The sequence below is a fragment of the Convolutriloba macropyga genome, chromosome 5, assembly GCF_964194025.1.
Source record: "Convolutriloba macropyga chromosome 5, txConMacr16.3, whole genome shotgun sequence".
NCBI classification, from domain to species: Eukaryota; Metazoa; Xenacoelomorpha; order Acoela; family Convolutidae; genus Convolutriloba; species Convolutriloba macropyga.
Window position 1 is genome coordinate 35,092,539 of NC_134472.1, and position 72,089 is coordinate 35,164,627.

Here is a 72,089-nt window from a genome sequence, read left to right on the forward strand (position 1 = left end):
AGTTTTGTTATTTGTTAACGCTACTGTTAAGGGCTTTTAAAGCTTGCCGGTGCAATTTTACTGAAATAAAATAGCCGTTTTTGAAAAATTAAAAAACCCAGTGTTATCACAGAATTTGATGTAAAACTTGTTTTCATAATTGCTTTATCCAGATATGGGAACTTAATTCTAACTTCAAAAACTTGGGGTTACTTTTTTGAGCTAAAAATTTGCTGAAAACCTGCAGATAGAAGTTTCCAAGAAAAATTTGTAAAAAAAAAACTTGACTTACTTACAGCAAATATTAACAAAGAAAATCTGATAAATGAGGTCAAAAATCCCAAAATATTGAGGTCTTAGGTTTTTCAATTAGTTTTTCTTGAACGAGAATGGTTGAATTTAAAAAATCTTAGGCGATTTTTGTGAAATTTGGATGCATTTTTAACATTGAAATCCATTGTTTATAATTTTTCTCAGTTCTTTATTAAAAAAGAATTCTCTCGCAATTGCGCTTGTGATTGTTGCTTCATCAGATAAAATCAACGAATGAAACTAAGACAAACTTGAAGCTCTAACGCTTCCAACCCTGAAGCTTACTATAATAATAATTACTAATTAATAACCCAAATTATAAGCTTACTAATAATTTGGGTTATCGCATCGTTGAAGTTTCAAATTGAAAAATGATTTTAAAAAAGTTTTTTTTTGTAATTGCGGTACAACTAAGATTGTGGAGACTTTTTTGATCCTATTGTTCTTTTCGATTCGATCGGTAATGTGCGTTTGCACAAAATGTTCCAACCGCGCTCAACCACTTCATTTATTTAATTGTCTGCCACATGATGGAGAGATAGAAAACTTGTTGTATCCATTTAGAAAATTCCTTTCAAAATTCGGATTTCATCTGAGAAGATATGGGACTTGTCTTTGAGAATAATTAACGTGTAGACAAAAATAGAAAGGGCAAAATTTAAAAAATGTTTTTATAAACAATTAATTTGTGATGAAAACCATTTGCTGGCAACTGAAATATTAAATGACTTCAGTTAAATTTCCACAGAAAGCCTTTGAGAACTGTTATTGTCCAGAATGGCCAGAAACTACAAAATGACAATTATTGACGAACATCAAAAGTCTATTGAATTTTGCCAGAACACGGGGTGATAAAATTATTATTTACCCACTTAAATGTAAAATGGATTTCATTGTGCCCTCCTTTGAAAAGAGTAGAAGCCCGAGTACCAAAGCACGAAAGCCATTATTTAACTGATAAATTATCAATGCAGACTTACCAAAGCCCGAAAATCATTATTTAACTAATAAATTAGCAATGCAAACAATGCAATTCTCTTGAAAGACTACGCAAAAGGCGCTCTTTGCTCAGACTACGCTACAAGCTGATAATGATAAGATAAAGAGTGGCAAATCCTCAAAACTTAATTTCGAAAATTTTTTAACCATAGGTCTTAACAACCATAAGCATTCAACTAAAAATGGTAAACAGATTAACTTGCTACTGCCTTAAAAGACTATTGGACATGTCACTACTGAGCCGGAATCAAAATTCCACAATCAATCGCATTGCAGTCCTGTTAATTTTTGAATTGTAAAATTCCAATTTTGGGTCATAAATAGTATTGCTTTGCTGCTTGTCCTTTTAAACGAATTGTTCTAAGTTACTGAAATAGCTAATTTGACAAAAAAGTCAATATATGAAAAAATGATGATATTTGCATGATTATCGAGTTATGTTGGCAAAAATCCATGAGGCGTCAACTGAAAGCAGCAGATAGCCTCTCTAAAAGCTCTTTATTTAGCGTATAAGAACTTTGATTATTTAGACTCGGTCTTAAGACTACAAAAAGAAAAACAAATGCTGGCAAAGCTCAAGAAGTCATAAGAAAATTTACCAAGACACGTTGTCGTAGCCCTAATAACCGTTAGTTTTACTCAGAAAACACAATATTTATTCATTCGGCCGGTTTTCAACATGGGGACTCTAATTATTTGAACCTCTAAATGAAAACAGACTTGTCTGTAATTAGGAAGAAATAATGCAGAAAAAAAATTAAAAAGACAAGTAAAATCTAAATCTTTTTTTGCAAATTGGCAAACGAAAACCTGATCTAGAATATTTGATTGTGTTCGCTTTTTAGGTCCGCACTACCGGCCAATTTGGAGAAAGTGAGCTAAAGAAGCATATTGCGTGCTATTTTTCATGGAAAATGAAGAAAGCCGAATTTGCAATACTTAGCCAGAATTACAGCCAAATGATTTGGTTCAAGCAATTCAGCTACTCTTTTTTGTCTCAAATCATAAAACGAATGAGGCTATCGTTGACGATTTTGTCAAACTTAGCAAAATTGATCAAATATCAGCAAAAAGTTACGAAAATTGTGAACGAAATGGCGAAGTGGGCCCAACGTTCACAATACTTTAAAGCTCCGCAACTCCTTGGCTAAAAGGAATTCAAAAATCTTTATAATTTGATTTCTACGCTTGACAAGCCTTCTAACGATACCAATCAGAGCTCTTTATGACGAATATATCGACCGGCGAAAATTGACCGAACAAAAAAGCGCAGTTGAGCATCCTTTTACTCCCCCACTAAAGTGGGTCGAAAAAATATAATTTGAAAAAACCTTATAAATGATTAGTCGGACCACGCTGGCTACATTCAATTACCAGTTTCCTTTAGTTTATTGTGAAAATGTGTTCTGAATTTTTCGAATTCTCAAGTTGTAAGTTCTGCCAAGACAATCGACATAATAACAAGGAGGCTCAGAAATGTGCGTTCGTATATAATCTTGCGACCCCTCTAAAACCTCATTATTGACTTCATTGTCCACCAAATGGGGAAGAGATTGAAAACTTTCGAAAAATCACTTCTTGCTCAAAAATAGTTGGTCTATCCATTTGAAAATTGCTTTAAGCTCAAACCACTACAAATTAAATGATAACACATAAGAGCGCCCATGATACCTGGCATTGAGCAAAGTAAGAGACAAGACAAGCAACAAAATCGGATAAAACAACATGAAATACTTACGGCCGAAACTCGTTGTCTATATTATTTCAAAAAGCTTAATGCAAAATCAGCAATCAGATAAAAACTAAACTAAACCAAATGGCTTGCATTTCATCAGAAAAGAATTGTGACCCGTCTTTATTCAGAATATTTAACGAGTAGAAAAAAAACAATAAAGGGGCAAACTTAGAAAATTCGTTTACACTTTTTGAAAACAAAAAGTTCAAAAGTTGTGAAACCGATTAGCCATCAACAGGAATCGTATAATGGCTTCATTTATACCTTGAGACCTGTCAAAATCCGGAATGTTAAACGACTACAAAAAAGCAAATCCAGGGGAAGTTATAAATTTAACAAAGTTTTTCGAGGAAGTGGTGGTGTAGCCTATAAAACACAATATATTGAAATATTTAATATAATCAATTTCACCTTCTTTGAACGCCAATAATTTTATATGCGACTTGTCATTACTGTGTTATTGTCGTGGTGATCAGACAAAACACCAAAAGAGAACCTCAAAATTTTAAAATTATCAGAAAATTTATCAAAACTTTGCTGAGACTACTCTAGAAGGTGGCAGAAATAAGATTGAAAGTGGCAATTCTCAGTATTTTTTTGAAAACTAATTTTATAACCGTGAGACATAACGACCGTGAGCTTTCAACTAAAAAATGGTAAATTGATTAAATTGTTACTGCTTAGAAAGCCAATTGGACATTTCACTAGAGAGACTAAGTCAAAGGACGAATTAAAACGAAAACTGGCACAACTCAAAATTTCAGAAACAATTAAAAAAACGGGTTGAAGCCAAAAACTCTTATTTTGCGCTGAATTTAGCATGTCAGAATGTTTATTGGACTTCCTTTGCACGTACGTTTGATCTGTAAATTAATTGAGGTCTGGTTTGAAATCATTGTTGTAACTAACACAAAAAAGCAGTCAAAGTATTAAAAAAAATTTACAATGCGCCGTTACAATCGGAATAATTTTAAACTATAGAATTCCACGACTAAACCAAAACTGGTCCTGCCTTTTTTGCTTCTCCATTTAACGAAAGTGTTTCCAAATGTTACCGAAATTACTAATTGCATCAAAAAGTCAACTTATTAAAAAATGATGAATTGTGGATATTTATCGAGTTGTTTCCGAAAAGCCATTGTATCAACTGAAGGCATCATTAATATTCTTTTATAGCTCATTGGACGCCGAATTAGACATTTGATTAATTAGACTCTATCATAAGACTACAAAAAATTCAATTGCTAGAAAAGCGCTTATTATTGGACCTTATTTGAACCTAAATGGAACCGTAGCTGTTATTTATTGAACTTTTAAATGAAATAGACTTATTTCAAAAATATTTCAGAAAGGACAGACCCAAAATACTTTGCAAAAATCGACCATGAGAACAAAAGTGGCGGTTATTTTTATTAATAGCCGAACAGCGATAGCTGAGCCTATTATTCGCCTTCTCTGTTTTTTGTCGTCATGATTTTTGTTACGACCATATGACTTCACAACCACTTCAAGTCTTCTTTTTGTTTATTCCTTTTATGCAATTTCAACTGAATTGCGTGTGTGATGTCATTTTTCACTCTTAGTGGAGAGAGTTTTTTGTTTATTCGCGTTATTAAATTTTTGGTCACACGTGCCTTACCTCGCTCTCAAAAATGACTTCCTGACTCCTGAAATCAATTTTTGTTTACTTTAATTCAAAGAGATAAAATTAAATGAATGTGTGTCACTCTAAATGAAGGTTATTTGAGAGCCATCTAATATAGGCAACAATAACTTTTACAGATTCTTAATCAAAATATAACATCTTTAATGAAAAGAGTAATTATATTGGGTGTCTTTTTTTAAGGTTTTTTGAGATTGCAGATCTACGGAGTTTTTGCGAGTATTTTCTGGTAATCCGCCAGCTATGTTAAATATTGGTTTCATCTAGCGAAAGACCGCGAAAATGTTATTTTCAGAAAACTTTCTTAGGAACCGGAGGAACAATAAGTCCTTATATTGGTAAACAAAGATTGTCTCAGAAGTTTTCATGTATGCACTACCGGTTAAACTGGACAAAGTGGGACGTTTAATGAGTTTTTTAAAAGAAGAAAAATTTAGCCAAAACAGTTGGTTCAAACAATTAACCAACTCCCTTTTATCTTCCAACTTAAAACAATGAGACTTTCGTTAACAATTTTATCATAGTTTTAGCGCAATAGATCAAAATCTAAGCAAAAATTACGAAAATTGTGAACAAAACAACGAAAGTTAGGCTAATTTTCACAAAAAATTTAAACTTCCGTAAGTCCTGGGAAAAGACAATTTCAAAAAATCTTATTTTGAAATTCTACGCTCGACAAGCTTTCTAATACCACTCGCAACCCTGTACGATGAATATATCGATCGGCGAAAATTGACTGAACAAAGAAACAGAAACAGATTGTGATCTTTTTCGAAAATCTTTTTCGAAAAAGTGAATTGGAACTGATTTTTAATTTCTCGCTGAAGCTATTGTACTTCCAGCTTTGCAATGTCTATTAATTTAGGTAATGAGCTGGATAGCATTTGTGTGGAAATGCATAATCTTAGTTTTTCCTGATTTTGCTAGCACGGCGGATAAGTATTCAATTTTAGCATTTAAGGATCCCAAAGTATTAGTTCTTAATCGTTAAAAAAATGGAAGTTTATGGGTATTATGTATTTTGGGTGGTTTCAGAAACTAGAATTGTGGTGACGTCATTTTAGCGAGCAACGTCGATCTTAATGATGATTTACTACTAGAAGATTTCCAAAGTTGTTCATAGATGAAATATCTAATTGTTACGTGCAGTGGTGATTAAAGAGATAAAACAGTTTAGCTGCTGCTAATTGATCTAATCTTTTACTTAGTTTGCTTATGACAATATATTTTACATAGCAGTTTCAGTCTATACATTTGTATCGAATATGTTTGAATCATAGTATTTGCATTCTAGAAAAATATGGGGGAGGGTTCGGATAGCAGTTTATCGATACGCGAGTTGACTCGCAAGATTACCGACCTGGAAACCCAGATATGCGCACACAAAACCGAGAAACAAGCTTTCACTGACGAAACTACCCAACTTAAATTTCAGCTCTCAGTACTGCGAGATCAGCTGCTTGATACAGAAGAGCTTATTAGGCGCACAAATCAGCTTGAAAAAGAGAAAAGTAAAGAACTTTCGTTGTTCAAACGCGATCACGAAGCTTTAAAACATCGATGTCAGATCTTGGAAAAGCAAATTGAATACAGAGACGACAAATTGAAAGAGCTGGGAGTTTTTATCAATTTATCAGGAAACTTCGAAACAGTTGCTGAAAAAGACGCTCAGTCGCAACAAGACGCTTTAAATACAAGCGTGGACTCGACTGCAAGTCGCGACGATATTGTTCACAGATTACAATCCGAGATTAAATCGTTGAAATTGGATCTCCAGATTGAGAAAACTCGAAACCAGAATTCAGAATCGAACCAAGTCGCTATGGGCAAAGGTTCTGCTACTTCGGCATCGAGTGACAAATCTTCTTTGGGCCAGTCTTCCAGTTCCCTTTCTGGAAATCTGCAGGTGAAAATGAAGGAACTTGAATTCAAAAACAACCAGCTTGAGAAGGACAAAGAGTTTTTGCAGAACAATTTAACAATAGCCGAGAAGGCGAGGGATCGAGAGAAGAGCAGAAGCTCAGAACTTGAGACTTCTGAGGAGAAATTGAAAAGTGAACTGAAAACTGTGAAAAAAGATCTTAAAAAGCTACAGTTAGATTACACAGATCTGGAAACTACAAATAGCTCATTAAGAAAGAAACTGGAAAAACAGACTAAGAAAGGCCTTGTGAATTAACTAAATTTGAGTTAGATGTAAAAACAGAACTACCAGTTGCTTATTAACTTAAGTGTATAAAAATTATTTTTACACAACTCTGAAGCTATTAACATACTTTCTGTCGTTTTCATACTTTCATTCAAATTAAATTGTGGTTATTGAAAAATTGAACGTTTCCTTTATGATAATAAATAATGGTTTGAAACCTTGTGAATATTGTCTTTCGTTAAAAAGTTAATCAAAATATTTTCTTCTATACGGTGCTATTCATCAGCTGCGCAGAAGTTAAATTTTATCAAAAACGAAAACGGATACAGTGTTCTACAAATGTTTGAAGCAAAATAGTTCCCTCTTCAACTCTATAGAAAACATGCACTTGTAAGTTCAAATTGTCTACGAAATTATTGTCATCTGCTGTGTCACATTCAACAATACCTGAAATTAAAATGGTCTGCGCCTACACGATGCTTGTTTTGAAATGGTTGTGGCGCTGCTGAAGTAACTTGTTCTGGCCAATACCTGGAACCGCTACGCTGTCCTGGAGTATTGCTAGAATTTCTCACTGACATCAGATTCGCGTAAGCTATACTTGCACGTATCCATAACCCATGTCCAAAGCGGTGCTCATTGATAAACAACCTAGAGTTGGCCTGTAGTTCGCTGAATGTTATCCTGAGATGAAACTATTTCCTTTTCCTGTAAACTGATTTTCACAAGACTGCTTATCATTAAATTATTGCGGGTTTGCTATTTTTGCTTAATAAAATTTCTGAAATAATCGTTATCTCGGAAAAGGAAACACCTCCCTAATTTATCAATATTTGTTGACTCTTTCAAAAATCATTCGGTAAATTCACCGTTGAGATATTTGAAAATTAATCGGAAAAAAATTTGACCTTGAAGTTGACGACAACTGTGTTTCATTGAACCAATTGAGCGATGCCTTAGCCAAGAAATACGAAATAGTTCTCCTCTTATTTTTATACCCCATTCACCAATTCAATCATCTTCCATATTTCACAATGTTAACGCAGTGCTCTTTGCCCATATTCAAAGCCATATTTTTGAAAAAAAAATCGACTTTATGATTCCAATCAACCACAAATGATCTGACGATTGCTGAAAGAGATATTGCTGTAAATTGATTTATTTGTTAATTCATAATTTGTCGCCTTTTGAACTCGAGACCATTAATTTTCTAAATAGCCATTGAGTCACGTTTTCTTTCCGAGATAAATATTTGCTCAAATTAATTAATTTTTGCAACCATTTTCTTATTGTTATGACTAAGAAGCTAACTTAGTAGCAATAAATTATTGGCCCTTCCTGTAAGAAATGTTGTGGCCGTTGATTCTAATAATTTGAAACTAGATTAGTGGCATAACTAATATCACATCTGTGTTTATCAGTACATGCCTTCTATGACGTCTTTATGCAAGCTTCAAAAGTGCTCGCCTTCGGAAAACACGTTTCGCCTGTCGAAGAAAGTGATGAGATGAATCCATTATGGCCGAATTTGTTTCTGTTACTCCAAACTACTGATCTCTCCACTGAGAGATTGGAATACAGCTGCTGGAGGAATCCAGAACAAAAGCTTCTGAATGTAAATTTGAGAAGTTAAGGAATTTCTTTTATATGCCTTTCAGAAGTCAAGAAACATTTTTTTGCTTTCTTTGAGAAGTTTAGTGGAAAACTTTTTATGGCTGCAAAGTTGTAAGCGAAGCGTAGCCAAGTTCCGAAACTTGTGGTTTCTAAGACTCGAAGAGTCTTTATAGTGGTGTTATTTTTACGACTCAAATAGTATTATAGGAGCTTCGTTATAAAATGTTGAAACAAACACCAGGTTTTTGGATAGCATTTAGAGTTTTGCATCTGGTTTTGGTCTAAATTGGTCTTTGTGACTGTTTTGAAGTTTTCTGCCTTTTCAGTTAGCTTGTCTTAATTTGTGTCAACGGTATAATTTTGAAGAAATTGAACATTGTTCATTTGCTGATAAGTGATAGTTAATTGTTTTTATTCTCCTCAAATTTTCAATTGCTCTGGAACGAAGTTTGAAGCAATTATTGTAAATGTGTTTGTCTTTTTTGATGCAAAATTTCTGCTTGACCGTTATGTTCTAAAAAATTTTTTTAATTTCACTTCTCGATTGTCTTTTTCACGTTTGACTTCTTTATTTTTGCGTGACCTAAATTGCTCTTACTCAAGAGTTAAGTCTGTTGCTCAAACAAAAGCGATTAAGATAAGCTAGCAGAGGGACATGTTAGACTAGTAGGTAGCGCGCGAGTCAATTACAACAAAGATGGGGATTTGAACCCTTTCTTAGTCGGAATTTTTTGCACCTATAAAAAGTTCTTCAGGCTACAGCGCCTTTGAATTAAATTGCACCGCCTTTCGTTCGAGAGCAAGGTTTCCGACGTTGGTTGTTTTAAGTTTGGTTTTTAATAGCCGCAAAGTGAAAGCTGTGAGGCTCTTATTGGCCTTTTCTTGGTTTTTCACAATTCAAAGAATTTGCATTGTATTTGGGCGCTGTCTTTTTGTTTCATTTTCATTATCTGTTCACACATTTTTGCAGTCAAATTTGAGTTGTGATTTTGGTCACGCCAAAACAGGAAATGGAGCAAAAAAGCAATTGGGTTTGTGGCGTAGTTTTTTGCTCTAATTTTAAATAGAGTGAATAACGGTGTTTGAACAAAAATTCTAGTTCTCGCTAGCTTGTGTTTTTTGTTCAAATGTGGAATTTTGACATCGATTTTGGTCACACTTGACTTACCTCACTCTCAAAAAAGACTTCTCACTTTCAAAATGACTTTACTTTAATTCAAGGAGACAAGGTCAAGTGAGTGCGTGTCACTCTAATTGAAGGGTATTTGAGGGCAGCCAATAGAAGCAGCAATAAGCTAAACAGATTATTAATCATAATATAACATCTCAGCATTAAAAAAAAGTTTCTCTTTTGGTCTGTTTCTTTAAATAACTTTCTGAAGCTGCAGATTAACAATGTTACTGCTGCTATCTTCTGGCAACCTGCCATTTGCTTTTTCGGACTTTTTTCTACGGTTTTCCTTGCATGGAAGTGTTCGGTGACTGCAGGCAAACCAAACACCAATTGTCCATCAGTGTAATTTTGTGTGTTGTTGCTTTTTGTGGATAGTTTAGATGCATACAGAAGTTCAGCTTTCCTCCAGTCGGAGTCGAGTTTGTTGCATTCCTATAGTGTTAATACGAGCGTCTATTGAATGGCTCCAATTGCACGCTGAAAGCAGTTAGTCATGTCGTGATCTTGCAATTTCCTTTTAGAGCATTTGAGTAATCCTTTGAATCGCCTATTAAAAATTGCGTTGGTGATAACTGAGTGAAGCTATTGTCGGCCTTCTATTGGTTTTACGCAAGGTAGAGAAATCTTTCACAGGTTTCTTTAAAGCGGAAGCAAGTTTTTTCATGAATTGAACTTGGTCTTTACTTATCAATCAGTGGCTTCTTTGTGGAACGTTAAGTTCTGTTTTCCAGCATTGGACTTTAACAGTTGCGTTGCTTCTGATGTACAATAATTTGGAATTATTGCTGATATCAAAAGTAGAAAGGTCATCTTGAATGTGAAACGGTCATTTTAAAGGTTCGGGTTGTTGGGTCCCCCGCCACCCAACAACCCGAACGCAGTGACATCCCCCACCCAGACCGTTCACTTTCTATTGTTTTTTTTGTCGACTGGCTCTTTGTTTTTGTAAATCCTTTTTTCGATATTTTTATTGAAGTAAGGTTATTTAGACTTTCTGTTGAACGGCTGTTCGAGTCGTTTCCGGTATTCAATTGGTTATGTTTTTCTTTTCGTCATGATTTTTGTTACGTCCATATGACGTCACTATGATTTCAGTTTTTGACGGGGTTGTGTACATGACGTCAATTTTCAAACTTATCAGATGTAATCTTTCGTTCATGTAAGATTAAAATTTCACCTCATTCCTGATTCAAGTTATTCAAGTTCTAAACGACTTAACTCATTCCTAAAACCAATTTTCAGTCCTCAAACTGATTTTTGGTCACTTGAGTGAGGCAGTAGATGCTATTGCAGGATATCTAAATCTAATTGAAGTTAATTTGAGTGCAGCTCGGAAGTCTAAATCCAATAACGACAGTACAAGCAGACGAAAAACTTTTTTAAAATTAATTTGTTTTCTTTTTGTTGTCAATCGGACAGCTATGTTTTTTGCTTTTGTCTTTGATTGTACTTTCAATATTTGAGTGAACTTGTTGAGTATTGATTGATTGATTTATTTAAATTCAGATGGTAGACGATACAGAGTATTTTATACAGAATATTAAGTTTAATCAATTTACCACCTTGGACACCATACGAGTCAAAAGACTCTACAAGAGGTGACCAGAGAGTAGTTTATAAGTTGACATTTTTTATAAGTTGACAACGAGTACGTTGACATTTTTAAATGGTTTTTCTGCTGAATTATTCCGGCTTGAATCAAGTAATTACTCCGAATTTTCTTGTTTTTTTTCGTTTGAATTAAGCAGGTATACTCAATTGGCCGTAGTTATAAGATAAAGCTGGTTTGTAATTCAAGTTTATCCTTGTTTAAAAGTGCTCTATGGTAATTATTTTAGTACATCTTTTTCCGGATAATTAGACTTTTTGAGGAATTTTGCTCAATTGATCTTAGTAAAAATTATTTAATTGCGTCTAAAACCTCATAGGTGAGGTGTTTTTCAGTTACCAATTGTTTACATTCTTGTGTGTAAAACTTTTTATTGACGTATGCTTTTCCATTTTTCTCTTTCGCATCAAAGAGTGCTTTTTGCGAGCTTTCTTTCGCTCAATGTTTCGTGAGTGCTCGATTACGTTAATTGCATGAGGGACAAAGCGGTTAGGAGTAGCATTTGTCATCGTTTTCACTGCACGGAGGAAGCTTATGTTGAGATTTTATGAAGATGCCATTTTGATTTTTCTACTTGTCTTCGTTTTTAAACAGTTTTTGATTTGTTTTGTGCTTGAAAAGTATTGGCTTTAAATGCGCTTACTGCTAAATCGTCCATCTTTGTATATTTACTCTTACCTCCTCTTTGATTTAGTGGAGTTGCACAAGCTTCAGGTTTTAATTAGAATATAATTCATTGTTTCATTCTTTTTTCTCCTGTTTTTAATCTTTCTATGAATTTAATCTTATGCTATAGACCACCGTTCTATCAGTTTTATTCGACTAATTGAGATTTTAAAAACATTAGCAAGTTATGGCATATATTTTTTATCTGTCAGATTTTTTTTCTTAGCTTTGTTTTTTTTAGTTAGCATTTGGTATTGTTTGTCAGGTTTTGATGCCTTATTTGGCCAATTATTTTGACTATATCTTTATTTTCTAACTTTATGAAAAACTAGCCTATTTGTGTCAATTTATTGATTGTTTCATTTAAATTTTTATTCCACTCTTATTTTTTAGCAGACAAATCGATTGCGTTGATCCCTCTTCTGTTGTTTTTTTTTCAAAACTCCTGTATTTAGTTTTATTCGATTTGTCATGTGCTACTTTTGAAAAGATTCGTTTGTTAACAACCGGTAAGTGTAAGCTCGGTCTATTGTTGGCCTTCCATTGATTTTTTTTTCAATTCAAAGAATTTGGATTGTATTGGAGTGCTACCTTTTTTTTACCTTTTCTTGTCAATGACGAGTCAAATTGAAGTGGTGATTTTAGTCGCGGTGGAGTGGTAAGAGGATTGAAAACCGAGTTGTTAAAAGCAATAAATTTTCTCAATGAGTTTTTTAAAGTGAAGTGAGAGAATGGTGATAACAGATTTTTGGTTTTTGAGAGCTAAATTTTTTACACTTTCGGCAAATTTACTTTTGCTTCTTCTGATCTTTTCATTTTCTGTACAAATGCTTTTAAAGGCAATGAGTATCTCTTAATTATGCATAGTTGCATTATCTTTAACCTCTCAAAAGGCAATCAATGGTTTTCAAAGACTTTGAACTATTTGTCTTTATGCATCAAAAGTTTTTTTTATTTCACCCGTTTTTTTTTTTTATTTAGTCGCATCAATGATAGATCCCAATAGCTCTTTCGAGGCTTGTTTTAAAAAATACGGATATCAGCTGATATTAAGGGTTATAACAAAATTGACCAGCAACAACAGTTTTCGAAAAAAATTTAACGATTTTTGGATATTTCCATCTTTTTTGTTTTTTTTTAATTTGGTCACCTAATCTCATTGTGGTCAGCTCTACGTGGCTATCTCATGAGTCTCTTTTTATCACTTCAAACATTTTTGCAGCCAAACACTTAACAACATCGAAACCACCTGCTTTAAAAAACATAGTTTTTTTTGTTTTTTGCAACTTTATGTAATATTTCTTAATGTTCTGTCACTTTGTCCTTTTGCTCGATTGCGCTTAGTAACAGTTATTTAATTGCGTCTAAAAACTCAGAGGTGAGGTGTTTTTCAGTTACCAATTGCTTACATTCTTGTGTGTAAAACTTTTTATTGACGTAAGCTTTTTCATTTTTCTCTTTCTCATCAAAGAGTGCTTTTTGCGAGCTTTCTGTTTCGCTCAATGTTTCGTGAGCGCTCGATTACGTTAATTGCATGAGGGACAAAGCGGTTAGGAGTAGCATTTGTCATCGTTTTCACTGCACGGAGGAAGCTTATGTTGAGATTTTATGAAGATGCAATTTGATTTTTCTGTTTGTCATCGTTTTTAAACAGTTTTTGATTTGTTTTGTGCTTGAAAAGTATTGGCTTTAAATGCGCTTTTTGCTAAATCGTCCACATGTGTATAATTATTCTTACCTCCTCTTTGATTCAGTGGAGTTGCACAAGCTTCAGGTTTTAATTAGAATATAATTCATTGTTTCATTCAATTTTGTCCTGTTTTTAATCTTTCTATGAATTTAATCTTATGCTATAGACCACCGTTCTATCAGTTTTATTCGACGAATTGAGATTTTAAAAACATTAGCAATTTATGGCATATTTTTTTAATCTGTCAGATTTTATTTCTTTTCTTTGATTTTTTAGTTAGCAATTGGTATTGTTTGTCATGTTTTGATGCCTTAGTTGGCCAATTATTTTGACTATATCTTTATTTTCTAACTTTATGAAAAACTAGCCTATTTGTGTCAATTTATTGATTGTTTCATTTAAATTTTTATTCCACTCTTATTTTGTAGCAGACAAATCGATTGCGTTGATCCCTCTTCTGTTGTTTTTTTTTTCAAAACTCCTGTATACAGTTTTATCCGATTTGTGATGTGCTACTTTTGAAAAGATTCGTTTGTTAACAACCGTTAAGTGATAGCTCGGTCTATTGTTGGCCTTCCATTGATTTTTTTCAATTCAAAGAATTTGAATTGTATTGGAGTGCTACCTTTTTTTTTTACCTTTTCTTGTCAATGACGAGTGAAATTGAAGTGGTGGTTTTAGTCGCGGTGGAGTGGTAAGAGGAGCGAAAATCGAGTAGTCAAAAGCAATAATTTTTCTCAATGAGTTTTTTAAAGTGAAGTGAGAGAATGTTGTTAACAGATTTTTGGTTTTAGAGAGCTAAGTTTCTTCACTTTCGACAAATTGACTTTTGCTTTTTCTGATCTGTTCATTTTCTGTATAAATACTTTTAAAGGCAATGAGTATCTCTAAAATATGCATAGTTGCATTATCTTTAACCTCTCAAAATGCAGTCAATGGTTTTCAAAGACTTTGAACTATTTGTCTTTATGCATCAAAAGTATTTTTTTTTATTTCACCCGTTTTTGTCGTTCTTTTTTTTATTTAGTCGCATCAATGATAGATCCCAATGGTTCTTTCGAGGCTTGTTTAAAAAAATACGGATATAAGTTGATATTAAGGGTTATAATGAAATTGACCAGCAACAAAAGTTTTCTGAAAAAATTTAACGATTTTTGCATATTCCATCTTTCGTGGTTTTTTTAATTTGGTCACCTAATCTCATTGTGGTCAGCTCTACGTGGCTATCTCATGAGTCTCTTTTTATCACCTCAAACATTTTTTCAACCAAACACTTAACTACATCGACACCACCTGCTTTAAAAAACATAGTTTTTTTTGTTTTTTGCAACTTTGTATTCTTTCTTGATGTTCTGTCACTTTGTCCTTTTGCTTGATTGTGTTTAGTAACAATTATTTAATTGCGTCTAAAAACTCAGAGGTCAGTTGGTTTTCAGTTACCAATTGCTTACGTTCTTGTGTAAAACTTTTTATTGACCTAAGCTTTTTCATTTTTCTCTTTCTCTTCAAAAAGTGCTTTTTGTGGGCTTTCTGATTTGCTCAATTTTTCGTGAGCGCTCGGTTACCTTAATTGCATGAGGGACAAAGTGGTTAGGAGTAAGATTTGTCATCGTTTTCACTGCGAGTAGGAAGCTTATATGTTTTTTGAAGATGCAATTTAATTTTTCTACTTGTCATCGTTTTTAAACAGTTTTTGATTTATTTTGTGCTTGAAAGGTATTGGCTTTGAATGCGCCTAATGCTAATCGTCCACGTTTGTATATTTACGCTTACCTCCTCTTTGATTCAGTGGATTTGCACAAGCTTCAGGTTTTAATTGGAATATAATTCATTGTTTCATTCATTTTTGTCCTGTTTTTAACCTTTCTATGAATTTAATCTTGTGCCATAGAACACCGTTCTATCAGTTTTATTCGACTAATTGAGATTTTAAATACATAGGCGAGTTATGGCATGTTTTTATTTTGTCGGTCAGATTTTGTTTCTTATCTGTGACATTTTTAAACAGTTTTGTTTCAATTCATTTTTAGTTAGCATTTGGTATTGTTTTGATGCCTTAGTTTGGCCAATTATTTTGACTATATCTTTATTTTCTAACTTTATGAAAAACTAGCCTATTTGTGTCAATTTATTGATTGTTTCATTTAAATTTTTATTCCACTCTTATTTTTTAGCAGACAAATCGATTGCGTTGATCCCTCTTCTGTTGTTTTTTTTTCAAAACTCCTGTATACAGTTTTATTCGATTTGTCATGTGCTACTTTTGACAAGATTCGTTTGTTAACAACAGGTAAGTGATAGCTTTGGCTATTATTGGCCATGAATTGATTTTTTTTTCAATTCAAAGAATTTGAATTGTATTGGAGTGCTACCTTCTTTTTTACCTTTTGCTTGTCAATGACGAGTCAAATTGAAGTGATTTTAGTCACGGTGGAGTGGTAAGAGGATTGAAAACCGAGTTGTTAAAAGCAATAAATTTTCTCAATGAGTTTTTAAAAGTGAAGTGAGAGAATGGGGTTAACAGATTTTTGGTTTTCGAGAGCTAAATTTTTTTCACTTCCGGCAAATTGACTTTTGCTTTTTGTGATCTTCTTTTCACTTTCTGTATAAATTTTTTTAAAGGCAATAATTATTTCTTCATTATGCATAGTTGTACTATCTTTAACCTCTCAAAAGGCAATCAATGGTTTTCAAAGACTATTTATCTTTATGGATCAAAATTAAGTTTTGGATTTTACTCGTTTGGTCGTTCGTTTTTGTTTTGTTATTTAGTCGCATCAATGGTAGGTTTCAAGGGCTCTATCGAGGTTTGTTCAAAAAAATTACAGATATAAGCTTCTATTAAGGGTTATAGCAAAATTGACCAGCAACAACAGTTTTCAAAAAAATTTTAACGATTTTTGGATATTTCCATCTTTCGTGGTTTTTTTTTTTTAATTCCGTCACCTAATCTCATTGTGGTCAGCTCTAAGTGGCTATCTTATGGGTCTCTTTTTATCATGTCAAACTTTTTTCCAATCTTATGTAGTATTTCGTAATGTTCTGTCACTTAGTCCTTAATGATGGGTCTCATTGGCTTTTAGTTTGGCATATTTGAGTTTTTCTAGTTTTTAATTTCAGAGCTGCAGGGTTTAACGACTTTGGCACTTTTTATCAAAAATTATTCGAGATTTTTTTGTATTGACCCTTTTTGTTTGTTTATGTTGTGCTGTCAGTTGGTCTCATTAATGATAAGTCTCAGTTGCTCTCCAGTTAGACATAATTGGGTCTTCTTAAAATGTAAGTTTTTTGCTAATAACTTTTTTGACTTCGACATCGTTTGTTTTCGTCTATTTTAACTTCTGAGTGTTGCCGGCCTTTGTTGTTACTTTTGTGTGATATTGATATTGATTGGTAAACTTGATTTATTCTTGCTACTGATAGATAGTGCAATAAATTTTGAAGAGTTCCAGATTCAGATGTGTGCGTCAGTTACTTATTTTCAATGACATTCGTAACAGTTCGTTTTTTAAACCAAATGTCGTTTGTGTGTTTGTTTATTATGTCTACAGGGATTTTCTACAAAGCAGTGTTTGCTGTGAAAACTCCCCTTGTTTAAAAAACTTTTGTGACTGAAAATGTGGTTAATAGCTGCGATAACACTGTTTTTCTAAAAGAAAGGAAGTAAATTTTTGATTTTTTCGTGTTTTGTTTTACTTTCGTGGAGGTCTTGGTGTTTGTTTTGTTTTTGTCGAAGGCTGATCTTTTAAGGAGGGTTATATTGTTGACTTCAGATGCTTCAATTCTTTGAATTGTAATTCAGGACCGCTCTTTTTATTTCGTACTGCTATGTTTTATTTCGTCGTGAGGATTTCGTCGAAATGGAAGCAGCAGTAAGTTAGACAGATTCTTAATAATAATCTAACGTCTCATCATTTAATATAAATTGTCGTTTTTGGTCTCTTTCTTCTACCAACTTTTTGAAACTGCAGATCCACAAAGCTATTGCGGTTATTTACTGGTGATCAGTCAGCTATGTTTATCATATGGACATATGGTGTTTCTCATGATCTCATAAAATAAACTTAATAATCTGCTTGTATTTTTTTCAGCAAGACAATCATTGATTTTCTTTGATTTGATTTTGTTTGTCAATTCAATTTGTCTATAAATTAATTGGTACCAATTCCTTACTATAGAGGGTTGGTAGATTTCTAGTCCTGATTTTATTTTGAGCTTTTTTCATTTTTTGACTCATACTTGCGATCCGCAAACATAACTATTTTGATCTTATTTTCATACTGCTAGTCAAAATCTTTGATGGACTCAACATCATTTTTTTCACTCAATAATTTTTATTTTTAACAATCCTAAATGATTCACCTCACTTTATCCTAAATGACTCGTAATACTAATCTTAAGGTTTGTTGAGGTTACTTGAAATCCCTGGAGGTTGGTGTCATATAATGAAAGCTGCTGATAACAAAACATCCCAAACAAACGTTGATACAACCATTTGAACTGATTTCAGACAAAAATTAAAACGTTCGACTTTTATAATAGGTAAATTGCATCAGCAAATCCAATTCAGTTATTACCATAGCGTTGGGAAAAATTTTTGTTAGCTCTGAGTTATTAGAAATGAATGATTCATTAAAATTTTTTTTTACCTAATCTCAGAATTTCAGTATTAAACAAGCTTTCAAAGCATTTTCTACCGAAAGATTGAAAATTGCTTCAAATAAATGTTTTGAAGGTTGACGTTAGATTTTGTCAATTCAGAAAAAATTTGGTGAAATTAAGCTGACTCACCACTCCACCCACTGCTCTGCAGCAGCGCGAGCAAAATAACATTAGGTTTCTCAGATGAAAATAAAACGCACTCAAGTCGCAATGCCTGCAAAACGTTTCAGCCGCTCAACAAATTCTTTCATCTACACACTAACTAAAGTTAAGGTAAATTTACATTAACGCTGCTATGGTGAACCGTTGTAAAGGTAGAAATAAGATAACGTTTACCTTAACTTTACGTTAACTTGAGTTACGGTAAAAGTACTTACTTTATCTTTTTGAAGGTAAAACTAACTTAAATTGTGTAAATTTTTTTGTAACGTTCTGCAGTACCTAATGGCATATATTAAGTAAAATTACCAACCAAAATGTTGAGACTTCCTTAAATAAACAGACACGCCTACAAAACTCCACTTCGAGTGGTACAAATAGATGCACTAGACGAACTCCAACGCTTATCTTGCAAGATTCTTGCAAATGACGCTTATCATTGGAAGAACCTAGCAATATCTTGCAAGATAGGCGTCAAAATTGTACGGCGAAAAAGGCCCACTTTTAAATACTGATTCACTGGAAGATCATATTCTGCTATGAGTTGATAGAAGATCTCGGTTCAAAACAGAAAGCTTCATATCAACTTTATCATCCATAATGTGTTTGAAATACTCGTTTCAAGAAAAAGTAACAAAAGACGTAATTTTACCTTAACTTCACTTAAACTTACCTTAAATAATTACCCTTACGGTGGCAGTAAATTTTCCCTAAATTTGCCTTAACTTACCTTAATTTTTTACCCTAACATACCCTAATTTACGGTAAATTTCTAGCTTGGTTAAGGTAGAGTTGAGGGATTTTTTAAGGTATTGTTAAGGTAATTAAATGAAGTAATGTTAAAGAGAATAAAAGTAAAATTTGAGGTTTTTTTCAAGTTAGCGAGGCCTTATCTTTTCAGGTAGAATTCAGGTAAAGTCAGCCTTGGTTAAGTTTGAACAGTTGAGGTGAGTCAGGATGTTTTTAAGGTAAAATTGCCTTAGCTTTATTTCGTGTATAAGCGTTAAGTTTTATATTGTAATGAGAACTCAAGAGAGTAGGAGCTAGGCTTGAATAATATGAGAACAGTATAGAATTTGCATAGCCAAATCTTTGACGCAATTTTTAGTGCTTGTCCACTTTTACCTGCTGTATACCTAGTGGCCCAGCTCCATAAATGAGCTGAGTGGAGTCCAAACATGGTTTCTGATATATTTAATTCTTTTGCTGATTGTGGGATTCGATCGAGTTTTCAGTTCTGCAATTTTCGAAGGGGGTGAAAAATTTAACGTTCTGAGATTTTTCGTCTCAAAATTTCTGATTCTCTCCAATCTTTCCGGTGAAATTATGTATTTTTTAACTTTTCAAAGTCAAATGTACTATGTTGGAAAAGAAGATGAATGATGTCGGGAAAAGAAGGTGGGTTATATTGGCTAACAAAATTGTGACTTGCATGAGAAAAGTTTTTTTAAAGGTTTTGCGTTGAAGTTTTTGTTTTCAATTGCTTCATACATAATTAGGTGCTTACAGTTCTACCGAGGCCAAGGTGATAAAACTTCTGATGGTTCTGATTGCTTGATAAATTTTAACAGCATAGGGAACTTTTTGAAGTGTCCGTTGGAAACTACTAAAATGAGATAGTGAAAACTTGAAAATCTGATCGTTCTGTCGCATTGGATAACAACTGATTTTCAAAATTGTTAATCAATCGCTTATTTTTTTGTCAATTGTTTTTTTTTTGCGGAGTGCGGAGTTTAATCAACCAATTTTAATCATTCAAGGGAATGATTGGAATTCTCGTAATTGATAGTTGAAAACATTTCCTTGTTTTTTGAAGTCATATTTTTAAAATTCAATCCCATTCTTATAGGTTATCCTATAAAGTTATCCTATTCTTATAGTTGCCCTAAACACCGTGAAACAATTTACGAGTTATTTACCTGATAGCAGAAAACAAAACATAGCTGATGCAATGGAGTATGATAATTCAATTGTGTCCCATTATAGCCAGATTTTAACTGTCTTTGGCGATCAGAGAAAGAAAAAATATTTGCTCGTTAAAAATAATAAATGCTAAGATGTAATTAACAAATCTAAAACTGCTTATTTATAAATTTCATTAAAAAATATTACTTACATGCTACTTAAATAGTAACAGCTAACTGAGTTTTTAACAGCTCCCAAACGAAGTTTGTAGCAAATATATTAGTTCTTTGGTCTGCTTTTTTGCGATTTTTTGCTTGAGCGATCTTTTCAACGTAACCGTTTGGCTTTTCGTCCTCAAAAACGGAATAAACAGGTAGCGCCCAGTGGGCATTAAGTTCCCTTAAAGCCTTTCAGCTCACTAATCTCCCAGTATGTGGTTCAGAGAACTGATTTGGATACTTATAATTATGGTGTGAGGGGTGGTTGTTAGAGGTTGACCCCCTCCCCGCCTCCCCATATCAACTCTCCTCGCTTCACATCCCCCCAATCACCACCCCTGCACATCGTTCAGGACGTTAGGGCCCCATCCAGCCAAAGACCCCCTCCCAGCGGCCCCGAGTAATTTATCAGACTGTAAAGGCTAAACTCAGCTTGAGTGAACTCAATGGCCTCAATTTTATTTTAATGAGGACAAACTGTACATACAGAAACTTAAATTCATGTGATTTTCAGTCTTTCAGAACTGAATTCGTGTTTTACTATTGATTTATGCTGGTTCAGCGTTCAAATGCTCTCCGACCCAAGTCTTGGTGACTTTTTTGTCAGAAGTGAGAACGTTTCACCTAAAACTAATTTAACATTTTTAATTGATTCAGTTGTGTCTCAAATGAGTACTCAAAAACTATTCTCACGGGAAATGTTTTTCCGGTTTGCAAAATAACTTATAGTTTGGATTGACATTGATCGGCAATAGCACACTAAAGATCCTACGTTTTCCATTTTGATGGTGTCAACTTCGGTAGTTCTGCCTAGTTAGGGCTATTTTAATTGTTACACTTTTGTAGAAACTTTTTGAGAATTTTTAAATTTATACTAGGAATTAGAAAATCTGGGTTCATAAACGATCATTGTTATTGTCACGAGTTCAGCCGGAATCACCAATGGAATCACACTCGCCTCCTTCTTGAAAAAATTATTTGAGGTAACACTTCGTTTTTGCACTCAAATCCTTCCCGCAACCCGTATGTTAAAGCATATTATTTTGAGCTCCCCACTCATTGGGTGAGCCCCACTTTTTGAGAAAGCTATCGTTCACAAAAGAATGGTGAATGGTCAAACTTTTAATTTCCTTACTTTTCTATTTACGAGATTATATAAAATTTATAACTAGATATAGGATACAGTTTGTGTACCAAGAGAAATGAAATTGAACAGGAGATAAATGGAAGCTATCTGTTCATTATTTACAAGTTGTTATGGAATAGCAAAACACTAATAGAGAACTTCTTCAATGGTGGAATTGAATTGAAATGTTGATCAAAGGCACAAATTGGAAACAAATAGAAGTTGATAAATATTTGGGATCTATACTGCCACCCCCAGTCGCACGTGCTATTTTTAATATAGTAACATGCTATACAGCAATTGATAATTTGTGAAAAGGAGGTCAAAAAACGGGGGTGGGGGATAGAATAGATCCAATAGTTTTATTAAAATGCAAGCACCGGAAAGGCGGAAAAAGAGACTAGTTCATCCAAGATATGATAATTGCCAGATAAGCAAACAAAAACGGTTAATTTAATACATAATCAAGAAATATTCGTAAAAATTTCTGCTAAAATTTAATAAAGGTATTTACAGTCGCTCAAGAAAATAATTAATAAAAATAGAACAGTCTTTTAGGCAGAGTTTGAACGGCTTTTCGCTCGAAGTTAAGGTAGCTTGACTCGCAGCTTTATACTTAAACAGCACTTTAATTTGCAGTTCGAGTAAAAGTTTGGGTTAAAAATGGCATTAGAGAAACGGATCTAGTGTTCTGCTTTTGAAAAACTAAGCAGTCGGCAATGCATCCAGTTCAACGCTAGAGGGCGACGGAAGGTCGCGTGTAGTCGTCAAATTATGACTCCCATTCGAATGTTTGTTGGCGACATGCCACGACAGCAAATTTGTGGAGGAAAAGGTCACGTTACATAATGTGCATTTATAGGGCAGGTTTTCTCCGTGTGCGAGTTTGATGTGCTGGTTTAGCCGACAATTTAGGGTAAATTTTGAAGAGCAATACGGACATTGGAATCGTCTCTCTTTGTGCACTTTTACGTGGAGATTCAATTTGTATTTGGAAGCCGAAGTGTATGAACAATCTGGGCATTTGAAGGGGTTGCTTGCGTTCACGTGATACTGCAAGTGAACTCTGATATGACTGCTTTGAATAAATTGTTTTCCGCAGTAACCACACTTAAAAGGTCGCTCAGGGTTATTAGTTTTTATTATTGCTTCTTCTTCCGAGAGGATTTTGGTGGGTTTTTGCGTGGGAGCAATTTCTAAAGTTGGTTCTTTTGCTTCCATTGGACTGAGTGATAGGTTTAAAGGTTCACTATCGAGTGATAGGTTCATTGGTTCGCCTTTGACGTCCAAGTTAGGTTTTGACAAATCCCAGACTTCGGAGTCCTGTTCCTCGATTTTGATTGGTTGATTAGAAACTGTCAAATCTAATGCATTAGAGACATTACCAGTCACTAAATTCTGTTCTTCTAGGCAGTTTGAGAAATCAAAAGTGTTCACATTTTCTGATTTTGCAAAGTTTGCTGTTTGACCGTCATTTTCAGCTTTGAACAGCAAATTGTCAAAAATGGAAGTCATTTGGTTCTGAATTGCGTCCACAATTGTGCTTTGGTTTAGTGGCTTCTCCTCTGTTGATGGAGAAATATTAGCCGAACCTGGGGAGGCTGAGCTTCCCGATGCCGAGTGCTCGGATTTTATGCTTATGGAGCTTTTGCTTATTGAACGTGTTGAATGAATATTTAAATCGTCATCAGAATTGAGCTTGTCATCAGCATCATCGGGTATTTGTAAGCCGAAATCCCACAACAAAGAAGACTCAGTGTTGAAACCCGAGGGTGCAGCTTCCGGTTTGATCACCACTACGTCATCCGGGAGGTCAAATTTGGACGGAAGAACTTCAGTTTCGATCAGATTGTTATCTGAGTCTGAATGCTCGTCAAAATCGTCGCACATGGACAAATTGTCAATATTGCGACTCAATTTAGAATCAGGACTTGTGAATGATTCCTTTGGAAATTCGAGAGAGTTTGACTTGAGATTTGATCCTTGCTGCGTTTGGTTCTTGGCAGGAATGTGAAGAATTCTGGAAACGGTGTTATTAGGATGCGTGATTTCGGTTGTCATGGCAATGGTCCTATTACTTTCAGCTCCAGCAGAGCTATTATCTTTTATCTTCGGGGTTAACTTTGGCAGTTCTTGATGGTTAGAAACATAGCCTGATGCAGATGTTTTTGGTTTTTTAGCAACTTTGAAGGCGTCTTTCATTCCATTTTCACCAGTCAATGACTCATTTAATTTTGGACATTCTTTGATATGATAATTAAATTTGACTTGGTCGCGATAAACTGCATTGCACCCTGTGCAGGTCATGACTTGTTCACTGTCGTTTTTCACGCCTGTTTTTGAGTGGGTTGCGTAATGATTACGTAATTGGTAAGGTAACATGAAACGCTTCTTACATAAGTCACAAGCATAAGGTCGTTCTCTATGTACTTTCATATGCCGGGTTAATTTGTAATAGTTGGGCGATTGGTAGTCACATAATTCACATTTGTATGGGTTATTAGCGTTGCTATGGTACTGAATATGAACCCTAAGTTGACTATTTTGGGCAAATCGCATTCCACAACTTTCGCAAACGAAGGGTTTTTCGCCACTATGAGCTCGTTGGTGAACTTCTAGTGAACTGTGTGAATTCGTTTTGTAGTCACAGATCTTGCAGTGATATGGTGTAATTCCTTCATGCTTCATCATGTGTTTTTTCACACTTTGTTTATATTTGAACTTTTGTTTACAAATGGGGCATTCGTGCTCTTTTTCATTGTTTTTGTGCGTTGCTACATGTTGATTGAAAACGTACAACTTAGAAGTGACGAAACTGCAATCTCCACACTGGAATTTTGCGACCTCTTTGCCACCCTTACGTAATATTTTGTCTTCATCTTGATCGGTCGAACTTTTGATTACATCATCGTCTGCGTTTTGGTCCAAGAAGTTGACACTAGGTGATGACGCGTCCTCAGAAAATGACCCCAGATCCGAAGAAGCGTCAACTGGGTTGATATCTTGTACAAACGGTTCTTTGAGTCTGGATTTTGACCCAACTTTGATCGCCGTTCGACTTCCTGCTGAAATGGGCCTAGTTCCAAACGAAGTTGTTGGAGTTTTAACAGAATGAGCTTCATCTCTGACATGCTCAGTAGAGTCGCTGGTCCTCTTACGGCTGTTCTTCTCATCGACTGCTGAATTTTGTATCTGATTTTGTTGCATTAACTGAGTTTGAACCAAACTCATTATTAGAGGGTTCATTAAAAGAGCTTGAGCACCCACGCTCTCTAAAGTGGATGTTACAGTGCTTTGCAGTTTCTGCGCTAACATCATTTGTTGAAATAGAGCCATCGTGTCTGTACTCCCCAAAAGATTCGATATTTGAGGACTGAGTTTATTTGCATTGGCTTCAGTAACCGGTTCAGTTTTGGGTTTGATCGGGGTTTGCGAATTGCTTGCAAACATTTTGGCCAAGTTGCCTACCATGTCTTGCAAGGCATTATTGCCGGTAACCGAATCCGAATTCTTGCTTGGTTCGTTTACTCTGTTCTCTGAATTTCCATTTGCAATTTCTGTATCAATTTTTACCCCTGAGCCGTTTTCAGTTAATGACTGAACAAGGCGCTCTAAACTGTTGCTGAGCTGTGATTGGTCAGTTTCAGTTGACATCGCTTCAGCTTTCTGCTGGCAGAAACTTCGTTTCTCTTTGGTTTCCGGTGTAAATAAACAAAGCGTATAAATTTACTTTGTCCTTTGTTCGGCGAAGAGCTAATTTGTACTTCCGCTCTGTTGAAAGATCTTCAGATTTTCCGAGAGGTGGCCGATTGTGAAACTAAATAAACAAATTGGTTATCAGTTATTTAGTTTTCTACAAATTGGTTGTTAACAACTAGAGCAGTTGATAAAATGAATGATACTAATTTTGAGTTCTATATTAGACTGAACTGCCTCATCTTATGAAACTACTTTTTGTTATACCAACAAAAATGACGAAAAAGAAAAATAATCTGCAGTACTATGCGAAGAAAGATCCTATTTTTGTCGTAAATGCGAAAAATGCTGAAACAGGTAAGTTTGAGTCTATCAAAAAAGAGGGTCGATCTACTAGTGAATAGTATAGACGTACAGTTAACAATAGCCTCTATTGAAAAGCAGGAGCTAAGCAATAATTAAGTCAAAACGGCTGCAAAACAAACACACGCACTCTCTTATCTTAGTAGAATGCTACTACTAGCCAATTTTTATCTTTTCTATACCTTTCTCCAGTTTGTTGAGGGGAAGGGGAGCCAGTAGCAGGCAGGCGGTTTGAGTAAAAATGGATTAAAAGCCAGAATTGAAGCCAGAAATGAGGAGAGAGAGAGAATTGAATGCGGCACACGGCAGCCGTAGAAAGCGCTTTAGAAAAATGAGAGGCTTAGCAAAGAATTGAAAAGCAGATGTTAACTTTACCTGGCAAGAACAACCGGTGTTGCTAATACTTCTTGCCTTCTTTCCTCTTTATATTTCTATTTTTTTCTTAATATGCTCTGATATGCTGGACAACAAATAAAGCACCGTGGTTGTAAATTTTAAACATCCTATGTATTCTGTTGTACACAACATTGTTATGTAGGATAATGCTATCACAAAAAAATCCATTTCAAGAGGAGTGCAAATGTTCCGCTGATATAAAAGAGCATAATTTTTTAATAATGTCCATTTTTCACAACGATAATTTCAACTTTATGTTAGCTGGCAAGGTGCAACACACGAAGACAACGAAACATGAGCAGCCAAACAGTAGTAGTAGTAGTAGTAGTAGTAGTAGTAGTAGTAGTAGTATTAGTGTAGTACATCTTAAACGCTAACTATTTAAATATTCCCCCACAATTCGCTCACTCATTTCCAAATCACTTGTTCACATACTCCGCAGCTATTTTGTTCACATTTTCTGGTTTTGTTCTCTACTCTCTGAAACGGAAGGATGCGCTAATAATTTAAAAAGCAGCAGGCTTTTGAAAGAGTTATCGTCTATCACTCAACAATTCTCGCTACTCTTTCTTATCATCCTCATCTCATGAAACTATTCGCATCTAAGGTTCACTCTTCTTCCACAAACGCAGCATAGCATTCCCAACGTTATAAGTTTCAATTATCAAAACTTTGGTTTTCAAAAAAGATCCACATGCTATGGATTAACTGTAAAAAGCAAACAAAAATGCAATTTAACTCAAAATTCTGAAGAAATGGTTCTGGTACAAAAACTGTGCTGGTATAAGGGAATAAAGCATAGCTGGATGAGCTCAGAACAAGCGTCTCAAGGGTTTATCTGAAAGGCTAACTATTAAATTTTCAAAAATTTCAGACCGAAACATGGACGAGAGATTAGCGTTGCAATCATTACCTTGCTGAGTCTATCTCTTGCTCCCACTGGAGGGAACGGTTGAAGTTTAAAATTACAGAAATGAAGTTTCATCAAGAGTATCAAAAACGCTTTGCTAATTTTACTCCGAAACCTCCGTAAAAACAGTTGATTAGCGAGCTTAACACAATCCACAGTCGGGGAATTGAGATTAAAAATTTTATTCGTTTGGAGAAAACAAGTAAAAAGAGAAAACAAAAATGTAATCAACAGTTTCAAAAGTAATAAACAGTTTTAATCGAGAGTATCAATTTCAGCATTTATCACCTCGGAAACTTCAATCCAATTTTTAAACAATTACAACATCAGATATTAAATTTACAAATACTTATCCAGAAAATTTTCTATAAAAAAGTAAATTCAATCTTTCCAAAATTAAATTGTTTTGGTAAGCTGTGACAACCTGAGCAGTAATCTAATGTAATTTTAAGAGAAAAAAATTATACGCATCGGAGATATAATTTTGTTTCGCTCATGTTTTTTTCTATATCAAAGCGGTAACCTTTTTTCACTACGAATGTACTTTTCAATTATGAAAATGTTTTATCTCTCAACCATTTGGTTTCGAAGTACTTGAAAAAAATGTTTTTTAAGCAGTTCAGATGAAAATGGCAAAAAGCATAGAACGTAGGGGCTTAAATAGTTGTTCTTTTGTTTCTTATATACTCTTCTTGGGCAAAAATTTTCATCAAATGTTTTCAAAATAAGCAATTTTGCAGAAAAATTTTGATGAAAAAAATTGCAATCCTGCCATTAACTTCAATTTGTTTTGCGCTTTTAAAAATTTTTCACAAACGCCAACAGTTAGCTCAGTGTGTTTGTTGCAAAATTCATCTGGAAAATAAAATAACTGTTAAGTTTTTTTCAACAACAAAATTGCGGCAGTATTGCATGAACAAAGCGTTGATCCCATGGGCGCACACGTTTTTGCGTAGTGATCTGGTTGAGAAAACTAATGACAAAATTAACTTTAATGTAGTTAAGAAAAGCAGCAAAACATATTTTTGAAAATAATTATAGATGAATTCATCCACTGATTTTGTAAGAAAATTTATTTTTTTACAACTGATTTTTTACACAAAATTTATGATATCTTAGTCAATTTATGCGCAAATTTGTTTTTTAAGTCTTTTCCATAGTTGAGACAAAATTTTAATGAGTATTCATGCTCGAGTCGAAAACCTATTTTTGCAAAAATTATATGCTAAGTATAATCAGAAAAAAATTTCAACTCTGAATAAACAACAAATCTTTAAATACAGAATTTACACAAAACTGCTGGGCACGAGTGTAAACACAAAGATTCTAAAACAAAGCAGTAACTATTCTTCTCCAAATTTACTCCACGTACGGCAATAAGAATTTCAATTGAGCTTAATTTTTAGTCAGTTTGTCAGTTTACGGTATGCCACATAAAATTGACCTTCTTTCAATTTTATAAAGATCTGCTAAATTTGTTCTTCTACATCACTTGGTTTTTTTAACTAGCTGATATTTTTCAAATTAAGCATTTTTTTGCATTAAAAGTGAGAACAAACAAGTCTCAGTCATTCAAGAAGTTTGACCATTTTCGCTCAATAGCACGAAAAGTTTGACAAGGACTCTTTGATAATAATCTGATTTGATTTCTTAAATTACGAAAATGAATTCGAGGTAGCCGGTCAATTTTGTTTGCAAATCCAAAAATTATTAGAAAAGTTTATTAGATAATTATTAGGATAATAATTATTTGGATAATTATTAGAAAAATTATCCAAAAATTATCCAGAAATTATTAGAGTGCAAATTATTCGAAGTCAAACTAACGTTTTTAATAGTTTTGTTCACAAATTTTCCTGCAATCATGATTGAAGTTAAGAGCGGAAATTGGTTTGTGAAATAAAATTACGGAGAAGCTGGGTTTTGTAGAGCAACGCTGAAAAGCGATGAAAAGATTAAAAGTTATTAGCACCATTGTCCAAAAAAGTATATAACTACTATTGACACTTACTCGTTAAACTGGAACAATAACTGCTTTTAGCTCTGAGATGTTTGAGGATTGAATCCAGGCAGTGGAAATAAATAAAAGATCATAATATTGAATCAGTGAGCTCGGAAGGGGAGAAAGGGGGAAAATGGAGCGATATTATTACTTGAAGCACCTGTAATTTAAGCTATATTGTGTTAATTGTGAGTGGCGGATCGGCTTCTCAATTCGAATTTAAGTGGGGATTGAACAATTGGAACAAAATGCACGCTCACATAGAGAGCTTAGCGCGATAACGCTTAACAGGTAGAGAGGTAGGCAATAATAACATGTAGAAGAAGGCTGGAAAAGAGATTTATAGGAATAATATTAACAAAAAATAGAATTGTATAAGAGTATTAAAAACATCTGCCGTTTCAGAAGGCGCTACTACTCTTATGACTACTGCTCTTGCTACGCGTGTTACTTGCTACTACAGAACCTGCATCCAATTTTCACATCCATCCCTGATTAGCGGTGGAAAAACCAACAAAATGCAGAAAAACACGCTCAGACACAATTCATTCACACGACCACCAAAATTGCTCAAGTGAAACATGCATTCTTATCCTTGTTGATTCACAACCAAAAACCAACTAATAAAAATAACGAAAAGAAGAGAGAATAACCACAAGGAGCGTCGAATTATAACCAAATAAATCCAGCGACACAGCGCACACTCACTGTAAAGTACAAACATAAAAATTCCCCCCGAAAATTGATGAAAATGATGTGATGAAACATCGTGAGTTTTCAGATGTTGTCCAGAAATCATTCACGCTTATCATTATGCAACATGTTGATATTTGTGCGATGATAACTATCCAACTTGACTTTTCACACCACAAAGTTTTCATGTCCAAGTTGAAAACGTTTCATTTCACTTTACTTAATTGAGAAATGCGTTCTCTTGAAAAAATATGCAGCCAATTTACTGAAATTCGAACATGGCTATCGAGATAGCAAAAATGTCTTCATTTGGGCCATGGCTTAAAAATAAAAGTTGAAGTAGTTTTACCTGACTTGCCCAGCGTCAATGATGAGAATGAATCGTTTCCGGCTGCTCAACTGGAAAAGTTCGAAATAGAGAAAAAATCCAAATGAAAAATAGAAATGAAGAAAAATGAAGAAATATTTTGGACTGACCAATCAGTGGCATAAAAGTTATGATGATAATTATAAAATTGATCGCAAATTGCGAAAGTGTGAGGTAGAGCGAGTGAAAGAGCGAGAAAGAGAGAAAACTGAAAAGCGAGAGAGTGAATAAGTGAAGTTAGAATAAGAGAGATGTTGTTCAAATATGCAGTGCTAACACGCGCAAAGATAGGAAAGCCAAGAGCAAACATCTCTCAAGCCAATGCTAGAGAGAAAATGTACGTTAGAATTACCTCAACTTAGAGACTAACAACCACCAACACTAACATGCAATCGTCTTGGTACTAACGTATACCACCACCATCACCATCACCAACACCGACACAACCATTCGAGCTATTACCAATCGCCAAATCCGCCAAGGCAAAGGGTCAGCCGCACTCTAACCAATTCTTGTTGATAATCGTACTTCTTACTAACTAACTAGCTAACTAGTTAGCAATATTAAATATTAATACCTGATGCTTATAATCATTTTGCAGCACAAAGATCTCTGACACTGTCTTGGCAGAGAACGACTCGTGATATTTCTGCATAGTTAGTTTTAGAATAAAGATTATGCTAATAAACTAGCTGACGAAAACTTGATAAATTAGCTATAAACAATTCAGGACAAACTTCACTGTCGCTGTTTTGAAGAGACCAAAACTCACGTTAATACTGATACAGAGATTTGTGGGGGCAGATTTATAATTTTAACTGACATTACTCAAAAGAGATTCTAATTTCAGCAAATAATATTAAATTTTGCAACTCATGTGAACAATAAAAGAGGCAGGAACAAAATAGCTTGCATGCAACGTTTTGTTCGAAAATGAATGCGTTATGTCTCCACCATTGAAATTTTTGGTTTCAAACCCTCGTATTGACATCAACTGATAAAAAATAGCTTAAGCAGCTATTACATGATCAAGCTTCTGATTTTAAGTCTAGCAAAAATAATTTTTTTATGGGTTAAGCAGAACTCGTTTCGTGAGTCTTTTTTAATGATGAACATGATGTTGAAGCAGCCACCAACCAACAGCAAACAGCATGGCAGCCCACATTAAACTAGTTTAAACTTGCGATAGATTTACGAAAAATTGAATTCTTCAGGTAAGTTAATTGAGACAATTGGACTATAATGCCATATTACTTGATCAAAAGAAATTAGGTATGTTATTTATCAGATATCAGTTTAAGATGGACTTTTTAACTCAATTCATTTTTGAAATTATGAAACAAAGACTCTAATACAACAAAATCGTTTATTGACAATAGATCATCAGAATTGCAAGATGAAGAAGCATAATTTTGGACCGAAGAAATATAGTTTATTTGAGTCACGCAAGAGTCTTCATGGACAATTTGGGCCAATAAAATCTTTTTTAATGATGGGTCAATATTAACTTAATATTGACCCATCTTTAAATAAGATTTCATTTAAAGTTTATCAAACTAACAAATTGAAACCAAAAAGTGAACTGGTCCGAAAAAAGGGAATGACAGGAGGGTACTGGAAGAAATCAACAGATGGATATTGAATATCAGTAGAAAGAGGAAAAATTGGGATGGAACCGAGTAGTCGCAAAGCTACCAAAGTTAACAATTTGTGAATTTTGTTACGTGAACGAAATGAATTTAAAAAATGGTTCTTTTTGACGAAAAAGGAAAAAACTGCACAAAAATTTAGCAAAACTTTGATAGAAAATCTCTATTCATTAGCTTTTTTGAACTTCTGGGATCACCTGATTAAAACTAGACCCCCATGACTGAGATTATGAGCAGTTTTTTATAGTTAAATTCAATAATCATTTCTCTCATCTAAGTTCCCAAGTCTCCATCATTCTGCTTTTGAAGTATCTTTTGAGCTATTTTGAAGTTACTGTTTTTGTTTCGAACCTCCTTGACATGCAGATTGGGCGCTTCATAGTCTTTTGTCGTTTTTTTTTAAATGAGGTAGATAACTTTTAAAGATTAACTGATTCAGAAATATTGTTGAAATTGACAAAAAAAGTTTTTGCACATATATTTCATATCCTTTATCAACGATCAAAATGTCAAAAATTGTCGATATCTATAAATGAAACTTGAGCCTGAAACAAACAAGCTACAAATTTGTACAAATTTTAGTGGAAAATGGTAAATCAGTTTTAATCTGAACAGTTTTTTGAAATCTTTCAATTGTTATGATGTCTGAACATTGGCTCAATAACTTTTAATCGATTATACTGAGTTCATTGTGGTTGGATAAATTAAAATATTATTACATATTAAAATTATTACTAATTAAATGGCTTATTTGAAACTTTTCAATTATAATACATGGAATAAACTAATTCACACTTACATAGAGTAGAATCCAGTGAGCCCGATTTTTCACTATCAATTGTGATTATTAGTCAGTGATTATTATAACTGAGGTATGGTGTAATTATTATTATTCTCGATTATGAGCATAGCAGATGCTAAAAGACGTGTGCAGATATGAAGCACGTTGTCAAGTATTTTCTTGATTATGTTTGTAAAAGTGACGATGATATTTTTGCTCTAATACTACAGATGATTGTTGGTTTGTTTTGCGATTGTTAATACACTCACTTGCTAGCTGAGTTAGTTTGTGACTTTTCAGCACTTTGTAATATGTTGTTTTCGGCTCTAGTTTGTTGGCATGGCATGCCTTGACAATATTTAAACAATTCTCTATCGCTCGTTCTCTCTAGATCTCGATTTTGTATTAAAATGTGCCATTATCATCAGCACTGTTAGTACTATGTATATATATGTTCTAAAGTTATAATGACCAAATTCAAAACTTACCAAGCACCGATTTAAGCAAATGCTAAAAGTTCGCCAAAAGTCGAGATGTAAATTAGCCAAGTTTCGATGTAAGTGTTCTCTGTCGCTTACCATGCTCAACATTGTTCGTTTTTTTACAGTTTTCAAAAAACAGAAAATCGTGTTAAGAAAAGTGTTTAGTTAAGTGGTCTGCAACAATAACTTCTAAGCATGGCCGCAATTTTTATCCAATTCGCAAAGCGAAATGTTGTGAGCACTTGATTCTCTAGCGCGTGGTAGTTGAAATGATGAAAAACTGCTAAATGTGTTATTCTTTTAGCGTTCGGAAGTTAATGTTTTCGAAAAAAGAGTTTTAACGAAAAAATTTACAACGCCGCAAAATGTAGACTTTTTGGTGCTTTTTGGAGCTTTTTTGGTAAGATAGACGTGACCTCGCCACATTTTCGCCGCGACTTTCTGTCAGTATTTCTCAGCCTGAATAATTAATACATTGTGGGCAAAAATGGCGAATAATGCATATATAGACTTAGTAGCTGATTTGGACGAATAGTGTAACCAATTTCAACAATATAAGTAATTTTTTTCCACCAAAATTTGCTACAAAATTTTTCAATTGTTCTGAAGTTCGCTTTCTTGAATTTGTTCATCATTTAATTGAAACCACGTTCAAAAACTAATTTCTTACAAGCCGTGACATTTAGAGGTGTAAATCTGTAATTTTTCTTTTTAATCTTGAAAAAGAATTTCTTTGATTGCTTTCTTATTGACAAGTTGATAACAGATCGTGGAAACAGCATGCTTAAACCGCTGACTAAAAACTGGTATTGAGATCAGTGACAGTGAGAGCCCGGAGGTTGATGGCAGAGTAAACCAGCGCTGAATCAGTATAGAGACATTCTGTTTTTTAGGATGGGCAGTACTCTGTTCATGTCCCAATTTACACGGGACAATCCTGGTTTTTGAGTAAAATTTATTACATGAAAAATGAAATGCTCAGCTTAACTCCCGCCAACAATGTTTGATTTGCATGCGATTCGAACTTCCGCGTGGGCACTTGTAACATTTAATTTGCGTATCAAGTCGTAGCCAGTAAGCTAAATGGGCTTGGTGGTAATTGTCAACAAACTAGCGCATAAATGAATCGTGTGTATACTATTATAGTAATTACCAGTTATAAGCTACAAAAGTATGGCATTATTCTGCTCAGACTTAACTTTGGGGTTTGAGTATTTTTCAGGCTGCTCAGGATATAATCTTAGTGAAGCAAAACTGCACATACAGAAACTTAAATTGTTCTGGAGATGGAATGTATCTGAACAGATTTAAGTTTCTACACTTGAAACGTGCTGGTTCAGCGCTGAAATGCTCTGCGACTCAAATCCGGGAGTAGTGACAAAATTTTGGCAATATTTGCCGACCTACTTTATTGGGAGAGGAACTCAATGCTCAACTGTTTTTTTTCCGTTCGGTCAATTTTGGCTGATAGACATATTTATCGTAGAAGATTGCAAGTGGTATCATTAAAAAGCCCAACCAGCGTAGAATGTACAATTAAAAAGTTTTTTTTTGTTTTTCGTTTTTTTTTCACAGAGTTGTCGAGGTTTAAAAATTTGTGATAATTTGACTGATTTTTGTTGTTTTTAATCACAATTGACGTATTTTTACAATTTCTTTTGCCAATTTTGTTGAAGAAAGTGTTGAAATTTTTAGTACTCAAAGTTTATACACAAACAGTTCTATTTTTGTTCAGTCAATTTTCGCGATCGATTTTATTCAACGTAGAGCTTTGCGATTGGTATCATTAGAAAACCCATCCATCGTAGAAAATATAATTACAAAGATTTCCGTGAATTTACTTTTTTTCAACGGAGTTGTCGATGTTTAATTTTTGTGAGCATTGGATTTACTTTTGTTGTTATTGTTCACATGTCCCGTGTCTGTACGCGATTCTTTGCTAATTATGCCTAAAAAAGATGTTAATTTTGTGAAAAAAATATTGTTGGTCTAAAAACAGAAGAGTGTTGTCGAATCGTTTGATCCCATTTTTCGTTAAAATTGTTGCTATTTTTTAAAAAAATTAGCCTTCTTTTCATCGGAAATGGAACAAAATGAGCCATTTAGTCCAGTCTGTTTAAATTTGCCTTATTAACACCCCAAAACTGCCGACACAAACTTCGTTAACTCCAAAGAAGGCAAAGTATACTCGTGCTTTCTTCTCTAATTGTAGTTGATTTAAAATTTTGCCTTTTTTGCTAACTCGATAAATATGCAAAATGCATCATTTCTTGATATATTGAATTTTTTGTCAAACTATCAATATCCATAATAATTGGAACAATTATGTGTTCTTCATGGTCGGACGGCCATGTTTACAGCGTAAACACTGTTTTTGGCGAAGCCCAAAAATAGGATTGTAATATTTATTGCAATATTTTTACAATTTTTGCTTTTTTGTAAGTATTTACAGAAATGAACGATTCAAATGAAAGCACGCTAAAAATGAGTCGAAATGGCCTCTTAAAAAGTTCTAAAAATATCTAGCTTTTAAATTGAAAGCTTATGATCGTTTCAAAAAATATATATTTTTAAAATAAACATTTGTTTATTGAGCTTTGTGACTTTTTCTTTTTTTCGTGAACTTGTTGCTTAAGGTCAATAAAATAGGTTTAATTAAGTTTCTAATGAAAGTATTTTTAATATTGTTTTTTAATTTTACTTCTTATGTTTTGTTTTTCTGCTCGGATACTATCAATTTTTTTCTTTTTTTGCATTGTTTTTCTGCTGTGATACTATGATTCTTTGCAACTTTGATTTTTGGTCAATTTTAGGTCTTTGAGAAATCTTTTTTTGTCTTGTCACATTATTGTCTAACCAGATATCACATGTTTGCATTTTAAAAAGGGGACACAACTGAACGCATCAGTTTTTCAGTTAATAGATAATGATTTCGACATCGTCTTCTAGCAGAATTTAATGGAGTTTAGCGGTTTTCTATGGATGAACAAAGTAAACTATTAAGTGCGTTTGGTTGATTGCCGAAGGTTTTTATGACTTTGAAATCAAATGCTTTAAAAACTAAACAGTCCTTTTATATTTGTACCTTTTGTAAAGTTTTTGTCTAATTGCTATCCAGTCTCATTAATTAAAGGTCGCTTATCAGTTTACTGCTGTTCGCGAAAGCACATTTAGACATATTGAATGTTTTTAGTGCATTGCCTATTGTTTCAACGGCTTCGATATCGGTTTGTTTTCGTTTTTCTTGTCTCATAATTTTAACAATGATAGATCTCATGGTCCCACTAATGTGGCGTTGTTTATATTTCTAGATCATTTGAGTTGGAAGCATTTTTTATTTCAGGGACAAAATTTTTTTTAAATCAGTATACGAGAATTTTTGAAAGTTGTCTTTCTTATCCTCATTTGATATACAATTGAGCCAAAATTGTGGATGTACGTGGTCGCAACATTATGTGGCAACGCACATTACCGAGTCTCTTTGTTGAAAATCAGATGAATGGCCAAGATATATAAATCTAGTTGTGCCAGTTTCTCAGATATCCAATCCTTTGCATTGCAATATCAGATTTTCAAATTAATTTTGACCACCTAACTTGTACTAATTCTAACTCTGAAATCTTTTGCTCGCTTAAAATTGAACAATGAAGATATTCATTCAAAAAACATTAAAATCTGTAATGAAAATATTTTCAAAACAGTTCATATCAACCGTGTTTCCTTAGTTGTTATTCAATTTTCAAAAAGCTGCTGGTTTTTATGTTTGCAATATTACTCCTTCACACATCAGCACTCAATTGTTCTGACTTTTTTACTTTAGAGTACAAATTTTATAGATAACTTTGATTTATGGATTTTAAAGCTTGAAGTATTCTTTCCATCGGATATGTTTGCTAGCGCAATGTTCATCTTGCACGAACGGATAAAAATATTCATTTTGAAAACGTAAACAATATTCGATTTCAAAATTTTAAACATTACTAGATTGTCCAACACTAATAGATTGACCCCAAACTGTCTTCAATTTTCATTGAAATACTGCTCTTTTGTTTTTAATATCTCTTTAGTTACCTTTTGTGAAAACACGTACTCCGACTTTTTCTCTTGACTTCATATTATGTACAGTAAAGTTTATCATAAAGTATACATGCTTTTGTCTGAAACGAAATTCCAATGGAATTATTACGTTTCACTTTTTCTTTTTCCAACTAAAAACAGACCCTAATTGGTTGCGGGGAGTGGTTGTCATCTGGTGTTTTGTTAGTTATTATATATTAAACATTGTGTTCAATTCTGGCGATTAAAAACTTTAGAAACAGCAACATTCTCCTTTTTCCGGTCAATTGTCCCACCCCAGGCGAACTCTAATTTGTAAGATTTGGCAAGATTCTTGCAAAGAACGCTGATCTTGCTCGAACTTGCGTGCGAGAGTCTTGCAATTAACGTAAATCTTGCAGGATGCAAGATCCGGACACATATAAATTGTAAGATTTGGCAAGATTCTTGCAAAGAACGCTGATCTTGCAAGAACTTGCGTGCGAGAGTCTTGCAATTAACGTAAATCTCGCAGGATGCAAGATCCGGACACATATCTTGGAAGAGTCTTGCAAGATCTTACACGATGAGGGTCCTATATTTTTTTCTTGAAAATTTCATGTAGCGAAATATCTGGCTTAACAAATTTGACTTGATTATTAGCCCGGAAAATGACCAATGTTTTCCATAGATTGACAAAATGGACAAAAATTTCTCTAATTTGAAAAACCAAAATTAAGCAATGTTTTCAATTGGTTATGTTGAATCAATCAACTCTCCAATTAAGTAGATCAGATTTAAATGTGTTAGCTTTTTTTTTATTGCACCAAAACCCCCGACCCTTTTCTTTGACCCCTTTTGCGCATGTTGACGATGTTCATGTTTATATGTTTTTGCCTTAGCTATTTTAGGGCCTCTCTTTTTTCTTTGGAGACTAGAGAATAGGTCGAATCCTAATCTATGCTCTCCAAAGAAGCTAAAGAGCCGCATGTAGCAGCTAAGGCATGTTTCCGGCGCTTCATGCAAGACGGTTGTCTTGCAAGAGTCTTACAAGAGGTGCGGTTATCTCGCAAGACTCTTGCAAATTGGACGGTTATTTTGCAAGAACTTGCGTGATGATGCTTAACCTTGCAAGATTCTTGCAAAAATATTGCAAAATAACAGTCCGATTGTGAATTGGACCAAGACCATGGAGGTTAAGGATAGCTGATGGCACAAAATAGCTACTCGTACTATAAACAAAATTTAAAGTTTAAAAGTCCTGAGATAATGTCATTGAAGTTTTTTTCTAAACAAAATTTTAAACTTTTTTATGGCCCTAAAATTGGTTACCATATTTTGCAAATGGCGACTTATGATTAATTTTATTATCTCCACTTTTAGTTTATGTTCCTCCTCCACCTCCTTCCGTTTTAATTTAATGTTGTTCTATGTTAATAGTCGATTTACACCGCAAAATCGTTCAGGATGACAGCTATTATTTTTTTTGCCATAACTGACTGTATAATACAGTATAGTTTTTACCTTTCTGATAAAAATTGAAAAAAATGTTAATTTAGTGATGAAAACTGGTGGTCATGCAAATCTTGGGTCTAACAGAAAGCAATTGAAAACGACGGCTTTTACTTTACACATTTTCAAAAACACGCCAAAGGTGAGAAACTTATTCGAGCAACAAACTTGAATCGGAAAATTTTGAATTAGATGAAGCGTATATGAGAGCAAATCTTTTATCGTATTAAGACTCAAAAAGAAAACTGGAATTCGTTCCGAAGAAGTTAATATTTTTTTAACGGGTGAACCCCTGTAGTCAAGGGTTTGTCCAAATACTCATGAACAACTTAATAAGATTATGTATTCACAAACAAATTTTAGTGAGCCGACACTCTGATGAATTCTGAGATGCATGCAATCATTTCTTTGACCACAGTAATTCGCTTCATTGAGATTGGCGAAAAAAATTCTTCTTAGCGTCTTAGCGAGTCAAACTTTGTCCGTTTATATTTTTGCATAAATCAGAGAAGATAGCGCAAGAACGCAGGGAAACAGTACGAGTACTTATGGTTTATTATGGAGAAGAGTTACGTTTGTGGAAGTATTTTCCCTTTAAATTTAGCGGCTATACAGAGTAAAATTATTATATTAGTCCACATTAATTGTTCCGACCCTCTTGGGGGGGGGGGGGGTAATTATAATTGGATTTTCTTTGTTCACTCAATTTTGGCCGATCGATATATTCATCGTATGGAGTTGAGACTAATGTCATTAGAAAGCCTGCTCAGCGTAGAAAGTAGAATTAGAAAGATTTGTGTGATTTTCGTTCTTAAAAGAGAATTATGGAGGTTTAAAATTTTGTGAATCGTAGACAGAATTCCGTCAATTTTGCTAAAACATGTTAAAATTGATATTAACCATGCTATTGGTTTCACTTTTAATGATAGCTGAGGCTTGATGATTGGTTTTATCCGAGTGTTTTGGTTGACATTTTGCTAATTTTTTTTTTGAATTTTAGACTTTTCAATCAAAAATGGCTCCAAATACGCTTTTTTATCCCACTTTTTATAAATATGCCAGAAATTTAGCCCTAGCATCTGCTGTCACAATCCTTAAAACTCCAAAAAAGCTTATTGTGCTTTCGCTTCCTAAAGGAGTTTCTGGAGCTAAAATTTGGCTTTTTAGAAATAATTCACTGAATATTTATACAAAATCAAACTTTTATTTTTGGTTTATTGATTTTTTTTTAATTGATCTACTTTGCAAATTCATGCTATAATTAATTGTTTTTGTTGAATGCGCAGACGGATCAAGGCTAAGTGTGGACCCATCTTAGATCTTTTCAATCAATAATTAATCAGAGTACAATAGGGCTTGGTCCTTTTCAAATTATGGTCACCTTTTCTTTAAGTGTTAATTACCTACAAGAATGAGTTCAAATCAAGGAACAATTTTTGCCAAATCCTATTCAAACAAAATGAAGCCAAACCAATGTATATATTATGTCTGTAGAGAAAAACCAAAAAATTTATGGCTGTGATGTTTGGCCTTCATTCGTAATTTTTTCTACAGCTTCATGACTTTGGGTTAATAATTAAAGGTCCAATTGGTTCATTATGAGCTAAAATGAACCTATAAAAATCTTTCACTCGTTATGTAATTCCTGTTATGACATTGAAAATATTGCTCTAATGAATTCTTTTCATTAGATGTGAAGTAATTTTTACTCTTTATAGCGGCTTTATGTTTGTCTAACGGTTTCTTGGCTTTCTTTCTACAAAATTATAGAAAAATTTTTTCTTAAAGTTTTTTTTTTAAAACATTGAAAAAATGCAGGGTTTTATTGTTTTTGCGTCTAAATTTTTTGTTGTTGTTTTCGTAGGTTGTCAATTTTCTGTTGCACCAAACATTTTTTTTGCTGTTGTTTATGTTTTGACTAATGTCTCTAGAGCTGAAAAAATGTGTTTTTTTTTAAGAATTAATTCGTTTTAAATACTTGTCAATGGCGGTGGTTCTTTTGTTGTCTTTTTCACACAAAATCTTTACATAAAGCGCTTTTAAAATCAAAAGAGAGCCAAATGAAAAAATCAAACCCCTGTTCACAAATGTTTATAATGGTTTTTAATGTTTAGGTATAATGGCTTCAAGACTGTGGTTTAGATAAATTGTTAAAGAAATTCTGACTTGTGTTCGTATTTTTTGTTTTTCTTGTCCGCTTAGGTTTTGGTCTTTCTATTATCAAGCACAACTGGCTTCCTCAGCAGTTGCATATTCATCTGTTTTTGTTTTAATATGAAAGCTAATGGTTTGTTTGAATTTTTGACAATGTTTTCTGAGCTCTGTCCTTTTTGTATTAGTTCTGTCAATTTTGTATCTTGGTTTCTGTACCGACAGGTGGCATCCCTTTATTTTCAGTGACAAAGATCCTATTTTTATATTGGTTTTATTTTTAATTGATGTTTTTATTGGATTGGGCACCACGGATTTTCATGGAAAAAGTGTGATTTTGAATATGTTTTTGTGTTTCTTGTTTCCTTGTGACATTTTCAAATTAATAGATTGGCTCAATCGCAGTTAGAAAATGTGCAATTGAAGATATTTAAGGTTCATCATTAATAGCTTGTGGTTTCAACGATTGCAACATCTCAACATCATTTTCTTGTTAAATTTATTTGATTTTTATCGCTTTTGCCTTTTTTGTAGCAGTCTGACGTATTACAGATAATGACGGTATCAATTGCTTCCCATGAGGTATTAATTAACATTCTTAATGAGCCGAGTTGATACGTACTGGTTGTAATCAATTTGTAATCGGTTGTTTAAAAATTAGAAGTGTTTTTTGAATTTTTGCTTTTTTGCTCGTTTTTGTTGACATGTTACGGAGTCTCATTACTGGCGGGTCTCATATCTTATCTAATGAAGTACCGGTTACTTTGTTTATATCAGGTTTTTTGTCTGGTAACACCTTCTTTTTGTTTTTAAGTGTTTCTTTTAAATATGGATATCGAGTTTTGATCGTAACTACTGCTTGATTTTTTTTGAAATTATTTGATCTTCATGTTTGTCTTGCCCAGCTCTCTTATTAATGGCAAGTATAATCGGCCGTCTAATCCAGCGTTTTTTCAGTTAGTTGCTTGTTGAACGATATTTGAATTTTTGAAAGTTTGCTATCTCTTCCTCAGCTTTAGAGAATTAAATCAAAATGTGGATGAGCGGGGTTGGAACATTATGTGCGAACGCACATTATCGAGCCTACTTGTTGATATTAAATGTTCACTATGAAGAGACACCTAAAAGTTGGGACTGCTCTAGAGACTGCTGAACTCATTCTAAAGAGCTTTTTTTAAAACAAATTGCATTTAGTTTGTTATAAATAGCTCCAGCGAAATAAAAGCATTTCTCTTTCTGTTTTTGTTTCCAATTATGCGACATGCATAATTATTATTCCTATCAGAAATATCATACCTGAGCTGAAATTTTGGGAATTGGCTTTCATCATTGGCTTTCGCGCATTTGTTTTCGACGTAAGATTTATGTTTCCCTTCAATTGGAATTGAATTCAAAAGCGGACGGATGATCACGATCAAGTTAGGCCTTCTATAAACCGGTTTGGTATACAAGAAGAGTTGTTGAATAGTTATATCTCTAGTTATCTAGTTAAGTTTCGAAGATTCTAATTTTAGGCAATTGTCTCTCCGAGAATTGAAACGAGAGCTATTTGGGCATGATATAATGTGTGAAAATTGATCAATGTTTATTGTTCTATCACAGGCGCATTAGTACATATATGATGAAACAATGTTACGTTACAGAGCGAGGCGGCTATTATAAATTATCAGTGTCTCATGTATTCTAAATAACATCGAGAAAATATCATGAGCGATAGCTTATTTGCTCTATTTGATACCTTTTTAGGCCTAATCCTCATAGAGCTTTTTGTATAGGTATATTATGATGTGTTCTTTTTAACGTTATTTTTACTATATCTTAAAAAGAATCCATAATCAGAATCATTAAACTTGCGAATTTCTTTTGTACAAAAGTAATGCCCGGGTCGAGGAATAATCGGAAAAATATGTAAGTTAAGCCGTATGAAAAGTTGTTTTTTTATCGCAAACTTCGTACATAACTTTTTAATGAAATGCAGCGAGGGCGGTGAATTTACGTAATTTCACCGCTAGAGTAAACATTGAAATTACATAAATTCACCGCATTTCACCGCAAAATTATGTACGAAATTTGCGATGATAAAACAACTTTTCACCGTTTATTTAACACATTTTCCGATTTTTGCGTTGATGAAAAATTTATAAGAGCATCACAATAGCGAGAAAACGGCATCAGAATGATCAATATAAGGCAACAAGAAAGCTGTTCTTCTTCTTCCATTTTTTTCATTTCAACTTTTTCTTCGAAGAATTGTCCTTTTCTTTCTGTTGACTAGTTTCATTTGACAAATCCAGTTCGTGTTCATGGAAATATCAACAGATTATGGATGGGTAAAATTATGGCAAAAATCTGCACTCACTAATATTATTGAGTTGAGAGTGTATGTTAATATTGCAATATCTTGCAAGATGCTTGAGAAAAGATGTTGCAAAAAAACCTTGCAAGACGATATTAGTCTTGCAGTGAATTGTACGCTGGTGTTAAATTTACAAGTCGTTGCCCAATTTTTCATATACTTATGAATTATATTGATACTATGAGCGGAACAGAACTGAAATTATCCTCACTGAAAATTTTTGTTCTTAACTTCAAGGAATTTTCCTATGATATTGTGTCCTAAAAAGGTTAAACTCGTATTGAAAGTATTCTCTTTTGCCTACACTTCTTTTTAAGAGCTTTTTTAAACTGAAATTTTGCTTCTCCGGTATAAGTTTTTGGTGCAGGCTCCATGTGTTGTTCTGCTAGAATCTGCATCTGTTTGTCTTAGTTTAAAATATTTTGCATTTGTGTAATAATTTTCCCGCCTCGAAGAGGAGTATTAGTGGAGCTGGTTTATTTTTTATCAATAACTTTTTGGAATGTATTTGAAACAAGATGTAAAAGACAAATGCCACCCGTAAAATCTAAGTGTTTAGGTTAAGCGGCTGAAAGAATTGAAGAACAGAGAGTAGAGACAGTAATTTTTTGTTCATGCTGCGCTTTTGAGAGGGAGCGAGAAAAGTATTTGTGAAAAAATTTTGCTAAGCGGGCAAAATTTTTTGATTACGTGCAGCTTTTTTGGAATCAACTTTTTTTCTTACTGTTTTGGATAATAGGTTTCTTCTAAAACTTATTAACATGTAACTACGTGCTGAGAAACATTTTTGTCCATCTCAAATAAATATTTTTGTGATTGCGCCACTTCAGACGTTTTTTTAGCGGATTATGTACAATTTTTGTGTTTTTAGTGTCTCGGGTTATTGTTTTTCACTGAGATTAGTTTTTATATTGATTTTTAGGGCTTTTTGATTTCAACAATTTTTTTTGCCTAATTTCTGTTTTTCATTTTTTTTTCACTAATTTCTGTGTTTTTTCTGCTTTTCAGAATTTATTTCATGTTTGTTCAAATGTTCAATTAGGGTTTTTGGTAGGTTATTGTTACTAAACTAAAATACTAAAATAATTAACGGTTTTACAACAAATTTTATAAAAAAATAATTTAATCAATTCTTTTTTTTGTAGTTTTGTTTCGTTCTTATGTTTTACGTGTTTTCTAGGGCATTTGGGTGCCGTATGGGTGCTCACAAAATGAATCGAGACTGTGTCGTTGAGGTGTGTTGAGATGAGATGTTACAATTTTTTCAATAACAATTTCATAAAAAATTAAACGGTTTCCTAGATTTTGTCAAGTAGTTTTTTTCTGTTCGCTCGGTCTTTCTCTTTTGATAAGATGGAATGCTTATTAATTAAAACGGTTATTTTTTGATATATTCGTCAGAACTTCAAGATGCCTGCGTCTGTGCGAGCGTGTACAGAAGTGACAAGACTTTGTCACTCATTTCCGCGCTATAAGTAACTCATTTCCAAGCGTTTTTTGTTGTCCACGATTGCAGTATCTACGATAGTGTCAACTAAACAAAAACCAAAAGACAGCCTAATTGGAAAGGGTTTTACAATTACTTTTATCATGGCTGAGAAGAGAAATTAAGAATTCGAATTGGGTCTCAAACAACTACCCAAAATGTTGTGCAACAAAATTTTAGACTAGTTACACACTCAACGTGATGCACAAGTGTTACCTTTATCCGTGAATACTGGTGACAAAATAAATGTTTTTCAATCACTTATATCCACAATTTTTGTGACGAATTTTTATTATGAAATTATTTACCCAAAGTGAACAATGGAGAATTGATTTTGTCCTTCGTTTTTACGAAATGTTAGAGTTTTTTTTAAAGTACTTTGAAATGTGCCACGTATTTTCATGTTCTTTCAAATAACTGTTAGATTATTGTTTCTCTGGGAAGACTCTGCAAGGAAACAAAATTTAAAACAGATCATTAAACTTCAATAAATTGACTTTTTTACAACCTGCAACTCAGCTTCTTAGTTCTCACGTTTAACAAATTGGTTTAATCTCTACCGATACGTGTGATATTGTGAAAAGTGATTTTTGACTTTAAATAAAGTGATAATTAAAAAATCAAATTACTAATTAAATAAAATGAAGAGCGTTAATCAACTTTTTTCAACTTAAACACAGGAAAGACAAAGACAATGAAAAGTCAGAGCTTGCAAAAGATCCTATTAATGCTGTAAATTTTACACTCGTGTTTTATTCAGTAATTTTTCCTCGATGTGAAAATTATTCGTTTTTCCACGCATTGATAGATTTATTGAAAATTTAAGGATTGATCTTGAAAAATTTTACCTTGTCACCTGTAAAGAGTTAATTTTGACACCAAATTATTGAGGCTCAGGTATGATTTTGATAGTTGAGGTAGTTATTTGGTTACTTTTTATGCAGGCCGTAAAATTAAAAACAATAGCTAATTGAAAAACGCTATGTTAATTCACTGGAAGCATTTAAAACAAATACGTCCAAAGTTTCAGAAGCACACTTTGAGGTCCGTAGGAACTCATTTTAACCAAAACTTCCTAAAAACACATTCAAGTAAGAGAACGAAAAAGTATTGTTGTTTTCTGTTTCCTCTAATACTGAAAAAAACAAATTATTGGATTTGTCTCAAAAAATTTCCACGTATTTCATTCCATAAATTTCGCAAGAATCAATATCGTATCAGCCGTTGCTTGATCGACAAAATAGCGAAAATTTTCTATATAGTATTTTATTTTACATAAAATTTTTTTTCTTGGTTTGGTTGTCAAAATGAACAGGTTTTCTCATTGTTTTTTGAAGTCTCATTGTTTTTTGAAGTCTAAAGCTTCATTTCATGATAAACTTAAATTTTGAGTCATTTTTCTTAGGCTTGCTATATGTTTATGCTAAGCTTGCTTTCTTGTTTTTTAATAAAAAAAAGTGCACTAGTTAGAATGTTGGACTTATCAAAACAGAGAAATTTGGGATCTTTTCGATTTGCAACCGCAATCTAATGGATTATTATCTAATGCAATATTATTTGCAATCTAATGCATATCATTTGCACCCCCCCTCCCCCCCTCCGACGCAAATGTCATATTTTTACGTAATGATTTACTATGTAATGGCACGTGCTCTTTAGCTGGGGTTGCATAACTTACTTCGAAGGGGGGAGGGGGCACAAGTGGAAAAGATACAAAATTTTAATGCGGGCGGATTGAATCGGAATTGAGAAATTGTTAAACAAAGTCTCCGTGCTTTAAAATAAGATTTGAATGCTCAGAAACCGCACTAAGCAGTGACAGAAAATTGTTTTTTTTTTCTAGGAAACTGATCTCACATTTGGTTATTAGCGATTCATATCAAATTCAACCTGCCAATAAGGACTGCGCAAGGCCAAGCGAGGCTTGGCCACACGTGGTGAAATATATAATGTCGAATTTGTCTATGTCAAATAAAGTTACAGAGTTTAGATTTTCTCAATAATCAGATTTGTTGAAAAATATCTATTTTGGAACGTCAATTTGATGAGACGTCCTCTCAAAATAGGATTAATATATTGCAAAATGTGGACTATTAATAGGGAAAGCATCGTCGGCTTAAGTTATCTAATATAGAGAACATTTTCTCTCTATAGTTGCAAACTTAAGTCAACAATGATACTCATATCAAGATTTCACGTCTTCACGCTGTTTCAGACTTATTTTGATATTTTTTAGAAGGGAGTTAAATATTTTTTACTTCTGGTCTTTCCGTTAGTTATATGTGGAGAATTTTTTTGGTGTTTCTAATGTAATGTTTAATCGAATGTGTTATGTGTTTAACATTTTTAATGGGATAATCAAAAGGTTATGTCACCTGGCTCATACATCTCTGGTTGGTTGTTTATGATCGGTACTTCAGTAACCTATAGAGTGAAATACAAGCATCTCGTTACCAACATGATTTTCAAAATTGAACTCCTGCCGAAACTCGGCAATGATGACCAAAACGGAGTTAAAAACGCGTGATTGTGAAAACTTCCATTTGATAGCTATGATTGAATTAAAACCTACAATATTTTCTCATTTTTCTTCAACTGATCACTGAGTTTCGACACTACATTCATAACAATTTATCAAGAAAACTTTCAAAGCTGGTCTTGGCTACCACAAAAATTTATTGAGCAAAAGACTTATATCGAAAGAGACATTTGATAAAAGAAATGCCAATGAAATGACTCGGTCAGTTTCTATCAATGATTGGTATCGGATTTCAAGCACTCTCCTTGAGCTTTGTCAAGTAATTGAATGAAAGAGAAATCCTTGAGGTGTGCAAACGAACAAGCATACTTTGGAAAAAATCTAAATAATTCTAAGATAAACTAGAAAAAGTAGAACCACTAGTGGTTTGAAATTTTTCAAGTAAAAGGAACCAGCAATTGATCAAGGTGAGCAGCGAGCTCGATTAGGAGATTTGTGTTGCTGAAAAAAAGACAGAGATGTCAATAAATGCTCTATGATTATGATGCGTATACTGAATCAGCGCAATTTCTTACAGAAATAACAGAGATCTAAAATGTTTATATCGCGCTTGTCTTTTTACAGGCTACGTTTGAAGAGCGTTAAAAAGCGAATCCTATGGCGTTGAAGAATTTTGATAGTTTGTCTCTTAGTTTGACTCGTAACTGAGGATTTTAAGCTTTTTCATGGAATCAGAGCTGAGAAAGAAAAAAATTCATTGATTTGACAAAAATGGCAAATTGATTTTAATACTTTTTAAAAATTGAAGTGAGGATTCGATCGCTGTTGAAATTTTTGTCCCCGAACCATTGATTTGATATTTCAGCCTGTTGAAACGACCTTTTATCGATCAATTTACTTAAACGGGCTGAACTTCTATTGATATTTGTCAGGCGCAGATGATTTGATTAGCGAAACATAAATAAGTCAAGAAATGGCGTTTCATTTCCAAATTAACACAAGAGCGAAGGCTATTTGAAAACATCAGCTGAGCCCAAGGCAATTTTGCATTGAGTGTCGAATTAAGGAAACAAATTCGTAATTCAACAAAACTGATTAATATTACAACTCTGTAATTGCCAACAAATAATAGCAACAAATAATAAATTGGTTGAAAAGTTTGTACGAAATAGATTTGTCGAAACAATTCTTAATCGAGGTCTGCTGAAAAGCATTTTCTGGCATGACTTTTCTGAAAATCAGGTTTATGAAATTCATTTTTCTTGTTCTTTTTTTGATACCTTATTATCAAGTCAGGATTCAAACCACAATTTTGAAACTTGATTCTTCTTAAAATATGCTGCTTTTCGTTGATGAGTGTTTGATCGGCAATGAATTGTGTTGTGTCATTGTTAGAATTTCGATCAAACTATAGTCTTAAACTTAGTGAGAATTAGAAAGAAAGTTTGACTTACCAGATTAGAAAGACAAGCAATTTGATTTTGATCAAAGAAATTATATAAATGAATCGTCAAGAAATGGTGCTGAGAATCAATATTCGGTTCAAATTGGTGAATCTAGATAACTATTATTAGAGTTAGATTAATTGATGTAAAATCTTCCCAGCACGTATTAAATGATGATGATATCTCCGGAAGTGTGAATAAATTCTTAGAAAAGTGCAAATGCATTCCATTTATGGTTCCCTTTGCGACTGATTTGCAGAAGCAAACCATATTGGGTAACCCTTGCGACCCCCACTATAAATCACGGTGCTAAGATTAGTTTTGTATCTTGACTTTTTCACACTGATAATGGGTATATATACAGCTGACTTTTGAGTCCTTTTTCATCCCCAAATTCAAATCACCATCTTGATCTAATAATCAGATCTCTCCTGTAAATCTCTAAATTCTACTGTAAAATATCATTTTGTTATTCTCTCATTTTTGAGAAATTAATTCTTTTACTTAGTTAAAAACGCTTTTTATTCCGCTTGCAAAAGTCCATAACCCAACAGGTTATGGGCCCAGCAATTTTTTAAGTCATAAAATTAATTTCCAAAACAAAACTAATTTGTTGTTGACAGTCATAATCCTTTTCTGCTTAGTACCTTTTCTTTTCACAATTGTTTTGCCTGCTCAAACTTCAATGGATCAACAGACAGTGAAGCTGCTGACCTACACAGGAAAGGCACAGGACTTTCCAATCTGGAGCACAAGATTTGTGGCGATGATGCAGACGAAGGGACTCTACAAATCACTACTGGGGACAGAGGAGCAACCCAATGAGCCTGCGCCACTGGCCAATGGGGCAACCAATGATGAGAAGAAGAACCACAAGGTGCTGAAGGATGCATATGAGAAAGAAGTTGCAGACATCAAGGAGAAACGGAACAATGTGTGGTGCCATCTGGCACTGACTCTAGATGCAACAACCCTCATGCTGATGAGACATGACTGTGTGGGAGATGATGGCATTGGAGATGGAGCAAAGGCTTGGAAGCTTTTGCAAGAGAGATTTCAGAGTGTGGAGACGCCGACAGTGGTGACTTTAGTGGCACAGCTTGCTCGACTGCAGCTCGAGGATTCTGAGGATTTGGACAGCTTCTTCATCAGAGGACAGGAGTTGCTCACAAGGCTACAAGAAGCAGGGGAAGCAGTCTCAGAGACCCTCTTCAACGCCTTGGTCCTCAATGGTCTGCCAATGAGGTATGAAAGTTTTGTAATACAGGAAAGCTTCAACCCGGCAACGATTTTCACAGAGTTGAGGAAAAGGCTGCAGAACTTTCATGAGAGCACGGTGCAGAGACACAAGGGACAAAGTGGTTCAGTGGCACTGGCAGTGAAGCGCGACTTCAAGAAGGAACCCAAGAAAGGAAACTGCTTTGTGTGTGGGATCCCTGGACACTTTGCCAAGGACTGCAGGAAGAAGGAGACAGCACAATGCAGCAAGTGTGGTGAGAAGGGTCACCTAGACAGGGCATGCAAGAGACAAAGAGATGGAGGCAAACATGAGTCAGTGGCAATGGGTCCAACATTGGCTACACCAGACGAGGAATGCTGGGCAGCTCTTACCCAGTGGAAGACAGCAGGCATGCTAGTGGACAGTGGTTGTACAGATCACATAGTGACGAACATCGATGCGTTTCTGGACTTTGTGCCCATTCAATCAGTGGTCAGAAATCCCAACGGAGAGGCTTCCAGAGTGGTGGGCAGAGGCTGTGTGAGGATCAGCATACCCTCAAACAAAGGGGAAGGCTACAATGCGAACTCAAAAATGTTCTGTGTGTGCCGGACTATTCTTCAAACCTCCTATTAGTCTCAAGATGCACGGAGTGGGGACATAGCTTCACTTTCGAGAGAGGAAACAGCTGCATGAAACTCCAGAAGGGAACTCGGGTAAAACTAACACAAGAAAATAATTTGTTTTACTTACCCTGCAGCGTTCTAGAATTCAAGATGAGTTCCAACAGCGTGAAACTTGACAGTGCAAGGAAGTGGCACAGACGATTGGGTCATTTGAATCAAGCGGATGTGGTCAGGAATTCACCAGAGACAGTGGGGGAACTCGATGATGTATGCAATGTGTGTGCATTGGCCAAGATCACAAAGACTCCAGTACCAAGAGTGGCAGAGACCCAAGCAGAAGAGAAGCTGGAGAGGGTGTTCACAGACGTGATGGGACCTTTCAGAGTAGAGTCACTGTTCGGGTTCCGGTTTGTGGACTTGCTTAAGGCAAAGAGTGAAGCACTGGCCAGCCTGAAGAAATTTGTTCTCAGTGTGGGGACGCCCAAGAAGCTGAGGCAAGACAATGCGAAGGAGTTTCTCTCAGAGCAGTTTGAGACGTACTGCTTAGATGCAGGCATTCTACAGGAAAAGACCATACCAGAAACACCACAACAGAATGGGTTAGCTGAGAGGTGCAACAGGACACTGCTGGAGGTGGCAAGATGTTTGCTCATTGACTCAGGACTTCCCAAGATGATGTGGGGAGCAGCAATTCTTCACGCAGCAAGGATCAGAAACTTGGTTGTGAGACGAGGAGAAGAAAAATGCCCAGCAGAGCTGATGAGAGGTATAAAACCTAAGCTTTCAATTAGTAAATTATCTATTTTTGGTTGCACAGTCTTCATGAGGAAGAGGGACAGAGAAGTCAGCAAACTTGAACCCAAGGCACTGGAAGGAAAGTTTGTGGGTTACACTGAAGGAGAAAACGGATACCTGGTGTACATACCCAACACACGCAAGGTGATGGCAGTTCGAGATGTGATCATCAAGGAGTCTGAAGTGGGCTCAATCCCTGACAACAAAGAAACGGCGGACCTACTAGATGATGGGTCGGAACTGGGAATCTGCCACCCAGATGATGGTCATCAAGACAATGACAACAGAGAACGACAGGACACATCTACTGCAATAAAGGAGGAGTGGCATGACGCAGGGAGCGTGAATACTCAAGAAACAACACTGAGACAAGAGGCCTCGGATGTTGGAGAAACAGCACTAGATGAAGAATCTACTGCAACAAGAGGGAGTCACAGAGACTCAGATTCACTGGAAGACAGTGACACAGAAGACTTCTCACAGTTAGAGACAGTTGGCTTCAATGAAGATGCACTGGAACACGCGGACAGAGCGGAGCCCAGACGAGGGACACGAGCAAGGAATGTTCCGCAATTTTTTGGAGAAGTCAGGACCCATCTTGCTGTGACTGAGGGCGACTATGTGGAACCCAAAGCAGTCTACGAAGCCAAGCAAGGTGACGATTGGGACCAGTGGCACCGGGCAATGAAGGACGAGGTCAAGGCACTCCAAGACAACGAGACTTGGAACCTAGTGAGACCACCCACAGACAGGGACGTCATACCGGGCAAATGGGTTTACAAAGTGAAATTGGGACCCAGTGGTCAAGTGGACAAATACAAAGCGCGCTATGTGGCGAAAGGCTTCAAACAAGTGGAAGGACTGGACTACTTTGAGACTTTTGCGCCTACCTGTAAGCCAGAGACCTTCAGGATTCTACTTCAGCTATCAGCGAAGCAGGGCCATGTGATGCACCAATTTGATGTCAAGACTGATTTCCTGCACTCACCAATCGAGGAAGAAGTGTATCTGGAACAGCCACAGGAGTTTGTAAAACGCGGATCAGATGGAGAGAAGTTAGTATGTCGACTAAATAAATCAATTTATGGTTTGAAACAGGCTGCTAACAAAGAGCCGGCAATTTTCCTACTGAGACAGGGGTTCACCAGAAGCAGGAACGATCACTGCTTGTTTGCAAGATCAGAGGCAGAGGATCACAACTTCATCTTGGTCTGGGTTGACGACATCATAGTAGCATCAAGAAGTATGACAGTGGTCTCTGATGTCAAGAAGGCACTAGAAGCAACCTTTCACATGGAAGACAGAGGGAGACTACACTGGTTTCTGGGTCTAAGAATCAGACGAGAAGAGGGCAAAGTCACAGTCGACCAAGAACGCTACATAGAAACAATGCTTGAGCGGTTTCAAATGGATCAATGCAAACCCTCAAGAACTCCAGCTGATTTGAATTTGAAACTTCAGACAGCACAGAACGGAGACGAAGAAGTGGACCAGAGGATCTACAGAAGCTTGGTTGGATCACTTCTGTATCTGGCCAAACAGACGAGGCCAGACATTATGTTCACAGTCAACATTCTGTCCAGACACATGAATGCACCTACCAATCAACACTGGATGTGCGGAAAACGACTTCTGCGATATCTTCAAGGTTCAAAAGGTTTAAAACTTACTTACACAAAAGAGGCTAGTTATGATTTAGTGGGGGAAAGTGATGCAGACTGGTCTGGAGACGTGAACGACAGAAAATCAACAACGGGCTATTACTTCAAGCTCAACGGACGTGGCGCAGCACTCAGCTGGGGTGTCAAGAAGCAGGCCACAGTTGCTCTTTCTTCATCAGAAGCAGAATATCAGGGCATGGCAGCAGCAGTTCAGGAAGCACTCTACCTGAAACAACTTCTAGAGTATTTTGGCATCCAACAGAAACGTCCAATAGCAATTGGAGAAGACAACCAAAGTTGTATCAGACTCTGCCAAAACCCAGTCATGCACAAAAGGAGCAAGCACATCGAAACAAAGTTTCACTTCATCCGGGACAAAACGGAGGATGGGACTATTTCAATTCATTACGTTCCTACAGACAAAATGGCAGCGGACATCTTCACAAAGTCCTTACCCGTTTCGAAAGTGGAAACATTCAGAGCAGTTTTGATGGGAACAGACTCTACGCAATCAGCTCAAGTCTGAGTGGGGGTGTTAGAATTTCGATCAAACTATAGTCTTAAACTTAGTGAGAATTAGAAAGAAAGTTTGACTTACCAGATTAGAAAGACAAGCAATTTGATTTTGATCAAAGAAATTATATAAATGAATCGTCAAGAAATGGTGCTGAGAATCAATATTCGGTTCAAATTGGTGAATCTAGATAACTATTATTAGAGTTAGATTAATTGATGTAAAATCTTCCCAGCACGTATTAAATGATGATGATATCTCCGGAAGTGTGAATGAATTCTTAGAAAAGTGCAAATGCATTCCATTTATGGTTCCCTTTGCGACTGATTTGCAGAAGCAAACCATATTGGGTAACCCTTGCGACCCCCACTATAAATCACGGTGCTAAGATTAGTTTTGTATCTTGACTTTTTCACACTGATAATGGGTATATATACAGCTGATTTTTGAGTCCTTTTTCATCCCCAAATTCAAATCACCATCTTGATCTAATCATCAGATCTCTCCTGTAAATCTCTAAATTCTACTGTAAAATATCATTTTGTTATTCTCTCATTTTTGAGAAATTAGTTCTTTTACTTAGTTAAAAACGCTTTTTATTCCGCTTGCAAAAGTCCATAACCCAACAACTCAGGATTCAAACCACAATTTTGAAACTTGATTCTTCTTAAAATATGCTGATTTTCGTTGATGAGTGTTTGATCGGCAATGAATTGTGTTGTGTCATCAATGATTTAAAAACTTACTGTAAGCAGCTGAGTTCGATCTGATCCTTTAAAACTTGTCTTTGGGACCGTTTTTTGCCTTTTGAGCTAAGTTTTTTATATGATCTTCTATGCATGTTTTTTTTCCCATTCAATCATGTATATATCACAATCATAACTAAAGGTTAGGTATGTACATGTTAACCCAGGTTGAGGTGCCATCCAGAAGAGACCTCAGATCAGACCAAGTCCAACGCACACGGTGTGTTCCCAGACCAAACTTTGAGGGCGCACGGTGTTTCGAGAGCACTTTAGTCTGATCAGAGGTTACATTCGCCTGGAACGGTCTGATCAGAGGTCACTTCCGGATGGCACCTCAACCTGGGAATCCATATGAACCAAATCAATAAGCATCGTTCAAAAATTTAAATTGTAACCAACAACATACGCGTCATAAGTCATACCAGATAGGTCGGAAATTATTCAACCGATATCAGAATGGTGATGAAAACTATTTTGCAGTGTATTGCGACGAGCTTGTTATTGTTAACATCATGTTTGGGTTCCAAGTGTCCTGATTTTGACAAGCTGCCATATGGGAATGTGGTCATGTCTGACATTAAGGGACTGTGGGTGGAAACAGAACGGACTTTACTCACTCCTATCAATTCTCTCTCGGTCTGCTGTCGATTCAGATTTGAAGAGAACACTGGTTAGATAATACATTTTTAAAAAACAATTGTAAATGAGTAAATGAATGAAATCTCGGTTTACAACCAATCATTGATATTATTATCAGTTCTGTTTAAGTCAGTTGGAATCACTCTTGCTACCTTCTTGGAATCATTCTCAAAGGTTATCACCCGTTTCGTTGGCAAAATTTTGGTCTATATGTTTTCTCTTTGAACAACTTAGGACTTGACATTTATGACTATTATGATTCGATAAAAGTTTTTATAATAAAAATCCTAAAGTAAAAAGATGGCATGCTTCTGTTTTAAGACAGTTTTGTGACAGAAACTGACAGTTTTACGTGAACTGACAGAAACTGACAGAACTGACTGTCTATGTGTCATCCTTTTGAACAATTTATGATTTGAAATTTATGACTATTATGATTCGATCATTATGATTCGAATGAGAAATAATGTGAAAAATTTGATTAAGGGGACAGAAATTAGTGTGAAACCGAATCTGCAGTAGAAAACAATGTTCTGAGATATTTATGGGGGGACAAAGTCAAGCATTACGAAAGCTTGTCATGGTTTCCCAAAATTTAAAAAGACGTTTAAAAGTTTTTAATAAAAATCCTACAGTAAAAAGATAGAATGCTTATGTTTTTAAATAATTTTGTGAAAGAAAACTTTTTTTAGACTTTCTTTTGTGTAAAGGACAGTGGCTTTTAAAAATTTGTTGTATTCCGGACATGGCTCTCATAACACTTCAGTGCTGAACCAGCATATTTAAACTGTAGAACCTGAATTCAATTCCACGCCGTTTCATATCAATTGTATTTTTGTTTCTTTAACACAGTTCATCTTCATGATAATTATATTGGGGTAATTGAGTGCGCACATTCTGATTTTATCCTGATAGTATACAAAAAGCTTATGCTCCTCAATAAAGTCTGAATAGCATACTTGTACATTTATGGCTTGTACGGGACGATTACTATAGTACAATACACTATTTAATATTGAGCTAGCTTATACGTAGTGTAATGGCTGCCCTCCCAACAGAGACAAGCAAAAATTGACAAATCCTAAATCGTTTTAGGGCTTTCAAATTTCTCCGGTTAAAGTTTTCTTACAGTTTACTTCTGATAAAAATGTGAATCAACAATATTCGATCCAATAATACCAGAAATAACAAGAATAATAAGAGAGATCTTGGTCATAATTGGCTTCAAAAATTTCAATGTTCCAACTATAATCGACTAAAATGAAGCCAGTAAGAGAGACTGACTCCGGACTTTGTGACAACTTCCACTTAGTTAAGAACTTAGCTCTTCAGAAAGAACAATTGAGAATATCAATAGTAGATCTCTTTTGACAAAATCAAAGTTGAGTTGAGCTGTACCATCACTTAATAGACTAACAGGGACAAAAATACAGTAACAAATAATTTACCGACAAAAGAAAAGCGCTTCAATACGCAGTCTTTGTCAATATACTTAAACAAAACTAAAAATTCAAACTCCTTGTATGCTGCTGATCACATGGTTTTACATTTCGAAATTGAGTCTTGAATTGGTTGGAGATAACGATCTTGAGAAAATGTGAACAGTTCTCTATTACGCCATTTATTCAATGTAAATTCGATGTAAGAGGACGTCAAATAGCTCTGTTGATTTTTGTCAATTATTTATTTTGAGCAAGTCAGCTTGCAGGCTAATCGCATGAAGTCTGAGGCAAATGGGTAATGAACTTCTCAGGTTGTAGGTGCGCCGCAGAACTCATATAATGCTAGTAAGGTAATTCGAGTTTGAGTTTCAATTTCATTTCAAGCAAAATATTCGTACTAATAATAGTAACCTAATAGAGACGTTGACCAGCGTAAACAAACCAATTTGGCTATGATAGAGAGTAGCAGTGATTTTAAAAAGTAATACTGTCTTGAATCTACTACTTCATTTGCCCCTTAGTGGTGCGACGCAGCACTGATTTAATGCTAGTAATGTAATTCGAGTTTGAGTTTCAATTTCATTTCAAGCATGATATTCGTCCTAAGAATAGTAAATTAATAGAGATGTTGACCAGCGTAAACAAATCAATTTGGCTATGATAGAAAGTAGCAGTGATTTTAAGTAGTAATTTTGTCTTGAATCTACTACGTCAATTGCCCCTTAGTGGTTGTTTAATTTTTTAATATTCTGGTCAACAACATGTAGTTATCACAAAGCCGACATAATTTAAGGGGCATAATTCGCCGATTCAGCGCTCATTTGTTCTGATAGAAACCTCCGGATTGTATACAGTATATCTCTCAGAAGTTTGACGAAATTTGTCTTCGAAAAGTCTTCAACCGGATGAGATAAAATGAGAACATTACAAATCAATTCGATCGTTTGTTTGTCCCATATGATTCATTGTATTTACTAAAAAAGTTGCGGATTTGACAATAGTTGTCTTCAAATTATCTTGAATTAATTGAGACAATTGCACTGAAACAAGAAAAACACAAAACTTTTGAAGAATGAAAAAGGATCCTAATATTTGTAGAAATAGGCAAAAAAGTGATTGACAATTTAGACCGATTTTTACCAGCAGCAAAATTTAGAAAAACTAAGAAGTTTTTGAAAAAAATATAGACTCATTCTATCTGTTGAAACAACCACAAAAACCGCTCAAACTTGTAAAATTGTTTAATAAATTAATTAGGCCTGACGAAGACAGAAATTAATACTAAATTTTATTTTTTTTATTTAGTTTTTATCTAAAGTCACCTGTCAAAAAACCTATGAAAACATTTGGACAAGTGGACTAGAGGAATAACTCTGGGAGCAGCCAGGGAAAGGAAAGAACTAATTATGTGTGTCGGAACTATCTTTGTAATAGTTTTTGGTTTTCCTTCTATTGTTTCTGCCAATTTTTTGGAGGAGGAGAGTTTCTTGAAAAAGTAAAAAAAACAACTGAATATTTTAAAGCCACAAAGGAAAGTGTTCTCATTCTTTTAAAAAAATTAAGCCACTTTAAAACTTCAGTCAATTTCTAATAATTTTTTATTTCAAATGTTTTTTGTTAAAACTAAGATAGCGTAAAACAAAACATTACATAGACTCCCATAAATTCTTTCTCAGTCTGCTGTCGATACAAATTTCAAGAGAACACAGGTTAAATGTTCCATATTTTTTAAAGAGAAACTTAAATGAATAAATGAAGAATGAACTCTCGGTTTACAACCCATCATTGATATTTTTTATCAGTACAGTTTGAGTAAGTTGGAATCACTCTTGGTACCTTCCTGGAATCCTTCTCGAATACTATCACCCGTTTCGTTGGCAGATTTTTGGTCTATGTGTCATACCTTTGAACAACTTATGATTTGGCATTTATGACTATTATAGTTCGATAAAAAGTTTTTGTAATAATAATCCTACAGTAAAAAGATGGAATGCTTTTGTTTTAAGAGAATTTTGTGAAAGAAAATTCTTTAAGACTTTTTTGTTTGTTGACGACAATGGCTTTTAAAAATTGTTGAAATCCGGTTTTGGCTCTCATAAATATTCTGTGCTGAAACAGCATGTTTCAACTATAGCACCTAAATTTAATTTCAAACCGTTCAATATCAATTGTTTTTTGGTTTCTTTGTTCACAGTTCATCTTCTTTATAAATATATTGAGGTAATTGAGTACGCACATTCTGATTTTATCCTGGTAGTCTACAAAATGCTTATGCTCCTCAATAAAGACTGAATAGCATAATTGTACATTTATGGCTTGTACGGGGCGATTACTATAGTACAATACACTATTTAATATTAAGCTAGCTTATACGTAGTGTAACGGCTGCCCTCCCAACAAAGACAAGCAAAAATTTACAAATCCTAAATCGTTTTAGGGCTTTCAAATTTCTCCGGTTAAAGTGTTCTTACAGTTTACTTCTGATAAAAATGTGAATCAACAATATTCGATCCAATAATACCCGAAATAACAAGAATAATAAGAGAGATCTTGGTCTTGATTGGCTTCAAAAATTTCAATGTTCCAACTATAATCGACTAAAATGAAGCCAGTAAGAGAGACTGACTCCGGACTTTGTGACAACTTCCACTTAGTTAAGAACTTAGTTCTTCAGAAAGAACAATTGAGAATATCAATAGTAGATCTCTTTTGACACAATCAATGTTGAGTTGAGCTGTACCATCACTTAATAGACTAACAGGGACAAAAAAACAGTAACAAATAATTTACCGACAAAAAAAAGCGCTTCAACACGCAGTGTTTGTCAATATACTTAAACAAAACTAAAAATTCAAACTCCTTGTATGCTGCTGATCACATGGTTTTACATGTCAAAATTGAGTCTTGAATTGGTTGTAGATAACGATCTTGAGAGAATGTGAACAGTTCTCTATTACGCCAATTATTCAATGTAATTTCGATGTCAGAGGACGCCAAATAGCTCTGTTGAATTTTGGTCAATAATTCATTATCAGCAATAAATCAGTTTGCAAGCTAATCACATGGAGTCTGAGGCAAATTGGTAATGAACATCTCAAGTCGTAGGTGCGCCGCAGAATTGATTTAATGTTAGTAAGGTAATTCGAGTTTGAGTCTGAATTTCATTTAAAGTATGATATTCGAACTAACAATAGTAACTTAAGAGAGATGTTGACAAGGAGTGTGTTCTGATTCTCTTGAAAAATTTCAACGACATTATTTGTAACTTCAGTCAAACTTCGATGGTGTTTCTTTTTGAAAAAGGTCTTTTAAATAAATCTAAAATAGAGTGAAAAAAAGTCATTTTTTAGAAAAATTACGCAAAGAAAAAATCTATGTGATCTCAAACACATATCTGACTGACGCAATAGTTTGTCAGATCTAACCGACTAACATATTATCTTCCCGTACTTAAAATCAATTCAAAAATAGGAGTTATTGGTTTTTGAAATTTAAAAAGCAATGATTGTTTGAGAGCTATATCAACTACAAATATCAGAAAATGGACTATATTATCATCCAAATTATACGCTGCTTCTTGATAAGTCTGCTCTGATAAATTTCTGATAATTTTTTACTTCAAATGTTTTTATTAAAACTAAGATAGCGTTAAACAAAACATTACATAGTCTCCCATAAATTCTCTCTAAGTCTGCTCTCGATTCAAATTGAAGCCAACACAGGTTAATTATTCCTTTTTTTTTTTAAAAAAAGAAGCGTAAATGAATAATTGAATGAAATCTCGGTTTACAACACATCATTGATATTTTTAGCAGTTCAGTCTGAGTCAGTTGGAATCACTCTTACTACTTTCTTGGAATCCTTCTCAAATATTATCAACCGTTTCGTTGGCAATTTTTTGGTCTATATGTTTTCTCTTTGAACAACTTAGGACTTGACATTTATGACTATTATGATTCGATAAAAGTTTTTATGATAAAAATCCTAAAGTAAAAAGATGGCATGCTTTTGTTTTAAGACAGTTTTGTGACAGAAACTGACAGTTTTAAGACAGTTTTGACGACAATGGCTTTTAAAAATTGTTGAAATCCGGTTTTGGCTCTCATAAATATTCTGTGCTGAAACAGCATGTTTCAACTATAGCACCTAAATTTAATTTCAAACCGTTCAATATCAATTGTTTTTTGGTTTCTTTGTTCACATTTCATCTTCATTATAAATATAATGAGGTAATTAAGTACGCACGTTCTGATTTTATCCTGATAGTATACAAAAAGCTTATGCTCCTCAATAAAGTCTGAATAGCATACTTGTACATTTATGGCTTGTACGGGGCGATTACTATAGTACAATACACTATTTAATATTTAGCTAGCTTATACGTAGTGTAATGGCTGCCCTCCCAACAGAGACAAGCAAAAATTTACAAATCCTAAATCGTTTTTGGGCTTTCAAACCTCTCCGGTTAAAGTGTTCTTACAGTTTACTTCTGATAAACATGTGAATCAACAATACTCGATCCAATAATACCAGAAACAAAAAGAATAATAAGAAGAGGTCTTTGTCTTAATTGGCTTCAATAATTTCAATGTTCCATCTATAATCGACTAAAACGAAGCCAGTAAGAGATACTGACTCCGGACTTTGTGACAACTTCCGCTTATTTAAGAACTTAGCTCTTCAGAAAGAACAATTTAGAATATCACTAGTGGATCGTTTTGGATACAATCAAAGTTGAGTTGAGCAGTTCCATCGCTAAGTAGACTAACAGGGACAAAACACAGTAAAAAATAATTTACCGACAAAAAAGAAGCGCTTCAATACGCAGTGTTTGTCAATATACTTAAACAAAACTAAAAAATTCAGTGTAAATTCGATGTCAGAGGACGTCAAATAGCTCTGTTGAGTTTTTGTCAATTATTCATTATCAGCAATAAATCAGTTTGCAAGCTAATCGCATGGAATCTGAGTCAAACTGGTAATGAACTACTCAGGTCGTAGGTGCACCGCAGAACTGATTTAATGTTAGTAAGGTAATTCGAGTTTGAGTATGCTAATCGAACTAACAATAGTAACTTAATAGAGACGTTGACAAACGTGAACAAGTCAATTTGGCTATGATAGAAAGTAGCAATGAGTTTAAGTTTTCATACTGTTTCGAGTCTAGTACTTCATTTGTCCTTTAGTGATTGTTTAAAATTTTAATATCCTGATCATCAACATGTAGTTATCACAAAGCCCACCTAACTTAGGTGGCATAACTTGCTAAGCAAATTAAGAGTTACAAGTACACTAGCAGATGTTTGAATTAAACTAAAAGCTCTTTTAGGAGGGCGTTAAGATGAACACTTAATTTTTAATGCAGTAAAATTTGTCCAAAAATCAAGGTTAGCCAGAGGAAGTTGCCAGATGAGCAATTTATTCGCCACTCATGAAACCAATATGTCCGTAGACTGATTTAGCAACCTCTGTTCTGATACCGACCTCCGGTTTGTATACAGTATATCTAACAGAAGTTTGACGAAATTTGACTTCGAAAAATCTTCAACCAGTTGAGTTAAAATAAGAACATTACAAATTGAATCTATCGTTTAGTTGTTACATATGATTCCTTGTTTTTCCTACAAGAAGTCGGGTTTGACAATAGTTGTCTTCAAATTGTCTTTAATCAAATGAGGACAATTAAACTAAAACAAGAAAACCACTAATCATTTCAAGAATGAAAAAGGATCCTAATATTTGTGGAAATAGGCAAAAAACTGATTGACAATATAGTCCGATTTTTTTCCAGCAGCTAAATTGGGAAAAACTTCACAAGAAAATTTTGAGAAAAATGTGGATTTAATTTATCTCTTGAAACAACCACAACAAGCACATATACTCGAAAAAATTTTAGTTAATTAAACAGACCTGACAAAGATAGAAATTTCTACTAAAATTCTTTTTTTCTATTTAGTTTTAATCTCATGTCACCTGTCAAAAAACCTATGAAAACATTTGGACAAGTAGCCCACAAAAATAACGTTGGGATTAGCTAGAGAAAGGAAAGAGCTAATTATGTGTGTCGAAACTATCTTCGTTATATTTTTTGGTTTTTCCTTCTATTGTTTCTGCCAATTTTTTGGAGGAGGAGAGTTTCTTTAAAATGTAAACAAAGATCAACTGAAATTTTTTAGAGCCACAAAAGAATGTGTTCTGATTCTATTGAAAAATTTAAACGACATTTGTAACTTCAGTCAAACTTCGATGGTGTTTCTTTTTTTAAAAAAGGTCTATTAAATAAATCTAAATTAGAGTGAAATAAAGTAATTTTTTAGAAAAATTTTGGAAAGAAAAAATCTATGTGGTCTCAAACACAGATCTGACTGACGGAATAGTTTGTCAGATCTAACCGACTAACATATTATCTTCCCGTACCTAAAATCAATTCCAAAATAGGAGTTATTGGTTTTTGAGTTTTCAAAAGCAATAATTGTTTAAGAGCTATATGAAATACAAATATCATCAAATGGACTATATTATCATCCAAATTATACGCTGCTTGATCAGTCTGCAGCATTAAAAAATTTCTTAATTAATGTTACTTGCACATCACCCATCACAACATAACATTCATATTAACCAACATTTCCATGAAATTAGTTAACCTTAGCTTCGTAATTAATTCCGTAAACTCTCTAAATTTTTCAATGTGCTGAAACTTGCACTACATTGAAAAGTAATTTCACTAATCAGGTAGATTAAACTAATCCGATAGATTGATCTTTGGAGGCATTATCATTCAAAATAGTCATAATAAATCAATGTTTTTTTAAACAGCGGAGTCGTAAAAAAGCTTTATAATTGCTTAACACTGAAATTTGAAAATATTGACAATAGAAAACGTTTCCAAGAATTGCCAGAAACGGTAATGCAGATTACGGCGTCTGATTAATTCGGTCGATTTTGAATTAGGGTTGAAAATTAATGAAGCTAGAGTGTAAAGCAGTTGTTTCAAATTTTTTTTTGTTGTATGTTTGAGCACGAGTCAATGGGCGACAATTTATTGATTACAAAATTCTTAAATTAAATTTCGAGGAGTCAGGTGTTCAAAATTTGGTTTATAATTTTCCAGGTTAACGTTCAAAATCAAGTAGATGGTCGATCACCGGAATCACCTCCAACCGGACTCTTTGGAAGACCTGAACCACATTTCAGTAGATCGATGTGCTTTAAAAATTTTTTGCGTTTGAGGTGCGCTCAACATTTCCGCTGGTCTGGCTTCTAACCATACACAATAAGTTAGCATTTATAATCAGAACAAATTGTTCTTCAAGTTCTTTTTCATGGATCTCTATTGCGCGAGAGACAGTGTGATCAGACTAGAGTTAAACATGTATGAGGCTTACACTTTCTCTGTATTATTTTCATTCCGTACAAAATGGATTTTTTTTCAAACAAATTTTGGCAAAGTATAAAAACAAGTAAAACTCAATTTAGAAGAGTTTTGGTCGTAAAAATAAAATATAAGAGCCGAAAAATTGATTAATGATTTTTTTTGTTTCTTCATGTACAGTTGTGTACACTTCAGTTAAAGGGAGGCCATTTATTCAACAAACTGGACCCAAGGTTCAGATGAGGGCTAACAGACTCATATTAGAACACTATAATTGGCTCCTAATAAGAACGCCGCTGTATTCTTGGATCCATATCTTAACAAAAAGGAAATACAAAACGTCTGATGAAAAAAATTTTGCCTCTAGGCAGCGTGTCCTGCTTTTTGGAGCTGTCCCGGATTTGTAATTTTGAGTGCAGACTGCCCAATGGGTGTTCGAGTCTGTATCTGCGGAGGTCTGTTCCATTTGTGACCTCAACTTGGGTTGCATTCTAGATACTTCACAAATGGGTGCTCGAGAGGATATTAGAAGTGTTTGTATTTATTTGATATTAGAAGTTTCATATGCTTTTGTATTCTCTTTAGACTATGTCGGCAACGATATTGTGTCAAAACTATTGAATCATTTTTTATTGTTTCTGGTTATTTAGTAGACGGAAGTGTGATAAACGTGGATTTCTTTGGTGACGAGGGCTGGGGTCTCCATCGCCGACAGGCTAGTATGCTCGTCAACCAATCAGATGTCAGAACTAACTCTGAGCCATTCAGCGACTTCAAGCTCTCTGTACCCTACAGGCACGAACCACATCTGCCGCACCTGTTGAACGCACACATTTTGGCGTTCAAACTTGAATCCTTTGTGGTGATTTACTCTTGCACCGACTCGAAAGCTTCGCTTTTCCGCGACTCAAAAACGTACGAGTATGCGTGGGTTTTGGTTCGGGATCCAGTTACAGTTGACATGTCGGAGCTCTCAGGACTGGTGGACAAGGTACTGCCGACAAACGTGAAAAAATCGATGGGTCACAGTCTTCAAAAAACGTGGTCGGCTGGATGTCAAAAATTAAAAGAACCCCGATGAGCTTATAGAAATTCTGATTACAACTATCTTAGTTTCTCAACTTCTTCAGAAGTTGTCATTATAGCTATATAGCAATTCATTGCAAATCACTTTAGTTACTTAAAGAAAACATTTCAATAGTTTCCATATTGTTTCAACTAAATAGTCTGGAATCATTTCCGTTTGTCCCCCCTCACCAAGAACGTTATCCTAGTGATGAGCGGATTTCAATCTTGCAAGAATCTTGCAAGATAATTCAAAACTTGCAAGTTTCTTGCAAGATATCAATCAAAGAAAAAAATTAAATAAATACTATCAGTACTATACTATATCAGTACTATACCATCAGTACCAATGTTTTAGAAAAACAAAATTGTCAACAAATTACAAAAACAAATTTAATGAAAAAACCGAATTCAAAAGCGAATTCAATGAATTCAATGAGAAGAATCATGCAAGTTTGTTTCAAGATATTAAATTCTAATAAATCTTTCCGACAAATATCTAGAGACATCTCGAGCCATCAAACTCCTTCTCTTTAGGTTCAATTTACCTGATAAACGACGAAAGTAAACACTTTCACTCTTTCTCTCATATTTGTAATCAGACGAATTATTAATTGAGAAACCAACAGTCGCAGTTTAGAGAAAATTACTGATCTTATCGGTATTTGAGGATATTTTTTACAGTCGTAAATATTTTTCTGATCAAGGTTAGATCTGATTGTCTGCTTATTGAGATTTAAGTGATCCTATTTGACGCCTTCAGTTGATAGCTATTGGTGTTAAGGAAACAGTTAAAAATCGTGTTAGAATCTTGCATGTTGGATTCAAAACTTGCAAGAATCTTGCAAAAAGCTTGCAAGAATCTTGCAGGAAGTATGTATTTCTCCTGATAAACTTTTTTATTGTGTTACAATCTTAAATACCAATTGTCTTGAAAGTCCTGTGTAAATTTTGCAACTACGTTCAGATCGTGACCGTTACTCATTAAGCTTATTAAAATCTTATTAATTGATCTTGATATTCATTTAACTGGGCAGCTTTGTACACCGTGCAACTTGTCAACGAAAAATAGTAGCATTTTGGCCATGTTACTTCCTGGTTCTATAATTTTCTAACAATAAATTGATTATCAGCATTGAATTCGCAATGAGCATCTAGGCACTCTTTTTCCGGCACAGCATGTTCAATAATAGATACTGACAACTTCGGACAGACTAAGTTATACCCGGATTGAGGTTTGGCGGTGAAATTTCGTAAGAAATGCGGTGAAATGTGGTTAAAAAAATTTCACCCCGTATTTCTGACATCTTTTTGCAGTGAATGCGGTGAACTCCGTCGAATTATTTATTTTCACCGCGTTCTCAGTATTCTTACAAAAAAAACTTCCTGACACGGGTCCGAACTTCTCACACCTTGCATGCCTTCAACTTTTTATTCCACTGCGGCAACCGCAACATACCTCTATGATATTTCTTGAGAATTTAAATCAGATTCAGTAAACGTTGGAAAGCAAATGCGGTAATTTTTTGTAAGAAAAGCGGTGAAATGCGGTGAAATATTTTTTTGTTCACCGCATTCACCGCATTTACCGCTTTTCTTACAAAAATTCAACACAGAAACCTCGACCCGGGTTAAACTGATTCCTATGTATAAATAACAGGTTGGAATTCAGTGGTTCAATTTTTCACTTCATCAAAAGAAGACTTGTTAAGGTTCTTTCCAATTATAGCAAACCACGAAATTATAGCCCTATACATGATACGACCACTAAGCTCAGGGAGATGTAATTGTAAAGATCACAGGTGTCAAAAAATTCAATACCGTTGCAGAAAACATCGGTTGACAAAGCGTATACCAGCCATATTGTGCCAAAATTAACGGTTATTTGTGAACTCTAAAGGTAGATGTAAATGATTTTTGTTAACTCCGTCAACAAAGCTGACAGGGAAGAGAGCTTATTAGCTTCCTTCTCTGTCATCAGAACAAAGCATCAACACACAAAGTTAAAACTAACTGAAGAAGAAACAAGAAGGCTTGCTTGTTCTGTTCGTGGCACAAAGTGTTCCCACATTCGCATTTGAGAGCATAATAAATATCGAATCAAAATATCAAAGCCGTTTTTCATAAAAGCTTTTTAGAGCACTAAACATTGTTTTTATCAGGCTGCTTTAGGAAAAAAATGTAATTTTTTTAGCTGAGATTTGAACCAAAAACAACAGGCAAAAAATATTTGGGCTTTAAAGGAACCAAAAAATCTTTGTAAGATATTGCGAAATATTTATTTGCAATTAAACGATGAAAAATTTCATCAAAAAAATCGTGCTTTAGCTAAAAACGATCCATTTAAGTTTGATTTTTTTTTCATTATTGACAATTTGGATTGAGCGTCTTCAGTCTTTTTCTATAACACTTTAAGAACTTGAAGATATTATTAAACAAATCTAAAACCAAAATGATGAAATCCGATCCAAGCTGTTATTCTCACCCTTCAATTTTCTCAGCAAAAATATTTTAGGCCATTAGAAGTAGAAGTTTCAATAAAACAAAGTTTAAATGTTTCATTTAGATAACCACAAAAGAACACAAAAATCATTAAAGACAGGAAACAGCGGTCTCATATCACGTTTATTCAGTGATACCCTTCTCATTTCAGGCTGTTGATAGCTGTAACACTTTGTTTCGGAAATAAAAAAAACAGAATTATTTTTTATAAATATTGTCATTGTTGTTTTTCGATATGGCTCGCACTATCAATTGGACAATATTTTCCCAATTTTTCACAAGGTTTTTCTTGCAACAACACTTAAACGGTGCTTTCAAAAACCTGCGCAATTAAATAGCAAGTAGGAATAAAAAGGAATTTAGGCAGTTCTATACACAAGCGGCAAAAGCTAGTGAAACAGATCAATCTGTTTGAAAAATTCAAAAAACAAAAGACAAGTCTTCGAATACAATTCAAGGAAAGGAAAACAAGAAACAAAACTCATTTATAAAAAATTGATTTATTTAAAGTTTTCAGACATGTTTTGTAGACGTTAAAGCATATGGAGTTACACAATTGAGAACAAATGGTTAAATTTACTATTTGAAACTTGTGTTCAAAAAGAAATGAAACATCGTTTCAATATACAGATTGAGCCTAAAACGTTAATGACACACCGGAATCAAAAAATAAAAGGAACACAACCTGAAAAACTACAAAACGCAGAAGAGCGGAAAAAATTTAGAAAATTTGGTTTGGTTTTTCTAAAGACAGATGGCGTCTCACTTGTTCCAAAACATGTTCATTTTAATTTTTTTAAATAAAGAAATTGTAAAATTTGTTTCCTAAAGACACGACAATAAAAAAAATAAAAACAAATAAAGATTGAACAATTGAGGTCCGATTGGTTTTAGGTTGCTTTAGTTAGTCTCTCCAAAAAACATTTTTTTTCAAATTGTAATAAAATCATCACAATATCAAAAGTGATTCACACAATTGAAGCTATGCACCAACGGACTTAGTTTGTTATTTTGCGAAAACAGTCGGGGAGAAGTCTGATATTGAGAAGGGGATAACACTAAGAGCAGATGTCAAAGCACGGCAATTCAACAAAAACTCGCGGAAACCTGATTTCTCTCGTATCTCTGAATTCTTTCGCACTCTGAAGCTTAATGTTTTTGTTACTTATGCTGCCTCAGTGTGATTACAGATTCTACTACTAAATGGGCCCCTCAAATTTGACTTGCATTTGGACTCAAATTCATCAAAATATTATGAAGACTGATTGAGAAAAAGACTGCACCCAATTACAATCTAAATTATATGAAAATGATAACCAATAATGGCGAGCTGAGTATGTAATAATAGCGTGTTGCTTTTAGTGACTCAGATTTGTTGTGGTTTTATGAATTAAATGAGGTTTACAAAAATGAAATTAACGATTTAAAGATTGATTGAAGTTTCGAAAATTACAAAAAATTATCTGAGCTGATTTTCTTTCAAATCACAGTTTAGCTTTGCTAAGTTTTTCAAGCTCAATTTTCAAGATCTTTATAGTCTTTTGATTTGCAATTTTTTTAAAAAAATTTATAATTAATAGATCTCAAATGATTTTCTTCCTGTTTATCACGGTTTTACCAAAATATTAAAACAAACTAACATTTGATGAAAAGTGTGGTGAACACAGTTGATAGCCGGGTTAAGAATTCATAAAAAAATTTAAAAATTTGCTGAAAGTTTGTCGCAAAATATTTCACAAATTTTTTTTGTTTTTTTTTTGTACTACATTCAGACATTGACAAAATGATGGTGTTGAAACAATGATGGACAAATGACATTGACAAAATGATAGAGTTGCACTCAAGGTAACCGCTAGTTGTAGTAAATGATAGTATTTTGACCAAAATTTTAGCTAGATTGGATTAAAAAATTAGGCAAAATTTATTGAAATTGTGGGTAGAAAAGGATGACCATTTTTTTCGAAAAAAGAAAAATTACTAAAATTTCTCTTTATAGTGAAATTCTAGACGCAGAGAGTTTGATACCACAAATGCTTGCCTGGGATTCCCTCAATGAAAGTAAAGAGTTGTCTGAACAAAAAAAGTTGGGCTAGCATAATGTTCTACATTTTTTCTCAAAAAATGTGGGAACAATACATTTAATTAGTACCCGCAGAAGCCCAATTGACACATTGGATACTGTATTAGGTAGTAAAAAATTGTCTTGATTTTTGGAATTGCTATTAACATGGTTCAGAACCTAATCAGATAAAAATTAGATAAAGTATAAAAGTTTTGATGACATGGAGAGGAGAAAACATTTTCACCGCAAAAAGCACGTCTCTTATCGTAGCAAATGAAAATTAAAGAATCATGAAATAATCCTTTTCTGGTCAATTTTTCAAACAAGATTTTGGACTCGCTTTCGGATACTTAGTCGTGATTTATTAAATAATTTGTGGATCTTCCTTACCTTGGATAATTGGTTGGATTGACTTGACCATTTTTTGAATGATGAAGTTAAGCAGAGTTTCTGGCATTGCAACAACAGTCATCAACTTTCTATTGTTTTGTTTAGCATTATCAAGTCTTTGAATGATAATCATGCTGGTTCCAGTGGTAAAAATAGCGGAAATATGAGTTTTTTCATGTTTATGTTTGTTGCCGTAGACAGGCATTGATAAAGTTTCTTTTATCAGTGCAAGTTAAAAAAATTGATGCGTAACTTTGGAACAATTATTGGAAGCTTTCAACATTTTTCAGTTAAGTGATGATCTTATTGCTCATAACGGGCAAAAATTCCTTTTTTTGTACTCAGAAATGATTATTTTTTCCTATCATTTGTTAAACAACTGTTTCTTCGGTCCCGAAGGCCACGAGTTGACCCTATAAGACCCAATGAGAAGACTACAAAACGAGACCATTGGAAATGCAGGCACCTTTACTGCAGACACGAGACAGGGTTGGGAACTGGGATAGGGCTCAAAGTATCGCGATGTATTTTCGACAAAATCTTGCTATTCATCCATTCGTGCCCAAGTGATGAAAAAATTTAAGATCTTGCAAGAATCTTGCGACAAATCTTGCAAGGGAACGGATAGTTCTTGCATTTTCTTGCAAGAGTCTTGCAAGATTTGTATCCATCTTGCAAGATTCTTGCAACATTTGCATCCATCTTGCAAGATTCGTGCAAAATTTTGAATCCATCTTGCAAGAATCTAGCAAGATTTTAAATTTATTTTTACCTTCTCATCTTGGTTTGGTTACCTGGCTGCTTTCTGCTGTTGGTTGAGCTGAAATACTTAATTAACTTCGGAAAATCTACTGAATTCAAGTTAAAACCTGACTTTTCTGAGATTTTCCAGTATGATTTTTGTGATTCTTCCCTCCTACTTTTGCATTTCGGGCTTGGGACCAGCAGTGGCGTAGTTACCGATATAAATTATTTGAGTACTGATATAGTACGGTAAAAAAAACCGCACAATTCTCCAAAACAAACAAAACGACAAAAACCAGATAAAACAAATCACTAAGAGCAAAATAGCAAACAGGTTGTCGGAAAATGACCTCATGTAAAGCTAAAAAACGACTCTTTCTGTTCTTCTTTTTGTGGTTCTTCCGTCCTCCTCCGTGGAAAAACTGACTTCTTTTTGTGGATCGTCCATCCTCCTTTTTCATTGCGGGCTTGGGACCGGCAGTGGCAGATTTACTGAAATAAATTATAGGACTACGCAATAGTAAGGTAAAAACCGCACTTACACAGTTCTCCAAAACAAACAAAACAACAAAAATCAAATAAAGTGAATTACTAAATATAAAATAGCTAGCAGTAAATTGGAAAATGATCTCAAGTCAATTTTAAAAAACGTACTCTTTTAAGATTATCCAGTATGAATTTTGTGGTCATTCATTTCTTCTTCTTTCCGGACCGAAAAGATTCAATTTAATTGTCGGAAAAGTGTTTTAGAATTCGAAATCTTGTAAACATTTTGCAAGATTTCAAATTTAAAATGTATTTAGGAAAATAGTCAATTAGAATCAGTTCTGTTGATCAAAAATCCTGGTAACAATAAACCATTTGGTTTTCAGTTATTTTTGGCTACCAAATTAACACAAATTTTATTCCCAGATTTTCTTAAATTAAAAGATTTTTGCAAGATTCTTGCAAGCTTTTGATTCCGGGCAAAAAATTTCTCCATTGATTTTGGTTTTGCACCTTGTTTCATAAACAATAATTTGCTTCGAGGGTGTTCTCTAAAACATAAGTACCATGACTTTTTGGCTTGCATTGATATCTTGCAAGATTCTTGCAAGAATCCTGCAAGTTTTGCATCATCTTGTCCGATTAGAGCGAGATTTGAATCCGTTTATCGCTAGGATGGTCTTATGATATTGCGACATCTAAGAAAAATAATCATCGCAGGAATGAGTTGGCAATGTTACATGTGGCAGTTGTTGATTTTCCAATAATGTCCCTGAACTATGCAAGTGGTTCAAAAAAGTTAGTCTAGAATTGGTGGTTCTTATTTCATGAGAGATTTTGACGGACAATTATTCTCAAAACGAAAAGCTAACAATAATTCTCAAAAAAAGCTAGACAATTATTCTCAAAACGAAAGGCTAACAGAGGCTGATTTTCGCATCAACAGTGGATTTTAGGTGGAGTCTGCCGCGAGAAAAAAGACCCGCACCCTACAGACTATAAAATAGTCTTAGTCGCGTGCAGCGAGAGTTGCATTGCTGCCAACGCAATGATTTATTTGGACTGTTTGTCTGGTCTCCGCCCACAATACTCTCAAAGACACCCCAGGTATTTCAAAACCACCGCTCATCACTCAGAGAACTTTTACGATCCCCCAACTGCATTTCATACTAACACGTTGAAATGCATGTGGCGTGAAGCTAAGCAGAAGAATAAAAAACATATGGAACAATGGAACAAACAGTATGGTGATAGGCAGCTACACGTGTGAAGGGCGTGTCCGGGCAAATCAGTCTCAGAAAAAAAAGTCGCAGTCAAAACAGTCCCAAATTGCAAAATATTTCCAGACAAATCAGTCCCA

At 34.3% G+C, this 72,089-nt stretch overlaps 3 protein-coding genes across 9 annotated transcripts; 2 read left to right on the forward strand and 1 right to left on the reverse strand.

The window, feature by feature from the left end:
• Window positions 1-5,867: 5,867 nt before the first annotated feature.
• LOC142339351 (uncharacterized) lies at window positions 5,868-8,118 on the forward strand. The gene has a single exon (XM_075389343.1). The coding sequence runs from the start codon at window positions 5,989-5,991 to the stop codon at window positions 6,865-6,867; it is 879 nt and encodes a 292-aa protein (XP_075245458.1). The 5' UTR covers window positions 5,868-5,988; the 3' UTR covers window positions 6,868-8,118.
• Window positions 8,119-21,641: 13,523 nt separating this feature from the next.
• On the reverse strand, window positions 21,642-32,678 carry LOC142339352 (uncharacterized). 6 transcript variants are annotated; one of them, XM_075389348.1, is made up of 3 exons: window positions 32,536-32,678; window positions 26,494-26,595; window positions 21,642-25,477 (listed from the first exon to the last, which is right to left on the reverse strand). In XM_075389348.1, the coding sequence occupies exon 3, from the start codon at window positions 25,312-25,314 to the stop codon at window positions 22,366-22,368; it is 2,949 nt and encodes a 982-aa protein (XP_075245463.1). In that variant the 5' UTR covers window positions 25,315-25,477; window positions 26,494-26,595; window positions 32,536-32,678; the 3' UTR covers window positions 21,642-22,365. The 6 variants fall into 6 exon arrangements, with proteins under 6 accessions (XP_075245463.1, XP_075245460.1, XP_075245459.1 ...); XM_075389345.1 differs by lacking the exon at window positions 26,494-26,595; XM_075389344.1 differs by lacking the exons at window positions 26,494-26,595; window positions 32,536-32,678 and adding an exon at window positions 30,070-30,411.
• Window positions 32,679-48,068: 15,390 nt separating this feature from the next.
• On the forward strand, window positions 48,069-64,570 carry LOC142339976 (uncharacterized). Of its 2 annotated transcripts, none has more exons than XM_075390353.1 (3): window positions 48,069-48,238; window positions 54,454-54,694; window positions 64,131-64,570. In XM_075390353.1, the coding sequence occupies exons 2-3, from the start codon at window positions 54,481-54,483 to the stop codon at window positions 64,559-64,561; spliced, it is 645 nt and encodes a 214-aa protein (XP_075246468.1). In that variant the 5' UTR covers window positions 48,069-48,238; window positions 54,454-54,480; the 3' UTR covers window positions 64,562-64,570. The 2 variants fall into 2 exon arrangements, with proteins under 2 accessions (XP_075246468.1, XP_075246469.1); XM_075390354.1 differs by having other exon boundaries at window positions 48,069-48,167; window positions 54,480-54,694.
• Window positions 64,571-72,089: the final 7,519 nt, after the last annotated feature.

What these genes read in the sequence shown, in the direction of transcription:
- LOC142339976 (XM_075390353.1), top strand. Translation starts at nt 54,481, where the DNA reads ATGGTGATGAAAACTATTTTGCAGTGTATTGCGACGAGCTTGTTATTG. An exon ending in CAGATTTGAAGAGAACACTG is followed by an intron (nt 54,695 to 64,130) that starts GTTAGATAATAC and finishes CTGGTTATTTAG; the next exon opens with TAGACGGAAGTGTGATAAAC.
- LOC142339352 (XM_075389345.1), bottom strand. Translation starts at nt 25,314, where the DNA reads ATGTCAACTGAAACTGACCAATCACAGCTCAGCAACAGTTTAGAGCGC.
- LOC142339351 (XM_075389343.1), top strand. Translation starts at nt 5,989, where the DNA reads ATGGGGGAGGGTTCGGATAGCAGTTTATCGATACGCGAGTTGACTCGC.